The following is a 72,089-nucleotide window of genomic DNA, read 5'->3' on the forward strand; positions in this document are numbered from 1 at the left end:
AAGCTATATTGCACACTTGCTTGGCCGAACTTGCTAATTTCCCAGCATCCAACCATCGCTTTAGTTTCCTATAACTCATTCATAAGGCCATTTATTCTAGTCATTTGCTTCACCAAGCTCTCCATCCATGCGTAATTACTCAATCAAGCTTAAGAAAATTGCCTAGTCCATCTAAGAGAACTTACTCAAATCTGAAAAACATAATTTAGTCACCACCCTAGGCTATACAAAGCTCATATCAGAATAATTTCTTAACTCCACTATTACTAAATTCCATCCAGTTCTAATTCTTATGCTTAGCCAATTTAATACCTTCTTTCATCCTTCACTCATCATCAATTATCTTACCAAGACCCAAATCATATAACTCACTATTTGAGTATAGATATTCTCTCCTTCCACCATTTTCTTATATCAGATTATTAATTCTCACTAGAGGTCATTACTTATTTGACTTCAATTCATCCCATGTACACCCTTACTACCAATACGTAGTCTATATTTCACTACACCCCCTGTTCCTCTATAATTATCATCTCTTCATGCACGATTAGTTCACAACTCAATTCACTGTCAGTTTCTCTCAAAGTTGATTAACCAAATTCCAAAAACATCACTGTTACGCCACTATCGCCTACCGGCATCTCATTAGTCGCCAGGCGGCATATCAGATTATGGGTGAAAACCTAGGCTCCCTAGACCTGCGATCCCCCTTTCCTGGAATTCCTCAAATCCAGCCAATTTCAACACACCAATATCTCAACTCACTTAATTCCCAGTTACACAATCAACCCCAACATCATACCAATTCATCAAAATCATCGAGGATGTTTATTATCAGTAATGAAGCATCCTTCACCCCACTTAGGTGGTTCTCAATCAAAAATAGATATAATTACAATTCTAATCACAACCTCCCAAAAAAACTGCGACAATGCACAACTTAACATTCACATAGATATAACACTCCTAGTAGAACAATCACAACACCATAAAATTCCTAAACACAACAAAACAGACCCAATTCACGTCGTGTCACCTGGCGGGCACACCTCGCCGCCAGGCAGTTCATGATAGAACCAGAACTGGGTTAAACCTAGAAACCTTGAAAAACAACGCAAAAAGAAAGGGTTTTCATGCAGTTGGGTACACACATGGCATAGTACATCATATATGAACAAAAGCACACGAAAATAACTCCCCTTACTTGGATTCCTTGCTAAAACTCGAATTTGGTGTGTGTGCCCTTCAATTCAAAACTCTCCTAGCCTTTGGTCCTTTTCCAACAATGGCTTCTACTGCAATTCTTCTCTGCCACTAGCTCGAATTCCCTAAGAATCTTCTGCCCAGTGGTTCACACGAAAATTTCAGGCCTCACTCTCTCTAATTCCCTTCTCCCTCAAGGTTAATGCTCTCTTAATTACCCTTTAATCCACTAAAACGAAAATTAAATTAGAATTTGGTTTAATGGTTATTCAATAACCATTACAGAATATCTCTCAACACATTAGGCTGCCTCTCTTGGCAACTAGGGTTACTCTGCCTTTTCATCTCCATGCCAAAGGGAATTTTGGCAAAAAGAAAGTTAGATTTATTCCCAACAAGGTTTAAACACATAACCACTCAATCACAAAGTCAATGCACTACCAATTCAACCAATACACGTTTCATGATAATTCTTATAATTTTAGGATTATGTTATCACTAATCACATTAAAACATCTCATTGAAAATAATACACATAATAAAATATCATACAATTGGCATACATAGGACTTGAACCCAAGTCCTCTCACATAATAAAGTACTCTCAACCATTTAAGCTAGTACTTTTCCACTCACTACAATCCGCATTAAATGCCTTAAAGGATTCTACCACCCGCATTTATTAAATAATTATTTAATTAATTATTTAAATTTCTTGGGTCTTACAAATATCATAGGTATTGTTGGGGTTGGTATAATTATATGATGATTGGACTACTTTTACATAGGTTCCCATATTCCATGTATATTCCTTGCTACACTCAATTGATGTAATATTTTCAAATTTGGAATGCATGAATGTTTATGCTTGATTAATACTTAGGAACTGTGACGATGAAATTTGTGGCATGTGAATTGTAATAATACTTAAATGGTATTTTGTATGTTTGATTGCAATGCTTTTTGCGATAATGCAAGGGCATGGGCTTTTTGCGGAAGGTTTTGCATGGGTGGTTGTGATGGTTTGGTCTGGGATATGCTTGATTAAATTACAAGCAGGGAGGTTCGTAATGGAATTGGAAACACGTGGTTAATGTGGGCGAGGAGGTCCTTATTGGTTGTGCTCTTATGTGGGGATACGAGCGGGGAGGTTCATATGTTTCGTGCTCACACTTGATGTTGTTGTGAGCGAGGAGGTTCATACCAGGTGTTCATGCGTGTTGGACTACGAGCGGGGAGATTCGTAGAGTTGGACTACGAGTGACGAGGTTCGTAGAGTTGGACCACAAGTGGGTAAGTTTGTGGAAGCATGATAATCCCTAAGACTATATTTGGGTGTGCATTGCTCTCATATAGGTTATGAGATGAGGGTGACATGGTACAAAGAAATCTATGAATAAGAAAATGGCTAAGTTACTTTGGGATGGGTGTAATTATCATTATTTATGTATGATTGTTTATTTTAGGTCACCCTTTCTGTTAGTGTTTGGCGATGATCATGTGACTTGTCACACGGGAGCAGAGGTGAATCTAGGTGAGGACGTTGATGCATAGCGGCAAAGCTAGCCTAGCTATAGGGATTGCTTTGTGACTTGTTTTCAAAGATTTTGTAGTTTTCTTTTATTTGGCTTTTGAATTATGGATTGTAATAAGGCTTTTGAGGAGTATTTCTATTTCACGTGATGTAAGTTTTAAATTTTTCCCGCGCTTGGGAACCATATGAACTATTGAATTCCATATTTTATATAAAATTTGCTTTATCAAGAAATATCTGCCTAGGGTGTTACACTTCCTTTGTGCTTCGCTAAGTTAAAGTAGTTAATTAGAGTTCTTAATTTGGGATTTCGAGTTTTACTTAATTGTTTTGAGTGCTTCAAGTTTCTATAGTTAATTACAACCATTTCAAATCATTTTTGCATAATCAAATCATTGATTCATCCACTCAATTCTAAATATAAATGTGTCTTACACCTTGCATTCATGAGCACTCATATGCCTTTTTCCATATTTTTATTTTCTAAATAGAATCTCTTATTTTCCTTTCCAGTAGTTTTAATTCAGTTTATATAGTGTATTAGAGTTAGTTTAAGCATATACATTAGGTTCATATAGTTGCATTATGAAAATCCACAGTCTATGCATTTAGAAGCATTGGTTAGTATCATGCCTAGATTCATCTAGTTTGTTTACAATTCTTGCATTCATTTTAGGTTAGTTTTAGTTGCTTTAGTTTGTTTAATTTTGCATAATCAAATTTCCTCCATTTGCATAAAACACACTAAAAAATCATTCAAAATTCACTTTGTCTTCCCTACGATTGATCTTTGGTTTCACACTATGTTGCACTAGTGGGAAATCAATTTTTGTAAACTTGAAGATACTTAGAGTTTATGAAGCAACTAAGAACAATGATGATAAAGCTAGCCCAAGTGGTGTAAACCAAAGGGGTGATGAATGATAGCACAAATGAGTTTGATGCATGGAGATTTGATAAAGATATTGCAAAGTAAATTGATGAAGGCATGATAGATTGAAGAAGACTTTAAGAAATTTTGTGTTGATCAAGCTTGATGTGTGGTTAATCTAGCTATAACATGAAGATCTTAAAGTTTGAACATTGAAGCTTAACATGAAGACTATTTGACACATATTAGGTGTATTATGTTTGGTTGTAGTCTTTTAGTCAGTTAAATGGGCTTTTAACATATTAATTGGTTGGCTACTATGATTTTGTTATTAACATATTCAATCAGCTGAATTAACTTTCAATCAACTGATTTCACTTAAGTCAAGTAAAATCAACAAATTGAATAGATAAATCAACATGTTGAATATGCTAACAGACAGACTATAAAATATGGATTTTCGGAGAGATTAGTAACAATTGTGATTTTGAGCGCAAAATTAGTGTGAATACTTTGGAAAATTCTCTTTCTCTAAGCTATATAGATCTACAGTTGTTCGTGAAGTGTTTTTTACAATCTTGGAGCCTTTTGGTTGGTGTAAGAGACTTGGAGAAAGAGGTTTGGTTGGCTAGGGAGAGTCATCACCAAGGTTGAGTCTTTCTAAAGTTTCTGAGTGTTGTGTGGTGTGATTCCATATCTGCAAATGAGAGTCTTGTTATGCGTTGTTGAGATTCTTGTGGATTCAAGAGTCTTGGTGTAGTTTTTGTGTTTTCAAAAGTGTAATCTTGGTGGCTTTTGTAAAAATTTTGAAAGAGAGCAAAGTTAGGCTAAGGCTACCTTGATAAATTGAATGTAGCTCAAATTTGAGTAAATTAGTATAAAATTTTTTGTGTATTTGTTTGATCTTCTTTTACTTGGTTGTTAATTGTGGAAATCTTTCAAGAAAATTATTTTGAAAAATCTTTTTATAGCATTTTGATGTTTTGATGTAATCTAGAGTTGTAACCATGCCTGTACTATTGATTGGTGTTGATCTTGATTAATTGCGCTGCCAATTTCTGAGTTTATAAACAAATTTTAACTTGACAGATCTCATATATAACATCTAATTAATGTCTCATCTACTAGGTACATAGTATAGTCTAATGATGACTTGATTTAGTCTAACCTTTCTTTATCCAGTCCTTGTGTAAGTTATCTATGTATCTTAGGCTTGGTAGAATAAATTTACTTTAATCATTTTGACTTAATTTTTCATTTCATTATGGATTTTGTTAATATCAAAACTTATTCATTATTATCAATCTCGTCTAGTGGGGTTCTTGAACGTCTAACCCTAACATTATAACCATCAGATGCTACAAAGAGATAAATTGATAAGATGATTTCTAAGTCATGCATCTATAGGGCCTCATTTGACACATTTTTCTTTATTTTCTTAATTGTTTTTATTGCTCTTGTAATTTATGGTTTGCATGGTTTATTTTGTTTAAATGCAATTGATAAACTACAAAGTTAAAAATATTTATAGATAATTATATTTGTCTTTAATGTTTGATCTATTTTCTATTAAGTGGTTCAGTTTATTAAGCGCAAAAGAGTTAAGCTCTATTCAATCTTCCTCTTTCTAGAGAAAATTGCACCAACAACTTATATATGAATGTTCCTCATATATTCACATTTTATCTAACATGTGCTCATAAGTTGATATAACTATGTCAAGTTACATTGATAAATTGATAATGACCAGGCGACACAAGTCAAACACCATCAGATGATGTAAGCTCAAAGTAACATTCATCAAGCGAAACAAAGATAAAGTGACTCATTAGATGGCTCAAGCATGAGTTGCCAAGAAGACTTAAAAAGTAGGTTAAAATACTCTGTTGGTCCTCATTTTTGTACCAAAATCTCAATTTGGTCCTCGTATTTTATTAGTCTCAATTAGGTCCTCATATTTGTAAATTAGTATCAATTAGGTCCTTTCCGTTAGTGTAAAACTAACACTGTTAAGTAGTTGTCACGTGTCACCTCCTCATTTTTTTGAATTTTTTGAATTCTTTTTTTTTGAATTTTTGAATTTTTTTTGAATTCTTTAAACTTTTTTTAAAAAATATTTATGTCGCGTGTCATGTTTATAGTGTGTCACGTGTCAATCTAATATGGTGACACGTGTCAAATTATTGTATGAATCTCAATTTGGTCCTCATATTTGTTAATTTGATTTGATTTGAGTCCCAAATTTTTTTAAAAAATTTCAATTTTAGGCGCTCCAAATTTAGACCAAATTTTAGTTTTATATAATGTTATGATTATTTTTATTAAAATTGATATTTTTATTAAATATTTTAATAATATTAATTGTATAATATTAAAATTTTAAATATATTTATTTTAATTTGTTATAAAATTGTTTTAAAATTTTACATTTAAACTTATAAAATTGTTATTTTTAAGCCAACTCTAAAATATTGTTGATATAGAATGTTACACAAATATTTCGAATACAAGTTTATTAATCTATATATTTATAATTTTAAAATAAAATTTAGATAAAGTTTAATGTAAAATATAAATTGAAATAAATTAAATATTGTTAAAAATATATAATAGAAATATCACTTGTAATAAAAGTATCATCATTATATATATATAAATTAAATTTGGTCTAAATTTGGAGCACATGAAATTAAAAATTTTTTAAAAAAATTTGGGACAGAAATCAAATCAAATTAACAAATATAAAGACCAAATTGAGATTCATATAATAATTTGACAAGTGTCACCATATTAGATTGACACGTGGCACACTACAAACGTACAAACGAGACATGTGGCATAAATATTTTAAAAAAACATTTAAAAATTTAAAAAAAAATAAAAATTTAAAAAAAATTCAAAAATTCAAAAAAATGAGGAGCTGACACGTGGCACCTACTTAACGGTGTTAATTCTACATTAACGAAAATGACCTAATTGATACTAATTTACAAAAATGAGGACCTAATTGAGACTAATAAAAATACAAGGACCAAATTGAAATTTTGGTATAAAAATGAGGAGCAACGAAGTATTTTAACCTAAAAAATAAAAATTGGAAAGATGATATCTTTCTAATGGGAAAACTCATGAGACAAATGTACTAAGTAGACGATTAAAAGTCAAATCGATCAAACGAAGTGAAGCAAGACCTTATCAAAAGAAAATATTACAATCCATAAGACCATTCATAATAAATTGATTATTAGCAGATGATAGATCAGACAACTACATAGATGAATCTAAAGCTTTATGATTTTAACTTCTTTATTACGTATTCTTATATTATTTTTATTATCTTGGTAACAACAATCATATTCTTTCTGAATAATTTCAATAAGAAAAGAAAATATTTAATAAACAAATCATATCTTGAAATTGAAATTATTCTTTATACATGTCAAATGAATAATATTCATAGAAATGTCTTATATACTCAAATATTATGTTCAAATAAAGTATTGCATATTATATTTTATATGTTTCCATTGAAAAAAAAAATGAACATCGGAAAAGAATATCAAATCAATACTTCTTGTACAAAGTAATTTGTAAATTTGAGACAATAATTAAAGGAAAATATATTGATTCAAGATTTGAAAGGATGAAAATCCAAAGAAGATATGAAGATTGTATTCAAGATGGAAGAGAAAATCCAAAAAAAAAAAGAAAAAAAATCAAGAATGAAAGAAACAAAAAGTGTTGGAACATTATATCACAACTTTCCTTAGTAAGAAAAAAAATCAAGAAGATTGTAATGACATGATAATGAAGGATATTTAGAAGAGAAAAATTGAGGAACAAGGTTATGAATAAGATAGATACAAAACAATAAATAAAAAGGTATACACAGAAGATAAGAGAAAAATAGTTCTACATAGAATACATAGGAGAAAGGAATACTCAAAAAGACAAGAGCTTATCATGTCCATTAAAATAGTCTAATCCATCAAAGGTCTATGAGAAAAACCATTGCAATATTCCTCACATTGTGAAATTTACCCTAGTGAACTTTATTTGTACTCACTTGGAAAGGTTGACACTTGTGATACTTGAAGAGGTTGATACTCGTAACTTGAAGAGCTTTGTGTATTCTAATTAAATTAGTATATTTGACTAGTGGAACTTCTCACGCTTGGTGCTTAAGAGACTGATTGTAGCCATTGCACTAAGGGTGAACCAATATAAATTTTGTGTGTTATCTATCCTTTACACTATTATTTTGTGATTCCATATTTGTGCAAAAATGTATAAAGTATCTACAGACTCTATTTAACACCCCCTTCTAAAATCATCTTATTACACTAGCATATTTTCCATCGATTTGGAATATCATAATTAATTACAATGGATCGAAGTACAATGTTTACAAGTCAAAAGATTATTAGATATAGAGAGTCAAGACTCTATTTAACATCCCACTTCTAAAGTCATCTTATTATGCTAACATATTATATATTGATTTGGAATATCACAATTAATTACAATGGATTGAAATACAATGTTTACAAGTTAAAATATTATTAGATATGAAGAGTCGAAAAATATAAAGTTATTAATTTCGAAACCATACGACACCCAAACAAAAGGTTGAATGGAAGCGATGAATAAAGTTTTTATTAACTTAATTACAAGCACTTTTTGTGGCTTATCGAAAAACACAAGTGGAAGCCATGAATAACATGTTACAAGCAAGTCAAGAACTTGATATGAAACCTTGACCTAAGCTTTGGGGCTTATCGAAAAATAACATAAGGACTCAACTAACACCTTTCTATAAAAGTTAGTTTATGGACATGACACAATTCTACCAATCAAGATTAATTTACATTCATAAAGCTAATATTTCTAGAAAAGAAGGATGATAGTTTCTAAGACTATTTACTTCATCATTGGATTTAATTGATGGTTGAATGAAGTTGAGGAGGCGAAATTGGATTCACTTTTGACAATTGTAGGGACAATACTAATAATCTCGACATATGAATCAATTTTAATTAAAATGTTCATAAAAAACATTAAGAAGGAAAACATTAATGAAATTGAATGTAAAGTCTTCAATTTTGGGAAGGAAAAAGAAGTAAAGGAGAGTGTCAAAATAATAGCTCACAAGATAATGAGCTAGGTATTGAAAAAATGATTTACCATAAAAGAGCTTTTTTTTTTCAAGAAAATACTTAATTTCGTTATCCATAAATGTAAATATACATAGCACTAAATGTTACAAATTGTACATGTTATTAAAAAAGATTTTAAAAAAGATTGCAAGTGTGTTAATAACCATACATAGTACAAATTTATAACAAAAATCTTGTAAAAGATAATTACTATTTAAAAACATATAATCTATATATAAGTTTTTGTAGTCACAGATTAGGTGATAAACGACTTATTATATTAAAAGTATTAAATATGTTTTTAGTTCATTTATTTTTAGTAAAAAGTGGAATACATCCCACTTTGAAACTATAGAACAATTTAGTCCATCATCTTTAGAAATGTGTAGATTTAGTTATTTGAACCAAATCTTGGTAAATTTATTTAACGTTTAAAATGCGTTTTGTGAGTTTTACATAAATTGTTTGACACATTTTCGCTTCAATGTTAATTGAAAAATACGTTTGAAATGTCAAATAAACTTATCAAAATTTAGTTAAAATAACTAAATTCACACATTTATAAATATAAAGGACTAGATTGTTCCAAAGTTTTGAAAAGAGACTAATTCAAACTTTCACTAAAATTAAAGGACCAAAAACATATTTAACCCTACTAAAAAATCACTATAATGTCTAAACTCCAAATGACAAATGAAAAACAAAAATAATACCTTAGTTACTAGTCTGTTTCCAATCTTTCCTTTACCTTTAATAATAATTTCTTGTTGTTTATCTTTCTTGCCATTTATATCTTTTGTACATTAATTTCTTAGTCTTTTATTTTATCCTGTTTCTTCAATTCTCTCGTTAGTGTTTGTTTTCTTTTTGCATTTATTTTTGTTTCGTCTATTTACCTCTAACATTTTTCAAAAAATTTATCATTTAATTTTTTTTTTTTTTTACAAATTTTCTTACCTTTGTTTATTGTTGTTTATTTCGTCGTTTTATTCCTTGCAATATCTTATTTGAAATATATTTTGAAAACTTTTATTTAAATCATATATAAATATTAGTAATATGAAATAGAGTTTTATTCAAGACTACGACTACTAAATATTTTAAAATTACTATAAAAGTAATAAATGAAGTCTATATTATTATAATTACAGAAAATCAAATTTGTTGTCTAGTGTGTTGATGCAATATATTTTGTCGGTCTAATTTTAGTCTATGTATAAGAACTTATATATTTAAATTAAAAATAATAAATATGTAAATAAAAAAAATCATAACATTTTTTTTATTTATAAAATTTATATCCGTCAAATTTTCTTCGGAAATAAATGTATCTTGAAATACCAAGAAAAGTTAAGTGGAATCTCTTTGTTAAGTTTCAGATGATATTTATGACCTCATTGTTGAGTTTCAGTTAACACCGAAAGTAGGTTATTATAACTTTTGGTCGTTAATTTAAGTCTTTATTTTCATTTACTGTTTTTATCCAAATTAGTAGGAGTTACTAAGCAGAATAACCAATTTATATTGAATAGGATCCAAAAGTCATAATCAAAGTTATTTTATCACTTGAACTTGAGAATTAGCATCGTACATTGATGTGACCCCAACAAGCCTAGCATTAAGCAAGGTACACTTTCAAGTTCAAGCCCATCAAAAGGCCCAATAACAATGGATATGCTTAAAAAGATCTAAATGAGCTTCATCCAAGATGGTTCAAACCTACATGGGCTTCTCACACTCTTCACATGGGCCAAAGAAGATGTGAAGATTTAAAGAGGTATATCAAAGAACAATAAAATAGCAATAATATTGGCTAATTGTTTAGGCCTTGTTTTTTTAGAATAATAAGTTAAACAACGTGTAGTTGAATTGCTAAAATTGGACTTGACTAAGCCCAATGGGAGATTTGGCCGTGAGCTACCAAAGGTCCAAGGTGGACTAAGTGGAAGTCAACATTCCTTCCTACACTTCATGGATCTAATACATCCAAGGGCTAGGAATGTTTCCTTCTTTTTCAAGGCATCATCCAATGGCCGTGAGCATTGCTCCTTCTCCAAGCTACGGCCAAGATTGAATGCATTTTTCATCCAAGGGCTAAGAATGCTTATGTGTATTTACTTTCATATAAAAGCCTAAATTTTATACTATTGTAATCACTCTTGAACTTTTAAATAATAGATGCATATGAGAAAACTTCACTCCTATTACTTTTTGTGAGTCAATTGAGCTAGAGGATTGAAACATCTCCTCTAGCTACCTTCCTTTATCTTCTCTAAACTCATCCATAGAGTTCTCTTCTTCACCTTCATGCAAGGGACTCCATCACACATTAACCATTTACCCCCCTAATCAAACAAAAGTAGAATTAAATCATGAAAGAAAACAAAAAGAAGAATAAATATAAGTTTTATTTCCTGGGTGTTGTAAATTGCTATTGATTAAAGTAATAAAAATATATTGTTTGGGTAGTATTTTTAAATTAAAATTTCACGTATTTGTGAGATTAAATTTCATTAAAAAAACAAAATTTTGAAATTTTGCTATAGTTCATATTGTTTAAATTTTGTATATGTTCGATGTAGGTTAGAACCATTTCAAGGTAGAATTTTGTCGATTTTGTTGGACTGAAAAATGAATTTTCGAATTTGATATTAACTGAAATACTTTATTCTTACAAAAAAATAAAAATTCATTAAGTTGTATTATCCTGAGTTGTATTATCCACATAGAACATATGAAATTTTAAACAACTTAAAATAAAGACTATTCACATTTAATGTAAATATAAATAGAAATAGAAATAAAATTCCAAGATATATGATTCATAAAAATATAACATGATTTTGTGAAACAAACACTCTAAAATTCACCCTAGCCTTAAGAGAGCTACTTAACCAGCACCAATAGTTGTTGAAATGTTGTAGCATTACAGGCTTGAACCTCCGAATACACCAAGTTGATCTCAGAGGAAACCCTGATAAATCATTCATGATATTCATAACTTCCATTTGAATTTCAATTGCAACTAGCTTAGTCGACCATAACATTATCCCTTGGCAGGCTCCAAGCAAATTAGAACCAACTTATTTTCAGCACATTCTTCCGTTAAAGTTGCTGATAAGTATGCTGATAATGTAGAATCAAAAGTATATGAATGAAAACCTGAACTAAAGCAATGTTCTGAACTATAGATTGCGAAACATAAGTCCACTACTGCAGTTCGGAGCAGATCCTTAATTCAGTCAAAGTCCCATTAAGGATCCACCACAATTATCAATTTTCCATTTTGTGGCTTCCTCAACAAAACCCTTTCACCAACCTCGGTACAAAATCTAAACTTCTCATGTAGTCAACCCTTTCATCAAAACGTAAAAATTAAGACATAGTTGAATGCTCTTACACGAATGTCTGCATTATCTTAATTTAGACAGATCAATTGACCAAACCCCAGGACAATAAGCTAGAATTTGACCAATAAAAATGTCATCACCTAAGCATTTGAGCATTAATCTATTCCATTTCAATCATAATACAACAACATTAAGGTTGACTACAAGCAAACAGAACACTACTCAGAAAACCAGAACTTAATTAAGCCATTTATCATGTTAATTAACAGAAAACAAGAACCAGATATCTAATCACACAAAGAAACATCTGCCAATTGCTAACTTAACCAACCAAAACAATCTTCTAACCAGTGCAAAACTTCTACAAAATCCTGCAACCGCAGAGTCCACTGGAAGCTCAATTCAGTGAAAATAAATTCCATCGGTAAACATGACCACCAAATTTTGCTCTCGAATCTTCTTCCACAAGAGAATCAGACCCCACCAAATACACCATTGACTTAAGAAAATTTCTTGCAACCTTCATCAATTTGAACAAACCCATGATCTAAACCAAACCACACCACGTTAGAATAGATTTCAAACATGTTTTATTCAAAATGCTCCAAACTCAGTTTGAAAAGTAACCTAAGTTTCATAACCTATTTAGCTATTTTCAAAACTACATATACACACACTTATATTTTACATTACACCAAGTTCCCTTTAATGCAAAACCAAGTTCCTACTACATCCTCAGTTTGCAAAATGAAAACAATTCCAAAATTAAGTTTGCCAACTTTATCCCAAACCTATAAAATGCAGCCTAACCAGATCGTACATCATCCAAGTAAACTATAACCCAAACACTTCTCATTTGGGTCCCATTGAAATAAATTCCTCACAACACTAATAATCAAACACAAGGCAGACAAAATAAACTGTCAGTAAATATTTCTTTCTTTCTTTTGTTTTGAAAACATGTAAAGAGAGAAAACACAATAAAATATTTCTCCCCAGTCCCTACTTGCTCACCCCATCACCGATTCAAGCGAACACATTAAAAAGGAACCATTTCATATAAAACACAAATGACAAATTTTTATGGTTTCAGTGAGTGAAGGCATAGATAGCAGTGGAGATATAAAGCACGAGAGCTGAAGAGACCAAGACGACCATGGCGGTGACGGCGTGCACGGCGGCTTTGCTACCGCAGGAGAGCACACCGAGGCGGATCTGGATGACGTTGACCATTGACAACACCAGGAAGAGGCAGCCCATGACGGACCCAATGGCGGAGCCCAGCATGCCCAGCCTCAGGGCCTTCAGGTTGATGTGGGCCCGGAAGGCCTCGTCTGTGTCCTTGCTGTTGAGCAAGTTGAGCGCCAGCTTGAGCCCCTGCGCCACCAGCGAGGACCAAAGGAAGAAGCTAAACGACACCACTTCGAAGACGAGGAGCTTCTTGGCCATGTCGGTGCCGGCGTCGCACGCCGAACGGCTCTCCAGGCTGCGCTGCCCCGGCGTGGTGAGGGAGAGCCCCACAAACACGGCGATCGTGAAGAGGGAGTTCACGTTGACCAAGCCGTCCAAGGCGGTGACATGGACGCTCGTGGTGGAGGAGGAGAAAGAAGAAGACACCCTTCTGGTCATTCCATCATTCGGGTAAAACTCCTTTGGGTACTGCTCTGATCTGCGTTAATCAAATCGAAGGAAAAAAAGAAGAGATTCAAAAAGATCAAATTTTTTGGATTAGAAATTGAAGCGATTAAGAAAATAATTTGGCGGTGAGTAAAATGTGCGTGGAGAGAAAGAAGAGAGAGATACTCGTCCATTGGGAATCAATGCCGGTGGAGAAAGAGGTGGCTTGGGTTTTAGGGTTAACGGAAATTGTTTGCTTAGCGAAGAGGGAGATGCTTTGGTTTTCAGTGCCTGGTTGGATGGATGGCTTCTTAGCTTTGTTTTGCTTTGCTTTTGGGGTGCTTTGAAAAGGAAAGGTATATGCAAGAAATTTGAAAAAGAAATGAGACCGCATTTAAAAGAAACACGTCAAATTAAGGAGTCTTCTTCATTTCTAATCTTTACAAAAAAGTTGCCAAAAAGATATGGGAGGAAGGTATGTATGTGTACCCCAATTTCTATTACTTCAAAATAACGCAGTCTTAAGAATTCATAATTTTATAAAATATAATACTATAAAATTAAAATAATAGAGTTTTAGAATATATATATATATATATATATATAAAATCTTAGGAAAATAACATTAAAGAAATATATATAATTTTTTTAGACTAATAATGAAATAATATATATATATATAAATTATTTTTAAGGCAAAAATTATATAGTTGTTTTATAACAGAGAGAATTTATTTTATTTATTAAAATATAAATTTTTCTAGTTAAGAATATAACACAAAATAGTTGTCAACCATATACCCTTTTATACAATAAGATAGATTTATAACCATTAATAATATATGCTTCTTACATTTTTTTTAAGAAAATTTACTCATAAATTATTATTTTTACAATTTTACTTTTAAAAGTATTCTTTTTAGAACTTTATCCTTGAAATTGTATTTTGAATTCTTAAAATAAAAGATAAATAAAAGTTTATTATTTTCACAAGTAACTGTAGAAATTAAACCTGTATTTCATCTAGAATTATGTATGTATATTTGTATTAAGAAATTAAAAAACAAAATATTTTCCAGTAGTTTAATAAATAATTTTGTTAGACAAATAAGAAAATTATAAATAACTTTTTTATATATTTTATTTTTATTTTACTTTATATGTTTTTAAAAAATTGTATTGCAATAATAGTTAAATATTCTTTAATTATATTAAGATTAAAATACTCCATTTTACTAAAATCTCAATTTGGTCTTCATACTTTTATTAGTCTCAAGTAGGTTCACATTTTTGTAAATGAGTAACAATTAGGTCATTTTCGTTAGTATGGAACTAATACAGCGAAGTAGATGTCACGTGTAAGCTTCTCGTTTTTTATTTTTTAATTTTTTTAAATTTTTTTAAAAAAATATTGATGCCACATGTCATGTCTATAGTGTGTCACGTGTCAATCTAATATAGTGACACATGTATTGTATGAATCTCAATTTGGTCCTCATATTTGTTAATTTGATTTGATTTTTCTCCCAATTTTTTTTTTAATTTTCAATTTCATGTGCTTGATCAAATTTAATTTTTATATAGATGTTATGATGATACTTTTATTAAAATTGATATTTCTATTATATATTTTTAACAATATTAAGTTTATTTAAATTTATATTTTACATTAAACTTTATTTAAATTTTCTTTTAAAATTATAAATATATAGATTAATAAATTTATATTCAAAATATTTGTATAATATTATATATCAACAACTTCTATACAAATCTTAGAGTTGGCTTAAAAATAACAATTTTATAAATTCAAATGTGAAATTTTAAAATAATTTTATAACAAATAAAAATAATAACATTATATAAAAGTTAAATTTGGTCTAAATTTGGAGCGCATTAAATTGAATCAAGGATGTCAATATGTTTTAATCATTGTCGCATTTAATCACTGTCGCATTTAATTGAATTTGTTGATTGGCATTGTGAATCTGTCACCCCCCATGTGTTATAATGTTGTGTTTGTTTGGAAATTGAAGCTTTGAACAAGGACATTGGTGTTTTCGTGACTGTTTAATCGAAATTGCAATTACGTTTTGTTGTTGTGTTGAAATTTTGAATTTGTCTGCCAACCCCCTCCCCCCTCCCCCCCCTTGTGTTATTGTGTTGTATTTGAATCTGGAAATTGAAGCTTTAAACGAGAACATTGGTTGTTGGGAGACAACAAGGTTCACTTTCATATACTGCATTTTATCCGTTTTAATTTGGTGGGATACGACCTCTATCACAGGTAGTAGGAGTCTTATAACATTTAAGGTTGACTTTTATAATGTGGAAAAATACTAGCTCAAGTGGTTGAAAGTACTTAGGTATGTTGGGAGGACTTGGGTTCAAGTCATGTGTAGGTTAATTGTGTGTTATTTTATTGTTTATTATTTTTAATAAAAATATGCTTGATCATGATGAGTGATAATATAATCCTAGATTTATAGGAATTATCACGAGATATGAATTGGTTGAATTGGTGTGCACTTGTCTTGGTGTGTTCAAATCTTGCTAAACAAGAATTAAGTTTTCTTTTTGCCAAAATTCTTTTTGGCATGAATGTGAAAGGCCAGAAATCCTAGCTAGCAGAGGGACAGCTAAGAGGACTGGAATTATTGATCAAGAAGAAGTTTTGGAATTCTCAAGTTTAAGCAAGAAAACTAGGTAAGGGGAGCTTCTCTTTTATGTATTATTCGTGCGTGAATTAATGTGCCTTGCCATGAACTTACATGAAATTCCACCTATTTACGCTGTTTTTCGTAAGTTTCTGGGTTTTTGCCCAGAAATCGCTTAGCAGTAATTAGGGATGTCAACAGGGCGGGTAGGGTACAAGTAGTAGCTCCCCCGTACCCTACCCGCTGGATAAATATCTGCCTCGTACTCGTACCCATATCCGTCGAGTATTCGTTATGCGAGTACCTATCTATTTTATTCATATCCGCGTGTATCCACGGGTACCCGCAGGTATTTGCAAAATTATTTAAAAAATAAATATTTAATCATAAATTTAAATAAATTAAAATAAAATACATTACTGTCATAAATTTTAAATAAAGTTCAAATAAACTCAAGTTGATACAAGTCCAAATAATTGTAAAAGTAAATATAAAATGACGTTGAACACGATGAAAATTCTTTAATCAGTATTTTGATTAACAAACTCACTCTCTCTCGAATTGATTTCTGAAAAATAAACAAATAATAAACCTCAATTGTCACGTGCCAAGTATTCTTATTTTAATTCTATCATTTGACAACAAGCATACCATAAACGTCATTGTCTATATAAGGTTTGATGTATATGGCCAATTTCAAATAAAGGAAAGAGAAGAATGTCAAGGGGTGTAAGTTTAGCGGGTACGGGTATCCACGGGTACGAATACTATGATACTCGTACTCGCTCTGTTAACATGCGGGTATCAAAAATACCCGTACCCGTGGGTAGCGAGTATCCATTTTTAATATCCATTTTCTACCCATTATGGGTTTTATCTACGGATACCCGCGAGTACAGATTATTTTGACATCCCTAGCAGTAATGAATGAGCCGCTAGGCGATGCATCCTTTTGACCCACTTTTTTGGGTTTTGCTCTGAATCGCCTGATGGTGAGATAAATCCGCCAGGTGACGCATGGTGGTTGCTTCTGTTTTGACGGTGTTTTGTGGATGTTATGCGATTGTGACCATTTTGTCAGGTTTCTGTGTCGTGTGCACGTGTAAGACTATGCTAGTGTTCTTATTATGATGCTTGGGGATCAAATTTGGAAATGCAAGCATGAAGATTTTCTATAAGACGCGAGAAATTTAAATAATTAAATAAATAATTATTTAATAAATGCAGATAGTGGGAACCTTTATGGCATTTAATGCTGGGGTTTATGATGCGTAATAGTACTAGATCAAGTGGTTGAGAATACTTAGTTATGTAAGAGGATTTAGGTTCGAGTTTTGTGTATGTTATTTGTATGTTATTTTAATAATTTATTATTTTTAATAATATGCTTGATCATGATGAGTGCTTATAAATTCCTAGATGTATATGAATTATCATGAAACATAAATTGGTTGAATGGTTGTGCATTGACTTGATAATGGGGTGGTTGTGTGTTCGAACCTTAACTTTAGTGAAATAAGGTTCGTTTTTCCTAAAATTATTTTTGGCATGGATGGGAAGGGTCAGAAACCCTAGCCATCTTGAGGAGCGGATGGAAGGGTTAGGAAACTACCTGTTAATGGCCTTTGAATGTTCATCAATTAAAATTCTATTAATTTTCGTTTTCCCATCATCACTCCTAATTATAGGGTTGTTTTTGCAAGGGGAGGGAAGGAATATGAGTTTGATCAATTGTGGTGCAATAGGACTCTAACATTTTTCATTTGAGCAAGGAGAATCAGGTTAGGGGAGTTGCACTAATTGTTTTAAATTTATTATAATGTTTCTATATGGCTTGATGTATGTGGGGTGCCTTTTTCATTCATTTTCGTGCAGTGTTTTCAAGTTTATGGAAATTTTCCAAAAACCGCCTGACAAGGTGAGTTTTTGAGACTGTAAACTTGTGGGAACTGGAGGAGAGTATTCTTCACACAAAGAGGCTGAACCAAGGACACATGGGGTCATTTCTGCAAGGGGAGGGAAGAAATATAAGTTTGATCAATTGTGGTGCAAGAGGACTCTAGCAGTTTTCATTTGAGCAAGGAGAACTAGGATAGGAGAGTTGTGTTGAATGTTTTAAAATTATTCTATTGTTTCTATATGGCTTGATGTATGCGGGGTGCCTTTTTCATTCATTTTCGTGCAGTGTTTTCAAGTTTATGGAAATTTTTCAAAAACCGCATGGCGAATTTGAATACCTGCCAGGCGATGCATGAGAGCTAGACCCATTTATGGGTTTTTTGTGATGAACCGCTTGACAGTAAGGGTAACTCTGCCAAGCGACACGAACATTGTGCAATTACGCTATTTTTCGTATTTTTCATGCAGCAGGGACCGCAGAGCGGTGGTTTCCTACCACCAAGCGCTAGGTCTCTGGTCTTATTTCGTTGGGCAGTAGGATCTTGTTGTTGGGCGACTACATTTTTCTAGTCTGCGCAGTTTTCGTAAAATTGCGTTTCCTGATTTGTTAACCGCCTAATTTAGGTGAAATTTTGACAGATGATTCATAACATGTTGTTATTCACTTTGAATGGTGGAGAATTAAATTAGAGATCTGCAACTGGAGATATACGTCACTCATGATTGATTGTTTGAATTCCCTAAGAGTATGATTATTAATGGATGATTAAGTGTGCTTAAGTGCTGGTATGGCCTTGATTGGTGAATGTATATATATAAATATATAGATGTGTGATTGATGAGTATGTTTTAGGTAGTGCTTGCTGAGCCATGTTGAATATATAAATCTATACATGTTAACCCGAATGTATGATGTTGTAAGTGTGTGAAAAAGGCCATTATTGATGATATCACTACGACTGAGTGTTGCATGATCATGACAAGTTTTAGGCAAGTATGGGAACATGATAATATACTTTAAATGTAATGGAATTGGAGGGGCATGCGATAGGAGTACTAAGGAAGTCCCTGGAGCGTGTGGCACTTGGCGATGAGGAGTGAACCGCTATGCGATAACCATTAAGATAGTGGCTCTATTTGTGTCTGACGCTTGACGGCGAAAGGGCTCCACCAAGCGGTGTGCGCTAGAATGTCGTTTGGCAGTGCTTAGGTAGCGCCAAGCGATAGCGTAGAGAGTAGTGTGTTCTATTGGATTGTGTTTTGGGTGTTTGTGATGTTGGGCTTGGACCAGGACATGATTAACTATGTCATGAGCGGGTAGGTTCATGGTTGGTGGTGAACATGTGATAATATGAGCGGGGAGGTTCATATTATGATGCTCTCGTGTGATCATACGAGCGGGGAGGTTAGTATGTTCCATGCTCACACTTGAGGGTTGTTACGAGTGAGGAGGTTCGTAGTTGTTGGATTACGTGTCTTAGACTATGGGCAGGGAGGTCCGTAGAGTTGGACTACAAGCGGAGAGGTTCGTAAAGGCAGGACCACGAGCGGACAGGTTCGTGGAAGCATATATATCTTGGGTCCATGGTCAAGTACTCTTGTCGAGTTTTGTTGAGTAGGTAAGGGTTGTTACTTGTATTTCTTAGAGAAAGCAACGCTCTTACCTGGTTTTGATGAACAAGTAAGGGTTATGCTCTTACCGGGTTTTGGTGAACAGACAAGGGTTGTTGCTTGTGGGTCTTAGAGAAAGCAGCGCTCTTACCGGGTTTTGGTGAGCAGGTAAGGGTTGTGCTCTTGCTGGATTTTGGTGACCAAGCAAGGGTGGTTGCTTATAAGTCCTAAGGAAAGTAATGCTCTTACCGAGTTTTGGTGAACAGGTAAGGGTTGTGGCTTGTTCTCCACACGAGGTGTTGATGCACAAGGGGAGAAATTCTTTCCAAGAAGCGTTGGTACGCAGGAAAGGAAATTGGTTGGTTATGAGAGTATGATATACATGTGTGTGCATATATTTGAATTGTATATAATTTGATATTGTTAGCTCACCCTATCTGCTTGTGTTTCGCGATGATTGTGTAACACGTTACACGGAAGTAGATGATGTTGCGGGTGGTGTTGGTGAGGCATAGAGCTGGAGCGGGAACGCTTGGAGATTTGATTTTATTGTTTTCTTGATTTACTTTTTAACTCAGATTTTAATTTCCCGCATTTTGGGAAAGACATTTAAATAAATGTGACTTTATGATTTCTTTTATTTTATATTAGTTAAAATTAGTAATATCCGACCGGGATGTTACATTTTCTATTAGGGTTGGAGAAATAATCTAAAAATTTGGGAATAGGGTTAATAACGAGATAATTGTAATGGTATAATAGTATGGATTTTTTTCTTATAGGTGGGATTGGAAATTTGTGTAATTCTGGATTTTTGGAACCACTGGATTGAGTTTAGGGGAAAATTGGTATTCTCGCAAGTGTTGAAAAACCTGGGTTTACCCAGGTGCGGATGCACCGCCTAGCGGCACCATGTTGGCCGCTAGGCGACAATAGTGAATAGTTGTTGTAACATGAATTTAATTTAGGTGGCTAACAGTGAGGTTTTGGGAGTGGAATTGGAATGGAATTATGAATGTTATAATGAGATAGAAGCTGAAATAGGGTAAATTATGAACAAGTCAATGGATGGAATAGAATGATGTGCTTATATTAAATGGATATAGTGATAAGCCTGAGCATTCTTTGATGATCTAATAATCTAGAGATAGGGAGGTAAAGTAGCAAAATTGAATTGGAAAGGTTGAGAATTTTGGGTCCTTTGTGCGTGGAATTTTATGGTTTTGGTTATATAGAGTAAAGGTTTGAGAATAGGCTAATAGTGGTAAAATAAGATATTGAAACTTACTGGATTATTTAATATAGTTGCAAATAAGAGTTGTCTAAGTTATAAGTGGCATATGGCCTATGTGTGCATTGATTTTAATTCCAACTTTGGGTTTGAGTTAGATGAATGGAATTATGTGTGTGAATATAACTAACTGAATCAACTGTACTTGGCAGTGCACCTGGAGTCAAGCACTGATATATAGGTATAAGTTAGTGTTTTTGAATGAAATTGGAATAAATTATAACATGTTATAGAATGCTAAACCAATAGTTGGCACACTACTGATATAATGCTTGGCGTAGGCGAAGTCGTCAGGCGAAAGGGGTACCAAGAGCATCCCTAGGTCGTGTGGCGCCTGACGGTGAGTGGCAAACTGCTAGGCGATAGAGGGTAAAACAGTGGGGATGTTTTGGGCTTGGCGCCTGGTGGTGGAAAATTTTCACCAAGCAGTCTGCACAGGAGTATCGCCTAGCAACACTTAGGCAACACCAGGCGATAGTGCTAAGCCAATGACTTTTTCTTGCTTGCATTTATTATGATGTGATTTGAGATGTAAGACCCGGGAAAATTAAATAAATTAATAAGTATTTATTTAATAAATGCGACAGCGGGAATCCCTAAGTTATTTAATGTGGAGAGAGAAGACAAGGAACAACGGTAGCTTAAGTGGTAGAGCATGTTGATGGTGTGGGGAGGACCTGGGTTTGAGTCTTGTGAATGCCATTTTGTGGATTATTTTTATTATTTAATTATTTTGCATACAAACATGGTTGTGGGATAAGAGGTTATAAGGCATGGTGTGCATGAAATTTCAAGAAACATGAATTGGCTTGATGGTGGTGCATTGACTTGACGTTGACATAGTTGTGGGTTTGAACCTTGGTAGATATGGATTAAGTTTTCTTTTTGCTAAAATTATTTTTGGCATGAATGAGAGGATCAGAAAACCCTAGCCATCTTGAGGAGCATATGGAAGAACTAGAAAACCATCTCATAATGGTTGTTGGGGAAATTAAGAGGGATAAAGTGTGTTTTGGAGGATGCTTTTGGTGAGTATTGAGAGGAGAATAATTGTAGAGCAACAATTGTGTTTAGCGAGTGAGAGGGAGAGCTGAATTGAGGAAGAGCAAAGGAAGCCATTGGTGATCAAGGAAGAAACTCTAAAATCATCAAGTTTGAGCAAGGAGTACCAGGTTAGGAGAGCTGTCATTTCCTGTTTTAATGATATTATATGCAATTGTGTTATATATTGATGGATGAAAGCTTTCTCTTGAATCAAATTCTTGTATCGTTTAACTTCTTGATGTTTGTCGTATGTGGTTTTAGATAGAGTATGTGTGTGTTTGTGGTTTCCGTTGTATTGAGTTCTCTTTGTGACCCAATCATTGCTATGATTATCATGATTCTTCTTTTTTGCTTGACGAGATGTTTAAAGTTTTTCTTCTAAATACAACACACTTAATATTATTCTTATTATTAATTTTATTTTATTTTACCATTATTATTACTATTACTATCCTTATTATTATTTTATTATTAATATTATTAATATTATTTATATTATTTTACTATTATTATTATAATTACTATCATTTTTATTTTTTTAATTTTAATTTTTATTATTCTTATTTTGATTATTATTATTTTGACTATTATTATTAATTTCATTTTATTTTATTTTATAACTATATTTATTAGTATTATTATTTTATTTTATTTTACTATTATTTTATTATATTATTTTTATTTTTATTATTTTGTTTTATTGATTATTTTATTATTATTAATATTATTGTTTTATTATTACTTCAATTTATTTTATTAATATTTTTATTTTCACTATTATTTTTATTTTTAAAATTGCTTTTTATTATTATTATTATTATTATAATTATTAATTACATTATTATTATTATAATTATTATTTTTTATTATTATTATTTGTATTACTATTTTTATTTTTTATTTTTATTATTACTATTATTCTCATTTTATTTTATTTTATAATCATCTTTATTATTATTATTATTATTATTTTAATTATTTTATTTTACGATTATTTTACTATTATTGTTATTATTATCATTGTTTTATTTTATTGATGATTTTATTATCATTATTATTGTTTAATTTTATTATTATTATTATTTTATTTTATTAATATTACTATTTTATTATTATTGTTTCATTTCATTTTATTATTATTTTCATTATTATTATTTTTATTTTTAAAATTTTGTTTTATTACTATTATAATAATAATAATAATTATTATTATTATTATTATTTTTATTATTATTATGTTATTATTTTATTATTATTATTATTATTATTTTCATTTTATTTTATTTTATTTTATAATTATTTTTATCTTTATTATTATTATTATTATTATTATTATTTTATTTTACTATTATTTTACTATTATTTTTATTATTATTATTGTTTTATTTTATTTATGATTTTATTATCATTATAATTTATTACTACTGTTTTATTTTATTTTTACTATTTTATCTTATTAGTATTATTGTTTTACTATTATTGTTTCATTTTATTTCATTATTATTTTCATTATTATTTTTTTATTTGTATTGTTTCCTTTTATTGTTATTATTATTATTATTATCATTATTGTTATTGTTGTTGGTTTTTTATTATTATCATTATTATTGTTTTATTGTCCGTGCGATATTTTGGGACAATGGTTATGTATTCTTTCTGCTTTTGTATATTGTTTGGTTGTTCAGGATTGTGTTGGACTATGATCCAGTCATGTGATTATGACTGGATAAGCATATTTCATGTTATGGATTGTATATATAGTGCTTGGGGTTCTTTGGAACTTGCTTCAAAGTGCCAAAAACCAGTAGCAATGACGCTACTGGTGTGGCACCTAGCGGCTTGGGATGTGCTGCCTAGCGGCTTGGGGTGTGTTGCCAGATGATAAGGGAAAACCAGAGAAGCTTGGAACACATGACGCTTGGCAGAAAATGTGATCCCGCAAGGCGGAAAAGATTTGGTAGAGGCTATGGAAAGCGTATAGCGCCTAGTGGCGTGAGGTGTCTGCTAGGCGGTCTGGATCCAAGTTCCGCCTAGCGATGCAAGAGGTGCGCCATGCGATTTTGGGTGCAAAGTTGGATCGCGAGGAGGATTTTTGCACTACTTTGGATAGAGGTCATGAGGCGATGCTTTGCTGGGGGCCCAGTTATGAGTGGCACTTGTATTGGGATAACATGTGGCCACTATAGGTTGTAGCCTGGTGGTTTTGGAAGTCCAGTGGAGTGTGCGAGATCGTGGCTCGTATGGCGAGGTTCTAGAAGATTGCCTTCTTCAATGTAACTAATTGAGTTTGGTAGTCTGGGGACAACTACGAACTGCGGTTCATTTTGGGGTACTCCACTTGGTGTCGCGGATTGTGGTCGTGGCAATTTATTCCCGCGCGTGGACTATTAGGTGGTGGCCTGTAGTCAGAGGGCCGAGTTGACACTCGTGCAATAAAGATCGATCAGTGTACTCATCAAAGGGTGTAGAATCAAGATGCGTCCACCATAAGGTTTGGGAGTTGAGGATTGAGGATTGGGGTGCTAAATTACTTATGTTGTATTTATATTTCTTGTATTTGAGCTCACCCTATTTATGTGTTTGGCGGTGATCATGTAACTTGTTACATGGGAGCAATGTGGATGCAGGTGAGCACGTGGATGCTTAGATTCGGAGTGGGGCCAGCTGTGGGAGTTTTTACTAGTTTTCTTCATGAACTATTTTGTAATGAATATTATGAACAATTAATCTTTGTAGTAATTAAATGTCGTATGGATTTTATAATTGGCGAGTTGAAATAAAGTTTTAAATTTTCCTGTGTTTGGGAAAAAGGAATTATCATAAATGCGAGTTTATACTTATGTCCCTATTTTAATTATTTAAATTAGTAATATCCGGCTGGGATGTTACATGAGACTTGGACCATGAGATGCTAATTGTGTCATTAGCGGGTAGGTTCAAGGTTGTTGGTGAACACGTGATATTATAAGCGGGAAGGTTAATATTATGATGCTCTTGTGTGGGGATACGAGAGAGGAGGTTCGTATGTTCCATGCTCACACTTGAGAGCTGCTACGAGTGGGGAGGTTCGTAGCTGTTGGGTCACGTCTGTTGGACTATGGGCGGGGAGGTCTGTAGAGTTGCATTACGAGCGGGGAGGTTCATAGAGGCAGGACCACGAGCGGGCAGGTTCGTGGAAGCATCTTATATCCTGGGTCCATGATCAATTATTTGTGTGACTTGCAGGTTGGAAAATCTTGGGGTATTAAGGTTCTTGGACAAGAGTTAATTAGACTAAAGTAGTTTGGGTCATTATTCATTTTATCAAATTATATGTTATTTGTTTATCAAATTATATGTTATTTGTTTATCAAATTATATGTTATTTGTTTATGATCGTGTGAATTGTCACACGGGAGCAAATGATATTCTAGGTAAGGCTGGTGATTCATAGGGACAAAGAGAGGGCTAGTAGGGGATCCAAATACTCCACAACAAAATGGGGGTTGCAAAATGAAAGAACTGTCATATATTGAAGTTGGTCCGAGTTGCATTGATTAAAGCTCACATGCTAGCAATATATTGGGGAAAATCTCTCGCATATACAATATACTTTATGAACCTAACACTGACTACGTCTCTTGATTATAAAGCACCTCTTCAATCACTTAAAAATGCAGTAGCAAGTCCAAAATTTGTTGATTAATATAAACACTTTTGTTGTAAGTTGTCTCTTAAAGACGGAAAGTGTTTGTTCCTTGACTATGTTGATTACCAAAATGGAAATTAGTGCTACAATCCACACACAAAGCAAATATTTACTATTATAATGTAGTTTTTTTTTAGATCTATCTATATTTTATCCTTAAGTTTTAAATTAAGGGAGAATTATGATGAAATTCAAACTTTTGTTCCAAAAAAAAGTCTATAATGAGTTCAAATTGGAAAAAGGAAATAAAAAAGTTATACGAGGAGATGACAACAATGTAATGATAAAAACCACATAATGAGAATGAATTTGAGCATATGAAGATCAAAGGTTTGTCCACTAATGCTATTAAATGAATTTTAAGATATATAAAAGCTACTCTTGGAAATGGAGTTCAGTTTAAGAAGAACTCCAACTACGAGACATAATAGGAAGACACTCTTGATGATAGAAGATCAAAGTATGTATATTGTACTATACCTAGGCGGACCAAGGCAAGTATACGACTAAGGTCGCCTAAGCATAGTCCTGGTAATAAAATCAACAAGTTGATAACCAATCAAGCATAACATAATGGCAAAGGACGGTACATAATGAGTCAATGACCTCGAGCTTAGAACGACACACACAAGGCCCCTAGTGCCAGCAAACATTAACACAGGGCTTGGGCCAAGCCCAGACCCATCTAGAATCCAAAGTATTGGCCCAACCCATAAAGGTGGCAGCCATAATTAATGACTCTATAAATACACATGGACTCCAGCAATTAAGAGGTACATTCTCATTAATTTCCTAATTTGAGATTTGACTTTGAGAAGAATTTTTTGCTGACTTGATCGTCGAAGCCCTCTCCGCAAGTAACCCCCTTAGGGTCCAAACCGTATACACTAACAGATGACGTGTAGAAGTCAAGAAGGAGCCAGCTTGAGAGGTCAAGGATTGAGGTAAGGCATTATTTGTGTCCCCTAATATCTCCCATTTGTTCTCCACAGGAACAATTGGCGCCTATCGTGGGACACGAAGCGATACCTTACCAAGCAATCTGAACACTATCGAGGATGGTCTCCACCCACAATAGAGCTGGAATAGTGAAGCACCCTAAAGCAGGCCCTTCTATGCATGCAAACATCACCCCAGACTTGGTCTTCATCCTTAAAGGCCAAACCAAGATGCAACAAGAGCTTGCCGACCTGAAAAAGCGCAGTGCTGATGAGATGGAAGCGCTTAGGCAGGAGAACTCCAAGCTGAGGAGGAGATTGAGGCTGACCCTACCTAGAAAGGAAAAGGCAAGGAACCGTCAGAAGCCCCCAGGTCCTATGCCTACCAACTTAACGAGGAGGAAAGGGAATATAACCCCACCTTGCATACTTTCACCACCACTCAACAAACACCTATCATCTCTACTCACCACACAAACATCCATCATCCAACTACCATCCCCAGACACCCCACAACAACTAACCTTGCTGCCACCTTTCCCACCACCCATATCACTCCTCGTCACTTCACCACTACTTTTCCTACCATCATTTGTCATACCACACCACCACACCCGTTACCACCACAACCACCTAAACATCGCCATCCCTTCATTGGCATCATCACCAACACACCTATCCCCACCCAATGGGAACTGTAACATCCCTACCGGATATTACGGGTGTAAATAATAAAATAAAGGCTTAAATATACATTCGGTCCCTATTTTTGTTGATTTTATTTAATTTGGTTCCTATTTTCGTTTTATGTTCAATTAGGTCCTCATTTTCGTCAAATTGTGGTCAATTTTGTACTTTTCACTAACGATGTTTAAATAGTTAACGTTTTTTAACAATGCATGCCACGTGTCAACTCCTGGTTTTTTTGATTTTTTTTAATTTTTTTAATTTTTTTAATTTTTTAAAAATTTTTAATTTCAAAAGAAGTGTCCACGTGTCAAGTCACAATTGTGCCACGTGTCAATACTAGTGCCACATGTCAATACTACGTGTCAGTTTGTAGTTGTATTATTTATTTTTGTTTAATTTAGTCTCGATATTTGTTATTTTTGTTCAATTTAGTCTCTATATTCGTTATTTTTGTTTAATTTAGTCCCAAATTTTGTTAAAATAAAATCATTTAATTTTTAAAATTGACATTATTATTAGTTATTTTTTAAATTTAATTATAATTTATAATATTTAATTATTAATTGAATATAATTCTTAGATTCAATTGTTAAATAGAATATAATTATTTAAATATTATTAAAATATAATTATTAAAATTTTAAAAATATATATTAACATTTGTAAAATTCACATTTAAATTTAAAATATTTAATATTTTTATCGCATTTTAGATATTAAAATCTAAAATATTTTATATATAAATGTTAATTTTACAAATATTAGTTAATTTTTCTAAAATATTTTGAATATTTAAAATATTTTTATATATCAATTTTAAAAATATTTTAGAATATAAATATTAGAAAAAAAAGTAATAATTATATTCTTATAATATTTTAAATAATTATATTCTATTTAGTAATTAAATATAAGAATTTATTCAATTTATAATTAAATTTAATAATTTATAATTGAATTTAAAAAATAATAAATTCAAAGGTCAATTTTAGAAAAGATATTAATATAATTTGTATAAAAGATATTAAATTTAGTATCAATCTGAAAGGGACAAAATTGATTTATTTGAACAAAAATTGGGAATAAATTGAACAAAAATAACGAATATAGGTACTAAATTGAACAAAAAAAATAATACTATCACAAACTGACACGTGGCACTAGCATTGACACGCGACACAACTATGACTTGACACGTGGACCATTTTTTTGAAATTAAAAAAATTTAAAATTTTTTTAAAAAAATTAAAAAAAATATAAAAAAACAGGAGCTGACACGTGGCATGTACTGTTCAAAAACGTTAAATATTTAAACACCGTTAGTGAAAATGACCAAATTGACTATAATTTGACGAAAATGAGGACCTAATTGAACATAAAACGAAAATAGGGACCAAATTAAATAAAAAAAATAGGGACCAAATGTATATTTAAGCCTAAAATAAAATCAGAACATAAAATCTCATTAATTATAAATCCATTTCCCAAAAACGCAGGAAATTTCAAACTTTATTCGATCATAAAATAACTGAGTCCAAACTTACAAAGCTTAAATACAATATCCAAATTTAATAATGTAAATTATTACTACTGTTCCAAAACATAATCAAAACTCTGATTAAAAATCTGAATCCCAGTCTAGCTCTGCTCCGGCTCTAAGCCTCACCAGATCCACCTGCAACATCATCTGCTCCCGTGTACCGCGTACATGATCATCGCCAACCACAAGCAGATAAGGTGAGCTAACAAAATAAATAAATAAATAAATAAATAAATATATATATATATATATATATATATATATATATATATATATATATATATATATATATATATATATATATGGCACAATTATATATATATATCACACAATCACACCAAAGGAATTCGTTCCTTTGATTCCATACCACATGGCCATAACCATGTTAATCATGTTCTACGTCTTCTAGTGAGTACCTCAAGATGCCTTGTTGCCATACCTATCGGCCATAACCGATAAAGCACGTGTGGGAAACCATGCTACGGATCACACACCGTAACGCCAGGTGGAGTTTCCAAATACAGACATAGTTCGTAACGTCCCAAGACTACCAAACTCGTCAGCTAATTACTGAGGAGGGCAATCTATCTGGACCCATCCGTACTGGCCACAACCAACACATTCACATCGACAACATTCGCCAACCCGAGCTCAACTCAAGGGTTTCTAGTGTTCATCCGCCATCCCGAGCTCAACTCGAGGGATGCCATTCTGAGCCACACTCAAGAAATGCCACGTGCTTACCCCTATCCCGAGCTCAACTCAAGGGATACGTTCCGAGCCACAACTCACAGAACACCAGCAAGCCGACCTTTAAGGTATCGTAGAAGCCTTGTAGATCACACGCACAAAAACAAGCGACCACAATTGCTTTGCGGTATTGCCTGGCGCAGCCCTCTAAGCGCCAGGCGCATCAGGCTTCCAGGCCATTTGGCGGGGGACACGTACCGCCAGGCGCCACACGCCTGAAAAACCCTTTGCCTCTACACTATCGCCTAGCGAAATGTCCCTCTTCGCCAGGTGCCTCGCGACATACAAACCCCTTGAGGATTGGCTATCACTTGGCGGGTTGGATCCCGCCGCCAGGCGCCATACCAGTACAAAAACTTATACTGATTTTGCTGCACTCCATTCCACGGCTAACTTTCAATCACGTAATTACACTCTTCCAAAGTATCAATTCTTAGGGGTTATCTTATTACTAATATTCTTGCACCCATATTAGTCCTCAAATCATACTACACTAGGGAGTGAATTTAGTTAAGATTAATTTAACTCACCAATAATTCCTCTCATACAACACACACCACTTAAAATTAATACATTCCAATCCCTAGCAGTATTTCTAGATAATTTCTCACATGACACCACCACAGTCTTGTACCCCTGCATTGGTATTTAACATGCCATCTATTCTTCTATGCACACGTCGATCACTTTGCTTTAAGCCAACTTTCCAACTCGTTTAGTACACCTAGAATAACATATGCCAACTAATTTTTTATTATTTTATAACTCAGCCATCTTACTATTTACATGCAGATTTTCCAATCCTTTCTTTAGTTCTAATCTTATGTCCTTACTCACATTTCCTCTCTAACCCTCCAACTATGCCAATTCGATCGCTTTTCACTAATTTCTCGATACCACCTCATGCTAACAGTTACCCCAACATCCAACCCAAACCCAACACACCCAAAATTCCAAAACGCTCCTGGTACCACGCTGTCGCTTGGCGGTATGCTATAACCCGCTAGGCAGTATATCAGTCTTGGGAAAAATCCTAGGTTCTGTTGCACCTGTTAACAATTTCCTTCCCTCCATTTTTGTATTTATATGTCCAATCTCCTTTATTTTACTCGCAACACAATCACAGTGGTACAACAATCAATCCTAACTATATCCAACAAAGATTCCAATCCAAATTCACAATAATTGCACCCCAATCATGAAAATCCCCAATCTGTTAACCCTAATAATCATATCTAACTAATTCAGTTAATTCTCTCGCGTTGTAATGTAGTTTCAAAATTTCTTATCTCCCTATTACCAATTCATGGTTTGGACACCTTTTCCTTCGATCAAAACAACTCAGAACCCAGAAAACATAAGAATAAAGCCAACAGGGCTCGTGTCGCCTGGCGGTTTAGTCACCACCACCAGGCCCTTCATTAGGAAACCCAGAATTGGGTTGAACAACAAGCGTTGCTTGGCGGACCGTCTCGTGCCGCCAGGCAGTTCTATCTCTAGAACCCAAAGTCAGCATACAGACGTGAGTCACCTGGCGGAAATTGATTGCCTGCTAGGCGGTTTCTGGAAAATTTCTAGAAACATGAATTTGCACAGTTTTATCCCGATACATGCATCCAATTATTCAATTAATCATGCAATATTAACAACCCAAGTAAAAAGAACGAAGTCTAGCTCCCCTAACCTAGAATTTCTTTGCTTAGAGTTTGAACTACAAGTATTCCCTTGAGCACCACTTGTCCTCTTTTCGATTCCTTTCCCAATCAGCTCCTAAGCGTCACTCAAACTTACGTTTCCCTCTGAATTTTCTCTTCCTATTGTAGTACAAGGATAAACCAAGCAAACCCTCTTTCTCACCTCCAATTTGCCTTTTAATTAGGTTTGAGGATTAATTATCCAAAAATGAAAAAATAAGTTTAATGGTGACATTAATTGCTATTCAAGGTCACTTATGGACTGCTTTCCAGCCACCTCTTGGTTGTTCCTTGGCAAACTAGGGTTTCTATGCCCTTTCACCTTCATGCCAAACGCAAATTGGCAAAAAGGAAGTTTAATTTAGGTTCACCAAGGTTTGGACCCCTAACCAAGCCAATGTCAACTCAATGCACAACCACTCAACCAATTCATGTTTTGTGATGATTAATATAATTTTATGATTACATTGTCACTCAACATGATTAAGTATATTTTTAAAATAAAAATAAAAATAAATTATATACACACAATAGGCATACATAGGACTTGAACCTAAGTCCTCTTAACATAACCAAGTACTCTCAACCACTTGAGCTAATACTTTTCCACATCACATCAATCAATATTTAATGCCATAAAGGCTCCCACTACCCGCATTTATTAATTAATTAATTATTTAATTAATTAAATTTCATGAGTCTTACAGGAACCCTTCACACTGGACCGTTACACGGGAGAAACCGACCCCGACCAACATCTCAAAATATACATCACCCATGTGGCCCTATATACATCCGACGATGCCATTTTCTGTAAAGCTTTCCCCACCACCCTCAAAGGCCCAACCCTCAAATGGTTCACCACCCTTCCCCCATACTCCATCGACTGTTTGACACACTCTCCCACCTGTTTACCATACATTTTACCAGAAGTCGCCCATATCAGGCCACACCCTTATCTCTCCTCAACGTCAAACAAGAACGAGACGAGACGCTGCGCGCCTTCATCGATCATTTCAGCAAAGCCGCCCTATGAACACCCAACTTCACTCAAGAATACCCTCAAACCGGGTCTGTTCGCTAATAACGCATACCTCCACCCCTGACCTCCACGAACTTAAGCCGCGCAACACATACTATATCCGCATGAAAGAGATGCAGAACCTCCACACCAAGTTTTGCACTGACTACACCCCTTCAACCACTGCCCCAGACAAACCACTTCCACGACCTAACACTAGGCCCAGAGAGCCAAGACAACCACGATTCACCAGATATGCTCCGCTAAGCGTCCCTAGGTCGCGCCTTCTCGACGAAGCGCTCCATGCCGACCTCATCCCACCACCACGCAAAACCTCCAACCCCCCAATGCTGACATGACCAAGTACTGCCGCTACCACAGAAATAATGGCCACACCACCGACGAATGCAAAGCGCTCCAAGATAAAATCGAAGAATTGGTTCGCGCCATTCATTTCCGCTGCTTTGTCCGTAGAGAAGAACTTCCCCATACACGACAGTTCGATAACCGTCACCCCCCTCGCAGTACCTGTCACGATAATCGGCCAAATCCACCCAACCGCTCAGATCCACAACCTACCCGCACTAACGTCAACCCAGTTAATCCCCCCTACGCGACACTATCAACACCATCTCAGGGGGCTTCGCCAGTGACGGCTCCACCTCATCAGCTAGGAAAAAACACCTTCGTCACATCCAATCCATCAACTATATAACCCATTGTCACCACAAACGCCGAATGTCCCCCATCACCTTCACCGACGATGATTTCCATAGCGTCGATCACCAACAAGATGACCCCATGGTCGTCACCATTGAACTTGAGAACTACGCGGTTAAAAAGGTACTTATCGACCAAGGTAGTTCCGTCGAAATCCTTTACTAGACCACTTACCAAAAACTCCAACTTCCACCCACTACCATGGTTCCCTATGACGAACCTATCTATGGGTTCTTCGGAGAAAAGGTCTCAACTTGTGGATACATCGATCTTCACACTATTTTCTGAGAAGGATCTCAAACCAAAACCATCCCCATCCGCTTCCTTGTCGTAGACGCACCCACATCATATATCGTCCTCCTCAGCCGCCCATCCCTCAACAGTCTAGGAGTTGTCGTCTCCACACCACACCTCGCCATGAAATTCCCCTCCCCATCCGGTGACATCATTACCATCCTTGGCAACCAACGACTCGCACGAGAATGCTATATGGCAAGCCTACGCCCTCAACTACCAATTCTACAAACCAACAACATTGAACGACCACCCGGCTTAAGTATAGCTCTATCCGGCAAAGACCTGGATCCTAGAGTAGGACGCGACGCATGAATCAAACCAGTTGAATAAACTGTAAGTCTAGATCTCTCCAATGGCCGCACACTCAAATTAGGTACCGACCTCCAACAAGAACATCGTGATATCCTGGCACCCACTCTTATCACCAACGCCGACCTCTTATCGTGATAACGCTGTCGTTGACGCGTTCAAATTAATACTACTTATCTATAACAACTTCAGTATTGTTAAGAAAGTAGTCAACAAAATAGTAAGGGTAAAGTAACCCAAAGTCGTCTCCCAACGAACACAGAATTGATTTTTAACAAATTAGTTCTTATAAAACTATACAAAGCGGTTAGTCAAACAAAATAAAAAATATAGGGGATTCAGATAAACAAAGATAGAAATAAAATTTAAAAGATAAAAAGAAATAAAAACAATAGAAAAGAAAATAGATTGATTCCATTGCTTTTTCAAAATAGATTCATCATCGGTTATCTAAAGATTATTGCTCAATTAATTATTGTTGTAGATTTGCAAATTAATCAATGTAAAGTCTCAATTAATTTGTTGGCGTTCTCACTTTTAACCAAAGTACAGTTTCAATTAAAAGTGAGAACTTTTAGATTATCCATAGTAAATTCAATCAAAGTACAGTCTCAATCAAATTTTACTATGCCTAATCATGTCTATTCTTTTATCTCCTCACCAAATAAAAAGCTTAATTAATCAAAGTAAAGTCTCGATTAATTTTCATTAGAGTAAATACCTTTAACCAAAGTAAAGTCTCAATTATTGGTAAAAACTCATTTAATCACATGAAAGTTTCTAAATAAAATCAAAGTAAAGTCTCAATTAAATTTAAAAACCCTTGAACTCATATGATCAACATGCATATAGATTTAAAATCATTACTTTTTACGAGATTCAAAGATAAAAGACATAGATGAATTAAAACCTCAACAATAATAAAAAGAACAAAGAAATTAATTCATTCTAACCTCAAAATCCATAATGAAATTACAATGGAATCAACCCAAGAAGTTTAGCAATCCATGGAATACAAAATAAAAAGAAGAATAGAGAGAAGAAAAGAGAGAGAAAGGAAACGAAATTAGGCACCCCTAAGGGTTCCAAAACTCCGAAGTCCCGAGCTTGTTTTCTGCTTCTCCCTTGGTCTCTTTATATAGGAATTGGACTGGGCTTTTCTGTTGCTAAAATCTCTTAAATATCTTTTAAAATAAAGATAAATATAAATATTTAAAAATACTTGGAGAGATATAGACTATTTGACAAATATAATTGGTTGATAATATCAATATCTAATATAATTAAATTAATTAATTACTTAAAGATATATGATAACTTATCACCAATTAATATTTGTATTAATTTTCCAAATCAACCCTTTGCAATCTCCTTAAATTATCTTCTAAATAATCCAATATCTTCAAGATATATTTGTTTGTTGTGGAACTAAAAAGATTCAAGAAGATCTTGTCATATTTAAAAAGATTTGGTAGTTATTATCTTTTAATATTTTATGATATAATTAAATAAGATAATTATTTAAAAATATCAAATAAAATATCTAAAGATATATTTTCCCAAATTATCTTCTATCATAAAGATAAAGAAAACCGCAAGGTCCAATTTTTCTTTCCTCTCTTCTTGGTTTAGCCAAACTTCTTCACTTTTTCAAGTTTTTCTTGCCGTCTTCAAGCAATGCTTGGCTTGAATTTTTGTGCTTTTGATAATTTTTTATTCTTGGATTTATCTTTAAGGTGTCATGAAGATTTAATCAATATATTTCCACACCTCCATGAGCTCAACTTAGCTGCAGCTGCACTAACACACCTCAAAATATCCAACGAACATTTATGCAACTAAAAAGCTATTTTTAACATGTTTTTGTATCTCTAGCTCAATAAACCCAATTATAGGAAATCCCAATTAAATCAATCTTTAAACACACAAATTCAATTAAATACCCATAATTAAACATTAAATGAGGGCAAAAATACGCACTCATCATACCCACACACTTATCCTTTTGCACTCCTGGGCAAAATCAAACAATTTCAAAACTTAATCTGAGGTATTTTATTTCACATCAACATTGGATCAAAGGAATGAACATCACTGGAGACAAATCAATACTCTAGAGATCAAATTATCATGTATATACAAACAGAAATGTTCTATTTTTCACACATAAGTTAATCTTTTGAATTCACAAGACAATCAATTATGAAAGAAAGCACTCAAGTTAAATGTGTATTTTCTCACCAAAATTCTCTCAAGTGTTTTGGCTTGTGTTTTCACTCAAAATACTCATGTAAGTAAACTCTCATAATACTTAACAAGACTCTAATATTCACAAACTTTCAGAAAATATGCATTCAAAGATCATGAGGACTTTTCACAGGTTATAATGGGGCTAAGGCAAAGGTAGGAAAAATTTTAAGATTTTTGGGTTTTTGAAATTAAAATATAGAAAGAATAATGGAGCATAATTTCAAAAACAACTCTTTTTCGTTTATTGCTTTGTTGCTCTCTCTTTTTTTTAGAAAGCAATTATTTCAACACTTTTTCATCAACAATTTTTCCTTTTGCCATTTTTATTAATTTGTGGGTGAGGTACTCACCCACACACTTTATTCCTCAACCATTCCTGAACATAATCCATTAGCTCCTTCTTTCTTCCTAAGGTAGAATATGGTCTTTTTCTTTTCAAGGTTATGCAATAGGCTTAAAACAAGAAAAAGAGGTTTAAAGCTCAAAGGGGCTACCAATGGATTAATATCAAGGTGGGCTTATTTGGCCAAGTAGCTAAAAACAAGAAATGCCTCTGTCATATCAAATCATGCATATTCACCTAAGATGCAAAACAAAAGACTCAAGCTAAACATTTGAGTATAAACAAACATGAGCAAGTCACTCAAGAAAAAAATAGGAATGACATATGGCAGTTCATCCTTTACATTAAGGCTCAAGACTCACAAGGTCAAATTCTTTCACAAAAGATTTAATCAAGAAATTCTTAAATCAACTTAATTAGCAAATCATAGAAACAGTCCACTCATACCAACATGACTTTTATTTTTCTAGAATTATGATCATCCCAATTATTGAATCAAATCCCAAAATCCAATGTCAATATGTTTTATTGAAAGTAGGGAAATATTTTTGGTGGATTTCTTATGAGACATATTGTTTAAAAGTTTCACTTAGTAAAAAGTTAATACTTTCACAATTTTCTCAAAAAGAAATCACAATTTTTTTTTCTTTTTAAATGAAAACAAAAACAAAACAAAAAAAAAATCCTACCTACAGTTTGTCTCCCCCACACTTATTTCAAAAAAATGTCCTTGATGGACTTATTTTGGGGAGGAAACGAAAAAATTTGTGACTATTGGCTCAATCTGGCCATATGTCAAAATTTATTTTCTTTAATTTTATAAAGTACAAGTCAGCTTGTACAATTTTATTAAAGAAAACAAAAACACATATTTTTGAAAATTTTTTAATATTTTTAAAATTAAAAACAGAAACAAAAAACAAACATGCATGCAAATTAACTTTTCTATCAACAATGATTTCAAAAGAATTTGAATCTAAGCTTTTTACCTGTTGTAGCAACCTTTCTTCTTTTTCTGCAGCCATGTCAACAAAGATAACCACTGAAAACTTATTTGCATCATTCACATCAACAAACTTGATGTGTGGAGTGTGTGGCTTCAACTCAACTTGAGCATCATCAGGTGAATTCAGATGGTTAAGCGGATCATCAGTAATCCTCATAATCTCATCTTCTGAGCAAAAATTTTCACCTGGTGTTGTTGACTCTGCTGCTTCATCATTAACCAAGTCAGTTGCAATAGTAGATGCTTCAGCTGCATCTTCGAATAGTGTAGGCTCTTCAACTACACTTGGTTCCTCCATTGTATTGTTCTCACAACTTTGCTCTTGAAAATAATCATTTGTACTCATATCCTCATCAATGGGTACAACTTTATATTCACATTAAGCATCATCAACATATCCATCAGTAGATATGTTTGTGTGAGAATCTTCAATTACTTCATCAGCAACATCTTTAGCAAAATTGATATGTCCATCAGTAGACATATTACTATGAAAATGATTATATCCATCAGTAGATATATCAATGTGATGTGATTCCGCTATTGGTTTTTCAGACTGATTTTGTAAGCTTTGTGTCGCAGCATTCATCATCTCTTTCTGATCTGTCTGATCCATCTTCATCATTTCAGTCATCATTTTCATCATATCTTCCAAAGTGACCTTTCTCACTGCATCATTCATTAGCTGACTCAAATCTTCAGACATTTGTTCAGCTCTGATGGCCAACTTCAGAAGCACATCTTTGATTTTATGACGAAGTTTGTTAAAATCTGGATTTTCAGGAAATCTTGGATGGGGTTGAGGGGTAGTATTAACAGTTACAAGTAATTCTATGAAGTTGTTCTTACTTGCATCCCTCAACATATCAGACAATATTTGCTTATTTTCGTACCACTCTTGCTCAATATTTCTACATCGTTGATCAACTCGCAACCTTTCATCCATGGACTCTAATTTCTCTATAACTTCACCCATTAATATCATAACTTCCCTGTAGGATGGTCCATTGATTGCTTCAACTTGCTGTGGTGGTACATATTGTTGCTGAACACTATTTGGAACATATGGTTGCTGAGGTGGACACTCAGAATATGGTTGTTGCTCATATCCCAAAAAAGATGATCTAGGATATAGATCATTAAATTTACGTAAAGTTAACCCACTTATATCAGGTGCAGAAGTAGGTGTGACAATTTGTTGCTGAAAATCACGTGGTTGCTGTGGATAGTAATCATAATTCACTTGAAAATCACACAGTTGATTATTTTCATATGAAAAATTATTTTGCATTTTTGAAAGAGGTTTTCTGAAAAGAGATAAGTTGAAAGCTTGTTGAGTAGACTTCTAGGAAAGAGAGGTGTGTCTCAATGGACAACTTAAGTACCTTATCTTTCCTTAGCCAAAGTTTTTCCCAACTAGTTTCACAAATTTCCCAACAAAATTCCTCAAACAAAAATTACGCTTAAAAAAATAACTAAATAAAATAAAATAAAATAACTAAAGAAAAAAAAATGTTAGAACAAAAATTGAGAAAAGAAAATGTTAGTGATAAACAAAAAAATAAAAAAATAAAAAAATAAAAAATAAAAAATAAAATCAAAAGAATAAAAATAGAAATAAGAACTAAAATGATAAAAATTCTAACCGTGTTCCCCGGCAACGGCGCCAAATTTGATAACGCTGTCGTTGACGCGTTCAAATTAATACTACTTATCTATAACAACTTCAGTATTGTTAAGAAAGTAGTCAACAAAATAGTAAGGGTAAAGTAACCCAAAGTCGTCTCCCAACGAACACAGAATTGATTTTTAACAAATTAGTTCTTATAAAACTATACAAAGCGGTTAGTCAAACAAAATAAAAAATATAGGGGATTCAGATAAACAAAGATAGAAATAAAATTTAAAAGATAAAAAGAAATAAAAACAATAGAAAAGAAAATAGATTGATTCCATTGCTTTTTCAAAATAGATTCATCATCGGTTATCTAAAGATTATTGCTCAATTAATTATTGTTGTAGATTTGCAAATTAATCAATGTAAAGTCTCAATTAATTTGTTGGCGTTCTCACTTTTAACCAAAGTACAGTCTCAATTAAAAGTGAGAACTTTTAGATTATCCATAGTAAATTCAATCAAAGTACAGTCTCAATCAAATTTTACTATGCCTAATCATGTCTATTCTTTTATCTCCTCACCAAATAAAAAGCTTAATTAATCAAAGTAAAGTCTCGATTAATTTTCATTAGAGTAAATACCTTTAACCAAAGTAAAGTCTCAATTATTGGTAAAAACTCATTTAATCACATGAAAGTTTCTAAATAAAATCAAAGTAAAGTCTCAATTAAATTTAAAAACCCTTGAACTCATATGATCAACATGCATATAGATTTAAAATCATTACTTTTTACGAGATTCAAAGATAAAAGACATAGATGAATTAAAACCTCAACAATAATAAAAAGAACAAAGAAATTAATTCATTCTAACCTCAAAATCCATAATGAAATTACAATGGAATCAACCCAAGAAGTTTAGCAATCCATGGAATACAAAATAAAAAGAAGAATAGAGAGAAGAAAAGAGAGAGAAAGGAAACGAAATTAGGCACCCCTAAGGGTTCCAAAACTCTGAAGTCCCGAGCTTGTTTTCTGCTTCTCCCTTGGTCTCTTTATATAGGAATTGGACTGGGCTTTTCTGTTGCTAAAATCTCTTAAATATCTTTTAAAATAAAGATAAATATAAATATTTAAAAATACTTGGAGAGATATAGACTATTTGACAAATATAATTGGTTGATAATATCAATATCTAATATAATTAAATTAATTAATTACTTAAAGATATATGATAACTTATCACCAATTAATATTTGTATTAATTTTCCAAATCAACCCTTTGCAATCTCCTTAAATTATCTTCTAAATAATCCAATATCTTCAAGATATATTTGTTTGTTGTGGAACTAAAAAGATTCAAGAAGATCTTGTCATATTTAAAAAGATTTGGTAGTTATTATCTTTTAATATTTTATGATATAATTAAATAAGATAATTATTTAAAAATATCAAATAAAATATCTAAAGATATATTTTCCCAAATTATCTTCTATCCTAAAGATAAAGAAAACCGCAAGGTCCAATTTTTCTTTCCTCTCTTCTTGGTTTAGCCAAACTTCTTCACTTTTTCAAGTTTTTCTTGCCGTCTTCAAGCAATGCTTGGCTTGAATTTTTGTGCTTTTGATAATTTTTTTATTCTTGGATTTATCTTTAAGGTGTCATGAAGATTTAATCAATATATTTCCACACCTCCATGAGCTCAACTTAGCTGCAGCTGCACTAACACACCTCAAAATATCCAACGAACATTTATGCAACTAAAAAGCTATTTTTAACATGTTTTTGTATCTCAAGCTCAATAAACCCAATTATAGGAAATCCCAATTAAATCAATCTTTAAACACACAAATTCAATTAAATACCCATAATTAAACATTAAATGAGGGCAAAAATACGCACTCATCACCACTCTTATCGCCAACGCCGACCTCTTCGCCTGGTCAGCTACAGACTTACCCGGTGTCGACCCACAAGTAGCAGTTCATCCGGATACAACCAGATACCGATGGCTGCAACCGATATGAACAAAACCGCATTCATCAGTGACGACGCCAACTACTTCTACAAGGTTATGCCTTTTGGCCTCAAGAACGCGGGCGCTACCTACCAAAGACTAATGGACAAGGTCTTCAACCACTTGATGGGCAAGTGTGTCGAAGTATACGTTGATGACATGGTCATCAAATCCCCCAACCACATACAACATGCACAAGACCTAACCACAGTATTTTCCGCACTACGACAATACAACCTCAGACTTAACCCTGAAAAGTGCGTATTTGGCGTCGACCGTGGCAAGTTCATAGGCTTCATGCTCACACAACGGGCATTGAAGCAAATATTAAAAAATGCAACACCATCATCGCAATGCGCAACCCCAACAATGTCAAAGAAGTCCAGCACTTGAAAGGCCGCCTAACCGCCATATCTAGATTCCTCCCAAAACTAGTCGAACAAACCCAACCTATTATCCACCTACTCCAAAAATCCGTGAAGTTCTCTTGGAACGATGACTGCGAAAAAGTTTTCCAAAATCTTAAAACCATCCTCACATCCATACCCATCCTCCACAAACCGGATATACATCAACCACTCCTGGTATACATCACCGCAACGGACTACACAATCAGTGTTGTAACATCCTAGCCGGAAATTACTTATAAAATAAATAAAAAATAAAATTTAACCAAAAAACCTCATTTATTAGGAATAAATTTCCAAACGCGGGAAGAAATTTAAACTTAATGTCCAACGCGCCAAAATAATTAATCATAAAGCGCGGCAAAACCAAAATGTAATATAGGTGTCTATAAAAGTTATTACATTAAATCCATAAAATGACAAAAAAAAAATCAATAAAACTCCCAAAGGGGTCCCCTTTCCGTCTCTGTCTCAGTCTGTCCACTTGCATCAACATCTGCTCCTATGTAACAAGTTACATGATCATCGCCACACACACACAGATAGAGTGAGCTCATTTTAAAATACCAAACTAACAACAATAAACAATTAAATACAACATTTAAGCATTTTAAACCCGGGTTAGTATACTTCTCTTTTTATCTCTGACTTCTCCATTTCCACCACTTGTATTAGAAATCTATCCTTTCTATACCCTTTAAGAGAGATCAATGATCGATCTTTGCTGCACGAGTGTCTACTCACCCCTCCTACTACAGGCCACCACCTGATAGTCCACACGTGGGAATAACTTTGCCACAACATCTCACCGTGACACCAAGTGGAGTTTCCCAAAACAAACATAAGTCTATAGTTGTTCCTAGACTACCAAATCTCTATCAGAATCCTCTAAAGAGGGCAATCATCCGAAACCTCGCCGTACGAGCCACAACCTGCACACTCCACTGGACTTCCTAAACCACCAAGCTACAACCTAGGGTGGTCACATGTTACCCTAATACAAGATGCACTTGTAACTGGGCCCCTAGCCAAAGCATCACATCATGATCATACCTTAAAGCGGTATAGAAAACTTTCCTCGCGCACCATCACTGGAGCAAAACCACCTGGCGCGCATCTCACGCCGCTAGGCGGAATTTAGCTCCAAACCGCCTGGTGGGCATCTCACATCGCCAAGCACTAGCACAGTACCACACTGTTTCGTCGCCGCCTGGCACTTCCAACTCGCGCCGCTAGGCGCCCATCGCCTTCCAGGCCTCTTGCTTCTTGGTTTCGCTTGGCGGAACCCACCCTACCACCAGGCGCCCTGCGCGCACAGTCACCACTGTCACTGTTTGAGACTCTACCGCCTGGTGGCTCGCCCCGCGCCGCCAGGCGCTATACCAGTAGCGCAATGCTACTGGTTTTTGGCATTTTTCCTCAAGTCTTAAGAGACCCCAAACATACCATGCATCATTCTTATACCAATCATAGTATTTATAGACATAATACTATAATCAAACACAACATATACCAATAACTCATGCCCAATTCACATATACACAATTAAATCATACCAATTCGATTATCATCTTGCACATTTACTCTTCATCAATTTCTACTATAAACCTGCCACATACACTCAAGGTACTTCAAGTATTATGATCTTATAGTCTAAAAATCCTATAAATCATGTCACCTCAGTTTGGCCATTATTGCTAAAAAAAATCCATTCAATCATACTCCAGGCACAACCACACTACCAAGTATTCGCAGTTTCACAATTTCAAACTCACTTTTCCTTAATAATATAATTTTGTACTACTCAATCACCATATTATACATGAGTATTTCACAATCATATAACCCAACCATACATATCTCATTATTACATTTTTCTCATAACTAAGGTTCATATCAGCATGCAAATTATTTTCTTACATATATATCTTGATTATACCTTCTCATTCATTTTCATATTGTATCCGACACGCACACCACCACTCACCATACATACAATATTCACACTCTAGCTGGACTGGGCCGTTGCCTAGCAACAACTATTGGCCGCCTGGCGGCCCACAAACTTCTGGATTCAATCCAGATTCTTCCTGCAACGATGCAAGCCCTAACTTCCCCAATTACCACTCTTCTACACGTTTTGATATATTACCATTAGCAAGCAAATTGTTCAATTCAATATTAACATCATTTCATTCTTGATATTCCATAGAGTACCAATCAACCCATATGTTACATATTATCTCATCTCTTATACCAGCGTAACCTCTCATACCCAATCAAACAAGGATTCATACAATTTTCGCAACTACTCAATACAAACAATAATTCATCAAGCCAATGACTCACACACAATAGAATTTCAATCCTAGCATCATCACACCACAAAAACATTAACCAACAGAGAAAACTGGGCAACCTAGTTCGTGCCGCCTGGCGGGTCTCCTTCGGCCGCCTAGTGATTCATAAAGAAACCCAGAAACTGGGTGCATAACGCATGTGCCGCCTGGCGGCAGTTCATGCGCCGCCAGGTGGTTTGTGGAAAAATCCAAAAAACGTGAATGGAACAAGAATTTATAGGCTTTTCATCTCAAGCATAACCCAGAACACATCATTATATGACAGCAAAAATTAAAACACGTAATAAGAACTCCCCTAACCTGGTTCCCTCGCTTAGACTTGAAAATTGAGGCTTTTCCTTGGATCCCCGATGAACTCCCCTTGACTTTCCTCCAAACCAGTACCCTTGTTCCTCTTCAAAACTCACGTTTCTCCTCTATCAACACCCTCCTCACTATCCTCAAACTATCAGACTCAAGGATGCTCTCTTTCTCCCTCCATTCTTCCCTTTAATGATACTTTAATGGTGATTAATAAAAAAATGAAAATAACCTTAAGCTTAGTTTTAATTGTCATTCAATTTGCTATTCTATTTGATTTTCCAGCACCTTTGGCTGCTCCTCTAGCTAGGGTTTCTATTGCCCCTTCACATTCTTACCAAAACTAGAATTGATAAAAAGAAAGTTTATTATCCTGTCTAAGCCAAGGTTTGAACCCATCACCATACAATTGCAATTCAAGTTCACAACCATTTCAACTAAGTCATCTTTCATGATAAAATTCATACCTCAAAGGTTATATCCTACTTATCACGCTCCAATCACCTTACCAGAAAAAATAATAAAGTTAAATAACACAAATGGCATACACAGGACTTGTACCCAAGTCCTCTCATACAATCAAAGTACTCTTAACCACTTGAGCTAGTACTTTTCCACGTCATAAAGGTTAACATTTAATGTCATAGAGGCTTCTCCTACCTGCATTTATTAAATAATTATTTATTTAATTATTTAAATTTAGTGGGTCTTACAAGTGTCGCCCTCGTCCAAGAACTTGCTAGCATCCAACACCCAGTGTACTTCGTCAGTAGAACTCTACAGGATATAGAGACCAAATACCAGATGGTGGAAAAATTGGCACTCTCCCTGGTGCATGCAGTGAGACGACTACGCCTTTACTTCCAAAATCGCAACATCATTGTTAAAACCGACTACCCCATCCAAAAAATCCTCCAAAAGCTTAATCTTGTCGGACGGATGTCATCTTGGGCCGTGGAGCTCTCTGAGTTCAACATTCGTTATGAACTACACGGCCCCATCAAAGCCCAATGCCTACTTGAACCTACAACACACTCCCGAGGAGGACCAATGGACGCTATATGTTGACGGTTCCTCTAATCCAAAGGGCGCAAGCGTTGGCATTGTCCTAGAAGGCCCCAACCAGATCCTCATTGAAAAATCACTCCACTTCGCCTTCAAAACCTCTAACAATCAAGCCAACTACGAAGCCATCCTCACAGGTCTATCCCTGGCACGCGAAATCGGCTTAAAAACACTCATATGCAAGTCAGATTCCAAGTTCACTATAGGCCACCTTAACGACGAATTACAAATAAAAGATGCCACTCTTCTACAATATTACCACCTAGTCTGCAACGTCATACAATCTAGCTTTGACCGAGTATGTATCCAGCACATCCCAAGAAATGAAAATGATCGAGCAGATGTTCTATCAAAACTAGCAAGCACTAAGCTCAAAAGCAGGCATAAGTCTATACTACAACAAATGCTATCTACACCATCCATAACAAACATCTGCCTCAACCTAGGCCACACCAATAATTGGACAACCCCATACATCTAATACCTCTAAACCGGCAACCCCCACCCAATACAGACAAAGGATGGCTGGCCAAAGTCGCACGGTATACGATGATAGGTGACGAACTATACAAGTGAGGGTATAACCATCCATTGCTCAAATGTGTTACAAAGGAACAAGCCTAATACGTACTTAAGGAAATACACAAAGGAATATGCGGTTACCACTCAGGCGCACACACCATGACCACCACAATACTCTAAGCCAGCTACTTCTGGCCAACCATGGAGGCGGATTGCTAGACTTTGTCAAGAAATGCATACCATGTCATAAACATGGTAATCTCATCCATCAGAAATAGGAACAACTGCATTCCATACTCTCCTCATGGCCATTTGCGAAATAGGGAAATGGACATCCTCGGACCTTTCACCCCGGGAAAGGTGTAAGACTCGTGAAATTTAATTAATTAAATAAATAATTAATTAATAAATGCGGGTAGGAGAATTAATTATGACATTAATTATGAGTGGAATGACGTGGAAAAGTATTAGCTCAAATGGTTGAGAGTACTTTGGTTGTGTGAAAGGACTTGGGTTCGAGTCTTATGTATGCCCTTTTGTGTTATTATTCGTTGTTATTTTTAAAATGTGATAATCATGTTGTGAAATAGTATGACAATTGAATTATGATTGTTAGCATGAAATCTGAATTGGTTAAGTGGTTGGATATTGATTTGGGGAATTGCATGGTTGTGGGTTCAAGTCTTGGTGAACTTAAATTGAACACTTTTTAGTCATTTTTTGTTTTTGGCATGAAGATGAAGGGTTAACGTAAACCCTAAACCCTACAGAAAGAGAGGCTGAAAACGGATCATAAAGGGGTCCATGAATGGCAATTAAAATCCCAATTAAGTTTAAATTCGTTTTGTATTATTATCTAGTTTTTTAGGACACCTTTAAAAGGCCAAAGTGAGGTAGAGGGAAGGGTTTTGGCAAGCTGAAAAATACACCAGAGAGAGAGAGCACGAAAATCTGAAATTCTGTGAGTTGGAGTGAGACTTGAGGGGCTGAATAGAGAGGAACCAAGAAGGGTTGGTGATCAAAGGAGAATTTCTCAAATTATCAAGGTTAAAAGCTAAGGATCTAGGTTAGGGGAGCTTCTTACATTAATTTGATGTTGTGGTTTGAAATGAATGATTATTATACGTAAATTGGGTATGGTTGTTTCTTGCTCTGTGTTTCTGTTGAGATTCTGGAAATTTTCCAAAAACCGCCTGGCGGGCTATGCATAGCCGCCAGGCGGCTCATTCGTTTTATGTGTGTTTTCTGTGCTGCTGGATGCAGCACTTGGCGGTGAGGCCCTGTACCGCCAGGCGACTCAAAGCCTGTATAAGTTCTAGGTTATTTCTGGATGAGGAGCCTAGCGGTATTCGTGAATCCACCAGGCAGCACGAATCAGTGATATGATTTTCATGGTTTTGTACGTTCTGGCATGTTTTTGATCGGGGGAAAATCATGGGATAGCTCTTAAATGATAATTTGACGTAGTAATTCATTGAAATTAGTATAATTACGAGAGGAAACGAATGGAACAGTGTAAACTATATGTTAGGGTTAACAGGTTGGGAAATATTGAAAGAGATGGATGATATGTGAGGAATTAGACTGTGATCTCACCTGAAAATAATTAGAGTTAATCAAAGTACTATTGGTACTAGGCCCGGGTTGAAATAAAGGAACATCATACTAAAACACCTGTGAAAAATGGAAGAGTGCGGGAATAGGATTGTTGGGCAACAAAACTGGATAAAGGTTCCAGAACTGGTGTGCCGCCTGCCGGCCTATCGAAGCGCTGCCAAGCGAGGGCGTGAGAGCAGAAACCAAATTGAGAAGTTTGGGGATGTTGGGTTCGACCTGTATCTTGTGGTAACCATGAAGGGAGATAACATTGAACAAAAAGTAAAAATATCAATTTTGGTAATGACTTGGGAGTTGATGAGTAAGTAGAACGGGGAGAGAATGAGAATAAATATGTGACGAGAAATATGTGATCTTAAATTGGTTGAGTTGATATACTTGACATAGGTTAGTACAAGTTTTACCAATCCTAGCTAACTGAATCGTGGACTGATTTAGCGAGAGTAGCAAGCTAAGTATAAGAAACCCATAGACTAACAGATTACGGTGTATGATATAGTAGTGGTATAGCAAAGATGGACTTAATGGATTACTACCCATCGATAGAGGTGTTAGACGAACTTTAAGGGGTGCAGAAATTATATGTGAGTAGTGTATGGAGAGTTTGGGGAAACCAGCCGTGCCTATGATGAAGTGGAGAAGTCACATGAGAGTGGAACCAGGTAATATTACCCTGGATAATAAGGGAACCTGATTAGTTAGTGAAGAGAGTGTGCAAATATGTGGATTTATAAAACGGATCAGTGCAGGAAGATCAACACAACTCGTAATACTGGTATGGCGCCTGACGGGGACATTGGAACCATCGGGCGATAGCGAGGGAAAAGTGGTGTTCTAGCGTGGTAGCGCCTGGCGGAGGGGGAGGTTCCGCCAGGCGATAGCGACACGAATAGTGGCTCCTGGAGCAGCGTCCGCCTGGCGGTGTGGACTGTCCCGTTAAGCAGTAGTTACAGATTTTGTGAGTCTTGAGGCGCTTGGCGCCTGGCGGTACGTGTCCCCCGCCAGGCGGTTTGGAAGATGTGGCGCCTAGCGGTACGTGTCCCCCGCCAGGCGGTTTGAAAGATGTGGCGCCTAGCGGTACGTATCCCCCGCTAGGCGATTTGGCTGCTATAAGTCCTAGTTAGTGGACTTTGTAGGGTGTTCTATAAGGCTTTTGGTGGTGCTTCAAAGGTAAGATTGCTGGGTTCCTTGAGTTGAGCTCAGAACGTATCCCTTGAGTTGAGCTCGGGATAAGGGTTAAGCACGTACATTCCTCGAGTTGAGCTCGGAATGACATCCCTCGAGTTGAGCTCGGGATGGCGAATGAACACGAGGAACCCTTGAGTTGAGCTTGGGTTGGCGAGTGTTGCCGGTGTGAGTGTGCTGGTTGTGGCCAGTACGGATGGGTCCAGTTAGATTGCCCTCCTTAGTTGTTGACTGACGAGTTTGGTAGTCTTGGGACATTACGGACTATGTTCGTAATTGGGAACTCCACATGACGTTGCGGTGTGTGATCCGTGGCATTGGTTCCCGCACGTGCTCTATTGGTTGTGGCCGATAGGTTTGGCAGCAAATTACCTTGGAGTAATCACTAGAAGAGATAGAACCCGAATGGTCTGGTTGTGGCCAGACGCTAGAGAATTGATTAAGAGATAGTATTTTGATACTTGTGGAGCTTATATCTGTTTAATTGGTTATGTGATATTTTGTTATGATGTATGTTATTTTCATAAGCTCACCCTATCTGCTTGTGTTTGGCGATGATCGTGTACGTGGTACACGTGAGCAGAGGATGTTGATGCAGGTGGAGCCGGTGATGCTTAGTCACGAGTGGGGGTTCTACTGAGGGAACTTCTTATATTTACTTTAATTGCTTTTGGAAACTGTTGTAAACCCTGATGGGTGAAACTATAACATTGTTATTTTGGTTTATAGAGTGGATGTTTATAAACTTTATCCGATCATTTAATAAATTTTAAATTTCCCGCATTTTTGGGAAATGAGGTTATTCATAAATGCGATGACTTTATATATTTAATTGTTTTATTTATTTAAACCAGTAATATCCTTGACGGGATGTTATAAAAGGGACAAGTGAAATTCCTCATTGTGGGCATCGACTACTTTACGAAGTGGATAGAGGCTAAGCCATTGGCCACAATCACAACCGAACAGGTCCATACCAGATACGTGACGACGCAGGAGGAGGCGCTTATAGGCTTGAGCAACTCAGGAGAAGAGATATCGAACACATGGAATGCATCTCATCTTAAGTTCCCCATCACTTACCACAAGTAAGCGGCCTGGGTCAAACACTATTTATCTGATTTAATTTCTTAAGTTCCCCACCACTTACCACAAGTAAGCGGCCTGGGTCAAACATTGTTTATCTGGTTTAATTTCTTAAGTTCCCCACCACTTACCACAAGTACGCGGCCTGGGTTGAACATTGTTTATCTTGTTTAATTTCTTAAGTTCCCCATCATTTACCACAAGTAAGCGGCCTGGGTCGAACATTGTTTATCTATTTTAATTTCTTAAGTTCCTCACCACTTACCACAAGTAAGCGGGTTGGGTCGAACACTATTTATCTGATTTGATTTCTTAAGTTCCCTACTACTTGTCACAAGTAGGCGGTCTGGGTCGAACACTATTCATCTCTTTAATATATTAAGTTCCCCTATTACAACGTTCGCGCAAAAACACTCAAATTAATTCCCACAAACTCCAATACTACTTATCGAATTTAACGATCTATAAAGCAAATACCGCATACATTATATCAGATTCACACCAACATCATACAATAAACATGCTCCTATAGCACATGCTATCAGTATCAAGCAACAACAAATATGCCCAGAATATTCATCATATTAACAAAAAAGTAAATAGTGTAAGATTATTACAAACTTAGGATTAATATCGAATTGAAAGCATAAAACAAAAATCCTAAGTTGCTCCTTGATCAACATCCTCCACGGCCACGACATCATCAGGATTTGCATCTAGCTCCTCCGCCATCTTCCCAGCTTCCTCCTCAGGGCTAGATTCTGCCTCGCTCACAAGCTGACCATCAATAATATCTTTGTTGACATCAAATCTAACGTCAGAAGCATCAACATCTTTGTGAAAGAAGGTCGCTTGTCGTAAGCCCTTTTAGAAATCATTGATGTGTTCTTGAATAATGCAACCCTTGAGGTCTTCCAACTCCGTCTCGAGATCGTCATGTTTTTCCTTCAACTCGTCATAATCGGCCTCGAGGTCCATAATCCTTCCCTTCAAATTTTTCTCAGACTCCAAACACAACACCTTCCAAGTCCCCAACCTTTTCTTCTCCTCTAGCCACTATTCCCTCTCCTTCTCCCAAGCCGCTTTCTCTTCGGCATGTTTGTCGACTTGGCCCTGTAGCTCCTCTACCTTAGACCGGTTACCCTCCTTCAACTCTCGCTGATACAAAGAACCCACTTTGCGTCCCAAGATCAACGCTTTGCTGTTAAATTCCAACATAGCCTTAACCATGGCATTAGGCTCCATGTTGTCAATATAATTGACCAGAGATTCTGACAAGTTAATATCAATATCATGACGGACAATCGTCTTTGGTAACTCAATAAGCTCGACCTCGGGTTTCTTCGCACCAACAGAGGATCCCGACCCCAACAAAGCGGCCTTTACCCTTTTGACATCCTTACCCCGCCCTGCTTAGCGGGCACCTTCGCTTTCCTCTTGGACCCCTTGTGCACATGAACTTCCACAAGAGGATCTTGTAGATTGGGTACTTCAGTGCTCCAAAAGCTCTGGCCTTCGTCGCCTTCTCTTTGCGAAGAGCTTGAAAGAGATTCAAGTTTTTCTTCCCAATCTATGCCATATGACCTACAACAATAACAACAATGCCGATTAGTTAACTCAAACACACCCTACCATCTAAAATACAAAAAGATACCTTCTATATCAACAATTGGATGTATCAAATTATAATCCCTAACTAAACCCTTAGTGGGCATCTTATCAGTAAACTTCATTAGGGTATCCACCACCTCCCTATCTACCATTGACAACTCCTCCCTCTTCATATCCTTATCCTGCCAGGGGTTGTCGGTTCAACTAAAGGGGAATTTAGTGTTCCCACTGTCAGTATAGAAATATGAACGACCAGGCTCCTTGCACCACCTTGAAGAAACCATATTTGAAATGCTTAAACGACTGGGTAAATGCATCCAGCCTACTTATCCCTGGCTGACTTATTAACGACAACCATGTTGTTAGACTCCTGGGACGAGTATCATAGAAGTATAGAAATGACTGTAGATATAGAGACTGGCACAACACCCAGAAAGATTGAAGATAGGCCTAGTTGTTCGAATGCAGTTGGGTAGGAGCAACATTCAGTAAACGCAGCACCCCATAATGAAGTCATCAAACGGTAACCTAACGTACAACTGTGAAAAGTGGCACATATACATATAGAAAAAACCCTCTACAACACCCTCTTGGCCGTGGCAAACGTAGTCGACAACGCTTACCCTCTCCAAAGCCACTATATCTCGGCTTACATTCCTCTCCAGGATAGGTATACAATTGAGCCACGACTTCAGCAGACGAGACCATCTGAACAAGGAATGTTGGGTCTGCACATCTTCAGCCACCCATTCATATCCGGCCTTTGTCGGCCAATTACTTTCCGCCAACTCCTCTGGTGGGTCCTCCCCTAATTTAGCAACTGTCTCCATTGGAATCCTCCCCACACCGACTGTTCGACCACCACTCCCATTATTTGACCGACTACTCCCATCTCCCCCAGAACGCTCACTCCCACTACCCGAACTAGATAACGACACACTATCACTAGCACTAGACATACCTTTTTTGATAGTAAGACAACGACAGAAACAAAGAACTTATCGGACAATCTCACACACACAAATAACCTCTCTCAAATTTCTTGTAAATGAACCAAGGTAAACAAATTTCCATCAACAATTTTATTTATAGCCAACATTTGAACCACTACAACTTTTCTCGCCAAAAGCAACAATCACATGAAGCGTCACAACGAAGCGAAACGTCACAGCGAACGCGAAACGTCACAACACTTAAAATGGCGGCGCAAATCCCCTTGACTAGACTTTTGACATCTGACATTCCCTCATCTCCCGTCGCTTATTATGCCTTAGTCTTAACATTGTTCATAACACTTTAAGACTGGGGGACTACCATACCATACCCCAACAAGAGGTAATTTTTCTTGCAAACTGCACGAACCAGAAGCCCCATCATCACGACAATCTGCATTACTTTAATTCAACATAACAAGACGAATACCGCAATCTGTTGCACCTATAAGCCTTTGACGCCACATCTGTTCCGACAAAGGACTAGGGGACTAGTGTATTATACCTAGGTGGACCAAGGCAAGTATACGGCCAAGGCCGCCTAAGCATAGTCCTGGTAATAAAATCAGCAAGTTGATAAATAGTCAAGCATAACATAACAACAAAAGGCGGTACATAATGAGTCAATGACCTCGAGCTTATAACGACACACACAAGCCCCTAGTGCCAGCAAACATTAACACAGGGCTTGGGCCAAGCCCAGGCCCATCTAGAATCCAAAGTATTGGCCAGCCCATAAAGGTGGCAACCACAATTAATGACTCTATAAATACACGTGGACCTCATCAATTAAGAGGTACACTCTCATTAATTCCCTAATATGAGATTTGACTTTGAGAAGACTTTTTTGTTGACTTCATTGTCGGAGTCCTCTCCGCAAGTAACCCCCTAAGGGTCCAAACCGTATATGCTAACATATGGCGTGTAAAAGTCAAGAAGGAACCGGCTCGAGAGGTCAAGGATTGAGGTAAGACATTATTTGTGTCCCCTAATATCTCTTGTTTGTTCTCCGCAGGAACATATACCTTACATTTGTAAGAGGTATCCTTGTCACATGGAGAAACAAGAAGCAAAACAAGTTTTAGCCAAATTCTATGTATAAGCTAAGCATTTGTAAGAAAATTCTTGTATTATATGGAGATTTGTGATTCAGACTACTTCAAGAATTAGGCCATGCATATATACATATTATACTCAATTCAATTGTATCGTGATAATAAAGCTATGCACGACAATGCTTGCAACCTTGTCCTGAAGCATGTGGATAATTTTTTCATAAAGAAAAAACTTGATAAAAATATTTAGAAATTGATAAATATTCAACCTGAAAATTGGACTATAAATATTCTTACTATGACAAGCTAGATTTGCAGGAGATTATTAAATAAGTTAGAAATATATAAAATCTATTTACCAACTTGAGCGAGTATTGAAATGAAAAAAATTAATTAAATAAATTATAAATTTATATAACGGCATAAAATTTTGTATATTAATTTTTTAATTTAATTCTGAATTGTAGGAATAAAATACTCATATATTATATAAGAAAAATATATAAATAAAAATTATAAAATGAATTTTATTTTCCCATTGAAGTCTAAATTACACCAAATTTAAAATATTAAATTTAAACTAATTTTCAAAATTAAAAAAAAAATCAACTTTATTAATTTTCAATACGTTTAAATAAAAATAATTTTATTTATTTTTATTAAAATTTAAGTGTGAAATCCAACGTTGGGTGGAAACGGTGGTGCAAAACTCAGAGTGGACCAGCTATAATAACCCCGCATGACGAGGGTTACTCGAGAAAACAGTAAAAGAGAGTACACAAAGCCTCTTTTCATTCTTCCACCTTACACATACAATACAACACACAAGATCCTTCCTATTACTCCGATTTCTTCAATTTCTTACTTAACTGCATACAGTCGACAAAACGTGACACGGTGAAAAGATCTTAGTTTTGCACCCTCGTCTGTTTCACAGTAAGTTACGCCATGCTTGCTTTTTTGTTTTGTTTTCTTCCCAGAAAAGTTTTTCTCGTTGGAGAACGCAAACAAGTACTTGTTTAGATCTTTTAGATGCACCTTCTACACTTTGGCAACTACCGTCTCTCTGTGGGGAAACCTTTATGTATATATTTATATTGTTGTGTGTGTGTGAGAGAAAGTGAGGTAGAGTTTATAAGTTTTCTTGGTCAAAGTGATTTTTCTCACGGTCCCTTGAGATGTTAGAATTGGGTTAAAGAGCATGAGATTGTGGTAGTCTTCTAATAGAAACAGAGTGTGGCTGTATCTTGGAAGATTGTTGGGTGTAGCGGGATTTAGATGTTAAAGTCCATTCTTGAACAAAATGACTACGGAGTTTGTGGATTTGGTAATTGGTGGTAATACAAGTCTAGAATAGTTTAGTTTTTAGCAGAGCTAAACCAAGCGTTTTAATGGTTAAGCTGGGCTTGGTTATTGTATGAAGTTGATGTTTAGGGTTTTGGTAATTTCCTTTTCTGGAGGAATTTCGCAATTTGTTTGTGTGGTTCCTAGATTTACAAGCTTAATTTTTATTCTTTCATTTAATATATCATAAAATCCATGCATTGGCAGTTTATGTAAATCTTTTAGTTGCTTGTATGTTCCATGGCCTTTTTGTCATCCCCAAAAGCAAATGGAGCGATGCATGGACTGGGATAAGAGTTATGATTGGATAAATTATGATGATACAATAGTTTTAGCCATTTAATCTTGCTGCGGCACAAGTGTTATCTAGTGTTCGTTTGGTTGTACTTATTTTATAGAAATAAATCAATTTTTTTCTCTCTTCCATCTTCTTGAGAGTTTTCCAAAAACTAAAGTGTTTTTTTTTTTTTCTCAAAAATAATCCCAATACTCATACTCTAGACAAATTATGTATGAAATTGACTCAATTTCCTTAAAATTTAATTCATTTTACTGTTCTTCACTTTCTCCCTTCCCTTTCTCATTTGCCTTGGTCGTTCAAAGAAACTGTCACTCTGGTTCAGCCTAAAGTAGTTTTCTCAAAAGCCTGGAGATAATTCAGTTTTATCTTTTCGTAACCTAAATAAATATGAAATATGTGCATGCTGAGGTTTATTCTCCTTTGTTTTTTTTCGCTGAATTTGTTGGACACACTTTTGTTGGGATTGATAATGCATCTGCTAACTCATAACCACTGAATATTATATCTTTTGTACCATGAATATTTGAAATTGCTTATCTTAATGATACAATGGGCAGACTTTTATGGATTTTGTGGTGGTGGATTTGGACAAGGCAAATGAAGCTGAGCGTAGCTGTCTAGAAGAGAGTACAAGTATATTTGAAGGAGTTGAAATCCAAGAGCCTTATGTGGGCATGGAATTTGATTCTGAAGTAGCTGCTAGAAAATTTTATGTTGATTATGCCAGACGGGTAGGATTTGTTGTACGCATAATGCAAAGGCGACGTTCTGGAATTGATGGGAGGACTCTTGCTCGTCGACTTGGATGTAACAAACAAGGATTCTCACCAAATACCAAGGGAGCACTGGGACCAGAGAAAAAGCCAAGACCTAGTGCCCGTGAAGGTTGCAAGGCAACTATCTTGGTAAAGTTAGAAAAATCTGGAAAATGGGTTGTCACCAGATTTATAAAGGATCACAACCATCCTCTAATTGCTACAGCTAATGGATTTGGCACAGTGGTGAGCTTTCTGCTTGTTTAAATTATTCTGTATTATTCATTGTGCATTTGGTAACAACTTATTTCATACAATTTCAAGTGATAATCTTTTTTTTTTTTAGTTTACTTTTTGGGGTATGGTCTGTGAATTGTGCATGTAAGACCTATAGTAACTACTGATAACATTAATTGCGTAATAGTCATTTCAATATATTTTGTTTACATCTGTCATAATCTGAGACATCGGTGTTCACTAGTTTGTAAGACTATGTTTATTTGGATTTTTGCATAAATGGAGTCACAACAAGTGTTTTTGCAGAATTGCTAAATTCTATAAATGAGACGAAAAATAATGACATTTATCAGGAGTACTTTTCCTGGTGCCTTTTGTTTGTAACTACCACTGATTTTGTATTGTGTAGGTGGGGAATATTTATGAAATTTTATTAATCGTCAGATTTAGGGAATATCATGTGTGAAGAAGACTTGCAGAAACACTGATAAGGAGAGTAGAGCAGATGCTAGATAGAGAGGGTAGTCTTATCACTAGAGGTAAAGGGAGACTGTCAAAAACTATAGGCGAAACAGAAAGGATATAGGGGGTACTGATTTGTCTACAAACATGATTTAGTGGAGCATTATGCATTATGTGATGTGATAATCATATGGCTGAGCCCACCTAAGGGAAAAAAGGCTTATTGGTTGTAATCAGTTGTAATCAAATATGGACAATTGAGTCATGACTGTATCCTTTCTTCCAAAATCTAATATAGTTTATGTACTTGAAAATGAGATTATGTTTCCATAACAATTGTTGTCTGATACCAAGATTTTTAATTAATTATTTAAGATGTCATGTTCAGTTCCTAAGCTTTCTATTGAATTCAAGCTTGAGATGACATGACAGTGGAAGAATTAGAGATTAAATCAAGCGGGAATTTCTGATTTCAAAGGGATAGAAATTTATAAGCAAAGGGAAATGACCTAATTGAAGCCCTGTGATGTGTGACCGAGGACAACTTTTCACGAAGATCAATAATGGAAATATTGCCAATGATGTGCTGCTACCCAACAATTTAAGCTTTAAAGTTGGATTGGGTCTTGATATGGTCAGAGACTCCTTGACTAAGTTATTGGACGTTTAATTAATGTTGTATTGGTTCTCGATTGTTACCAATTGATTCCTTGGAAATCTTCACGAGCAAAGAGGTTGTTGTTCTTGATCTACAGTGCTATCTTACATTCCCACTCTTCTATAGTATTTTTCTTTTTTCCTTCTCTAGATCATACTTTTGAGTATTGTTTCCTCTCCTCTGTAAATATTCAGTTTGCTGAGCGTAACTTCATTCACCATGAAGTTTTACTGGAATTAGTATTCCATTACTTGGTGATGATGGGTAAATTATGATCTTGCGTGGCTTAAATTGTCTGGATTTAACACTAATACTACCTACCTATGCTATATATAAAACACGATAACTTGTAAGAGTGGTCTGTTATGTATCGTGTTTATTGGATTTTTCTGGTAGTTATCTTGGAGGACAGATGATAGGTTTGACATTGTTTATAGTAGAAGAAAGAAACAAGGCAGTTAGGACAGTAATGTTTTATAACTGTAACAGACATTATAAATAGTCTGTTTTAGGTGTGTGGAGGGGTTAGGTAGTGGTTATATCTTAGTTTTTGGTGGGAAAAGGTTGTAGAGAGTGAAGCCTCTCAAAATACCTCAGCTGTAATTGTTGTTCTTGTCTATTTCTCTACTACATTGGTAAGGAATAAACCTTCTTGGAATAAACCTAATAGAATAAGTAGCATGAATATGAGGAGGGAGTTGGGATTTATTGGACATGTACTCCGAATATACCTCCAAAGTGTAATGTTTTCATCCCATTGGCTACTGTTTAGCTATAAAAAGTTTGTTTTCAATCCTTTCTTGAGTTCTTACCCAAATCTGAGTTGGGTCTAACCAATTACTAGGGACAACTAGCGGTTCTCAGTTGAAGCTAGGCTGCCAGTACCATGTGAACTAAAAGATAATTTAGAAAGGCCTGTTCCTGTTGTTTTATTGTGTTGAAAGATCGTGGTTTTTGTATGTGTAGTGAGTGTTCATGTTTATTGTTGGAGTTACATGTGCAAGGAGGAAGACATTGCTCATTTATCTAGTGAACACGATAATAATGGAAGGTAAATTGTCAAATAAGAAAGTTCACAAAGCTAAACTGTAGCTCTCTCCAAATTTCATTATTTAAAATGCCGAGGATTGAATAATTCTCTTGCAAAGTAATGGATGTAGTTATGGAATTATAGGTGACATTTGGTGCTTTATTGCAATGCATTACATGCTAAGTACATATAATTGTAAAAAGTCTCCTGTATTTTGGTGAAAACATATGAACACAACATTTTGTTTCTTTCCTAGTTTTGTTTTGTTGGGTTTGTTTTTTATTTTATCTTCATTGTCCTATTCCAAAGGTACTTTGATGTTTGAATCAACACCATTTCAAAAAATATATATTTTTCCTCTTCTTGTAGGGTGATAAAGATAAGAAAATTTCAGAACTTACAATGGAGTTGGAACGCCAAGATCAACTTTGTGCTTCATACCGAGAAAAACTGCTCAGCTTCATAAACAATGTTGAGGAGGAGACACATGAACTGTCCACAAAAGTTCAACTCGTTGTCGAAAATGTAAGGAGAGCTGAATCAGAATTGAAAAAATGTTCACTGAACATAAAGCCTTGGTGCTTAACCTGATTGTATAAATGAGAACGAGTATAGTAAATAATTTTACTACGTATAGGTCTCCTTTGTTTATACATCGAAATCTGTTCTTTGCCTTCTCAAGAGGACAGGGAAAGATTATTGAGGGAATGAAACCGTAAGGCTCCACAGTCACCAAACTTTTGCAGAAGAAATGGAGTACACTATCTATTACTGCATCCTTTGAAAAGGTTCAAAATTTTCCACTTTAGTGTAATGACTGTACATTCTATTAGTTAATATCTTTCCTGTTAGGCGTCTTACAAATCAAGATTTTCAGTTCAACCCAAATTAAAGTAAAACTTCTCTAGCTTTACGGAATAAAGTTATGAATATCTTCTCAATCTTTTTATGTTTAGCATTTTATTTGAATATTTTAATGTGACTGAGATTTTGCTAACGCCGCAAGTGATTAATTAAGAAATGTTAGGCTATTATTCTAAATTGTAGGGTCTAAACGTATAATTGGCTTTAAGTGGATGGAAAACAACACTAAGATATAGTCCCACTTTCTTCACCATTACTCCTGAAAAACAGCATTCGACCTTTAAAATATACTAATTAGCGAATTTGCGTTAGCTCGTGTTGTAAGAGTAAGAGTTTGCTGATAACTGAATAATTAGCTGGAAGTTAAAAAAAATTAGCTTATAACTAAAGATCATTAATATGGTATGTTTGGTTATAAATGTTTGTCAATTTTTTTTATGAACAATGATATTTTGACTTTCATGATTTGATTTCTATCTTGTACTTCATGACGTGGCTTTATATTAGATAATAATTTTTTTTTTAAAAAAATAATGATACATTAATCAATATTTCACAATTGAAATATGATTTTTCATTATTTATTGAAGTAATATAAATATCGAATGACAAAATTATTCATATCATGTTTTTTTAAATTTCTTCCTTGGATAAATCTATTTTGGATTTTAAATACTATTATAATTATAAATAAAAGATGAACGATAAAAATAATAAATGAATAAGTTCTATTTAATTCATTTTTTTTCAAAAAAAAAAGTTAAATAATTTAATACTTTAAAAAATGTGTAGCACACTTTAAAAATACTACCAAACCCTACGGACAAAATTATTTAAATTTGAACAATATAAACAATTTAAACGATTGAATAACTATATGACAAAGATTTTTGCTATATAATTATTTAATTAGCAGAAAATTTTTGAATAGGAGAGAAAAAATAAAGTTAACAAATCGAATTAGAAAAAAAAAAGTCAAATCAGAGTTTTAGATTTTTGAAAAAAAGAGTTAAGATTGACCAAATGAGTAAAATTTAAAATATGAATAAAGATAACCAAGTATGAATGATAAAATATTATTGGAGATTAATTTCGCTTGCCTTCCAAATGTAAATTTCTTTTATCAAGGTAAACAAGTTCAATCAAATTCAATTATCCAATTAGTTCAATGATTTATGAAATTGATTTTAACTCGATTTCTCGATGATAAAGTACTTTTGTTACCGAAGATCGATTTGATTCTTTTAGTAAGGTTTGTTAAGCATCCAACATTAAAGTTAAAGACTTACAACTACCCATTCTCAATTGTTGGTTATAGCATAATTTTTACCTATATTTCTAATTAATGAAAGGGTTTTTCAACTACAAATAAAATCGTGATTTCGTTGATGAGGCCAAACAAGCAATAAGAAAAAAGTAAACATAATTCATCAAATAACCAAGTAAAGTTGAAAATGAAATTACATGAGTTAGGTAATTAAATCAATCTCTAACAAAAACAAATTTTAGCCGCTCACTACTTCACATTGACACAGACTATTAGAAAGATTAAAAAGTTAAAAGCTCAAAATACACAAATATTTTTTATGTGTATATCTCATTGACCTTGGATTATCACGGGTGCTACCCCTATAATGTCAAGTTGCATGTTTAACCTTGAATTTATGGCTTTTGCAATTGAGTTTCTTTTTTTTACCCACTCTTAAAGGCTCTCCTTGGTAAGGCAATGGCAACATTGACAATTACTAAGTCTTCATGGATCACTAAACGAGTATTTGGAAAATAACCACTCCTAGGTAAGAGTTTCGTGAAGAAAGGGAGTGATATAAAAAAATCATAAAATTTTACTTCCTAATTGGAAAAAAACACATCTTTCAATGAATATGAAGTTTGAGCACTTTGTTATTTTGCTACATGAATACAAACAATGTTCTTGTGAAGTTTGGGACATTGAAAGCTTTAGGCATCAAATTTACCAACGTTTTTGACAACTTTGTTGATCACTTCATTCTCATTCTTCAACTTTGAAGATATCTTCGTATATGGAGCTAAGAAAAAGAGTCATTACAAATGCTTTGTTGCCCGTTGATAAATTTTACTTCAAAACTTCTGTCTTCAAGCTTTTGTTTGTTCATGCATGAACATATATATACAATAACTATATTCCGTGTAACATTAAATGTCCTCCATGCAACATTAAATGTTTAGCTCTTCTTTAAGCAACATCCTCACAGTTGGCATGACTTATCAGAGAGTTTTCAACAAATCTAGAGTAACATATGACTATACAAGGCAATAATTTTTCTAAGGTTTATAAGAGGTGCATTATAATGTGCATTAGCGTGAAACAACTTTAGCATATACTTCAAAAGATCTTCTTAATAGACGTAAAGATGAAAACATTCTCTGGACACAAAATGAACTCATCCAGAATTTTTTTAGGTACAACATTAAATTAAAGCTTGTGAGCATTATTGGTGTAAAGTGAGCCTAGAAGAGGGTGGGAGGGTGATGAATAGAGCTATATACATTTTAAATTTGTTTTGTGTAGACATGATATAACAAATAAAATGGAGATTAAGGCGGAGAAGAATGCATACAAGAATTTATATTGGTTTACCTCCACCCGAGGCTATGTCCAAGCTCTTAAGCAACCTGCTTAAAAAGTTCATTAATGAAATCCCTTGACTAGCATGATTATCAACTTCTCCAAGTTACAACAAGTATCTTTTAGGAATCATGAGTATAAACCTCTCTAGGTTACAATGAGTTTAATCTCTCCAGGTATCCCTCTCAATCTTCCCATAAGATAGAACTCAAAATTACAATGAACAAAATATTCTCTCACACAAGAGAGTACATCACGCTCAATAGGTAGACTTCATTATGTGAAGGATATTACAATGGTTTTCACACAACCCAATATCACTCTATACAAAGATGAATTTTGTAAGATCCGGGAAAATTAAATAGTTATTTAATTAATTATTTAATTAGAACGGATAGTGAGAATATTTAAAGCAATAAATGCGGGGAGCTATGACATGGAAAGGTACTAGCTCAAGTGGTTGAGAGTACTTTATTGTGTGTGAGGACTTGGGTTCGAGTCCTATGTGTGCCACTTGGATGTTATTTAAATTATGTGTTTTTGTGTGTTTTTATATTGGATGAGTGTTGTCATGATAAATTCTTAAAATTGTAGGATTTATCATGAAATCTAGATTGGTTGAATGGTTTGGCTTTGGTTTGGTATGTGCATGAGTGTGGGTTCAAACCTTGTTAAGAACTAACTTACTTTTCTTTTTGCTAAATTTCATTAACATGTGGAAAAAGGGGTAATTAGAGAGGTAGTTAGTAAAGGAAAGGAAGAGAAGTAGCAAGAGGAGGAGTATTGAGACAGGAGCGTGGGCGTTGGGTGGAGAACATCTGGTCTGGACGCATTACAGAGAGGAATTGAGAGGAAGAACGGTGTAAAGGGTACAAATCAAGAGAGGAGAAGGTTTTTACTTCAAAGCACACTCACCAATTCGTGTTTGGAGCAAGGAATCCAGGTTAGGGGAGTTGCTTGCTTGTCTTGTGTGCTTGTAATCGAATTATTGCATTATGCTTTGTATTATAACACGATCGCTTACTGATTTCACGCACTGGTGCATTGGAGTTTCTGGATTTTTCCAGAAACCGCCTGGCGGTTCATCCCCTACCGCCAGGCGACACATCAGTTCTTTTGTGCTGTTCTTGTTTTGGTATGAACCGCTTGGCGGCGATGAGTTTCTGCCAGGCGGTGCGACACTGTCGCGTTTGATTTAATGGTTTCGCTGCTGTTTTATATGGATGTGATGAGTCGTCGAGTCTGTTTGAGTTTATATAATTATGTGGTGGGAATTACGGTCTTGAATTGGTTGAGGAGTGCGGGAAATCATATCAAAATTTTCATATATGAGAAGGTTGGGTTGAAACCAATGGAATTTGTGAACCTTGGACTGTTAGGGTTAATTAAGAGACGAATTGAAGTGTGATATGTGTATGGTGAATTGGTTACAAGGATGTGTATTGAAAAATGTCGAAATTGGTGAGGTAACACTTATTGGAAAAGAGGAGAAGAGAATTGGAACTGTGGATGATGCTGAAAAACGGGTAAAGGGGGCCTGCGTCTGGTATGCCGCCTGGCGAACCTTACGCAGACCGCCAGGCGATGTTGTGTGGCAACCCAGGTGGCTGTGGCGTTGTAGTAAGGCGAGAGAAGGGTAGGAGGTGGAACACACTAGTATGCGAAATACGAATAGAAGGGCGGAGTGAGATTGAAATTGTTGATGTTCGATAAGAGATGAAATTGTTGATGAAGATATGGAACTTAATATGAATAAATAGTGTGGGAGGGGTAAACATACTTTGTTAATGAAAATAAGACTCGCGTTCTGGTATGCTAGTTAAGAATAAGGGAAGGAATTGAGCATGTACTAAGAGGGCTTATGCATTGGTTAGTTAGTATGGTGGAAGCAATGATATGAAGTAAGGGATTAGATTTATAGTTAATTTCGTGGAATGTATGGAGAGTCACTGTTAGGACGATGTTCTTATTACTTGGAAGAGTTGGACAGATGGAATTGTCAGAGTAGTGTATAAACACTGGATTAACCACGATAGGGGTTGACTAATCATAGGGAGGAGTCCTTATTAGTCCATAAGAGTGAATATGTAACCAATAGACTAGTTGAGGTACATGTACTTGTTTACATATGAGATTTGTAGGCTCGCCTAGGCGAGGGTTGAGATTGGGGTTCGTATGCGATCTATGGAAGGGATTTAAATGGTAAACTGGATTAACTGGAGTGTCATAAACCAGAAAAGGGATGTTCTGGTATGGCGCCTGGCGGTCTACTGATAGCCGCCAGGCGATAGCCTTAGCGTGAGAGGGTCTGCACTGAGAGGCGCCTGGCGGCACGGTATGCTCCGCCAGGCGATGACGAGAAAACAGTGGGGTCTGGGAGCACGCTGGCGCCTGGCGGGAGGTGAATACCGTCAGGCGGTCTGGAGCAATTTCGCATGGCGGCGTGTGGGCTGGGCCAGGCGGAAACGCTGTTGTTCTGTGTATTGTGGTGTGCTGTCTTTAACTGAAACTGATGCTTTGCTTGGATCGGGAGATGCTGTGCCATGAGCGGGTAGGTTCATGGATGGTGTGACATGTGATGATATGAGCGGGGAGGTTCATATCAAGTTACTCTCACGTGGGGATACGAGCGGGGAGGTTCGTATGTTCCGTGCTCACGTTGAGAGATGCCACGTGCGGGGAGGTACGGGGGCTGGTGGATCACATGTGTTGGACTACGGGCGGGTAGGTCCGTAGAGCAGGACTACGAGCGGGGAGGTTCGTAGAGGCAGGACCACGAGCGGGCAGGTTCGTGTGAGCATCAGATTCCCGAGTCCAAGGCTAACCAATTGTATGACTTGAAGACTGTTAAGTCTTGGGGTTAAGGTCTTGGCCAAGATTTATAGATAATGATTAAGATGGGTAAATGAACTATCTTGTGGTTATATTCTTGTTATTTTATTTTTCTCAACTCACCCTTTCTGTTTGTGTGTGGCGATGATCGTGTAATTCGTTACACGGGAGCAGATGTTGATGCAGGTGGTGCTGAGGATGTTCAAATTGCGGAGTGAGGGGCTAGCATGGGAGTAGCGCTAGGGTTTTGATGAATTGTAATTTATGCTTAAATGCAAATTTTGGGAACTTGTAATGAATTATGAACCAGTTATGAGTTTTGGCGCGAAAACTTAATGAAATAAATTTTTCCCGCGTTGGGAATTTTATCGAGATGATTATTTAATGTAAATATTTATTTTAATATTTATTTTTTAAGTAATATTCCCTAGGGATGTTACAAATTTTACTCTAATGCTCATAGATTATTCTATCTTTTCTTTCTCTTGATAGGACAATGTTTCAAAACTTCAATATTTTCTCTCGTATTCTTCTTCTTGTCATCATCACCTAGCTCTTGGTACTTATAGTTGTGTTGTGCCATTTCACCATTGATGCATATTCAATTGAGAATATCTTTAATATCTTTTTCTTTGTTCTTTTAGAAGTTCTTGATATTTCATTCACAATATATTGCTTCTTGTGAATTATCACTTCTTTCCTTTTCAACCATTCAACAATTTTAATTTCAAATATAATGCGTAGTGGCTTCAATCCTCTGGAGATTCCCTTGTAGTCTTTGATTTACAAAGTCTTTCTTTTTCTCGTGATTGATTGATAAATATTTGACAATATTAGCAATCTTCAATTAGAGAATATTCCCTTTAATACCAGTTCAATCAAATATTCAATAAGCATTTATAGTTTCTTCAATTAGAATATCTTTTAATAATGTTGAGCCTTGTTGCGTAATCTTCATAGTTTGACAATATGATAATCTCTTAATTAATATCAACGTTCATATTTATTTGATCAAAGTAAACTTGATCTTTACATCACCTTGTGATTTGATACTTCTCTTTAAGGCTTATTTGACACTGACTTGTCTAAGGCATGTCTTTGCTTTACACATGTAGTCATTCTTCCATTGTAGTCATCTAATGGAAGTACTCGTCTAATATGGATATTCAACATTCAACTTCATGAGTTGACTTTGACTCATCTAGCTTTGATACTTGTCTATTGCCTTTGTGTACTTGCTTTGACTTGTCTAACACTTTTACTTAACTCGTCTACTCTTATGGGACTCTAATGCTTTGCCTCATTATATTAATATTCCTGGTTAGCGATCTTGTCAATTGAGTTGACCGAGTCTGCATTGTTGGAGTTGTTTAGTGACTTTAGTCATCTAACACCTTAGTACTCTAATGCCTTGAGTCGTTTAATCTAGCGTTTGACCCATCTATTCAACACTTTGATTGAGCTCGTCTATGCTTCACTATATTTCATGTTTGTTTCAAACTTTAAGCTTCATACTTCTTTGTGCTACTTGTGCCTTTGCTATCCATGACAAATTGAAGTCTGAAGCAAACACAAATGAAAGATGAAGGTTAAAGTCTAAAGAAAACACAAATGAAAGTGAAACCTAGACAAGCTCGATCAAACGTGCAAGTTAGAAGAGTCACAAGCTATTAGACGATAAAGGTCATTAGACGCATTCCACTGTGCAGACTATGTTGAACTTAGTTGACAAGATAATTGACCAAACGAGTCAATGTGATAAAATAAGGAATTAGACTCCTACAAGTAGTAGAAAATTCAAAGAAAAGCGTTAGGCGAGTTAACATAAGCACACAAAGACACTAAATGAGTATCAATGCTAGACAAGTCAAAGTCAACTCACTAAGTTGAATATTGTATATCCCTATTAGAAGAGTATTTCCTTTAGAAGACTCCAATGGAAGAATGACTAGATGAGTTAAATGATGACAAGCATTATATGAGTTAAGTTTATATGGCACGAAAGAGAAATATCGAATCACAAGGTGATATGATGATCAAGCCTGAATTGATCAAAGAAATTTGAACGTTGAAATTAACGATCAAATCAATCAAGAGATTATTATATTAGCAAGCTATGAAAATTGCGTAGCAAGACTTAACATTATTAAAATATATTCTAATTGAAGATTTGATGGAAGATTTGATCTGAAGAAATATCAAAGATGATTGATCATATAAAAGGAAACATTCTCTGATTGAATATTTGTAAATGTTGTCATATATTTACCAACCAATCACAAGAAAAAGAAAGACTCTATAGATCAAAGACTGCAAAAGAATCTCCAGAAGATTGAAGCCACAACATATTATATTTGAAATTCAAATTGTTGAATGGCTAAAAAAAGAAAGAAGTGATAGCTCACAAGAAGCAATATACTCTGAATGTAATATCAAGAACTTCCAAATGAAGAAAAAAAATAAGATATTGAAGATATGCTCAATTAAATATGCATCAACAGTCAAGTGCCATAATGCGACTATATGTACTAAGACTTAGATGAAGAAGAGAGGAAGGATAACAAGAGAGAAAATACATAACTACTGAAATAATGTCAAATCAATTCTTCAAGAGAAAAGAAAAGAGAGATACTATATGAGCATTAGAGTCATATTCAATTTTGTATAAAGTCATATTAGGTTGGTGATACACATTGTAATATCCTTCACCAAGTGAAGTTATACCATGTGAACATGATTGTACTCCACTGTGTGAGAGATTATTTTGATCATTGTAATAGAGAGTTATATATCTTAGGAGGAAATTGAGAATGATGTCTAAAGAGGTTTATACTTGTATTTCCTTAAAATGGTTAAACTTTTGATACCTATAGAGCTTAATACTCGTTGTAACCTAGAAAGGTTGATAATCGTGCTAGTCAAGGGTTTTCATTAGTGAACTTCTTTAGCATGTTACTTAAGAGACTAGACGTAGCGTCAATGGAGGTGAACCATTATAAATATTTGTGAGCATTCTTCTCTACCTTACTTCTTATTTTTATTTTATCTAGAATAGTATGTTAGCACAAAATAATTTTAAAATGTCTACTAGCTTTATTCATTCCCTATTCTAGAGCCACCTTGCACCAATAAATGTAACCTAGAGGGGTTTGTGTACTTGTGTAACTTGGAGAGTCTGGTGTGCTTGTTATAATCATTTCTTTGATTAGTGGAACCTCTTGTGTTTAAAGGAGAATTGGACGTAACCTAAGGTTTGGGGTGAATCAATATAAAATTTGTTGTGTGTTTGATCTATTTTGATACAAGACGTTGTAGTTTTAAGTTGTGCAAGAAATTATTTAAGGCTTTATTCAACACTCCTTCTAGGGCATGTTATTCTTTCAGAAATACCTAACTTTCTATTTTCTAAAAGTTAGCATATGAGGCATGTATCCAGTCCTTGTATCATAATTTGCATGGAATAAAAGTTTGACCAAGAGAGCTCTAACCCATTTTGAGTGCTCTAACCAACTGAGCTACAACCCCATTTTGTTTATTTTATCAATTGTTATAATTATCTAGGATCTTCCATAACAAAGGAGGTGGATGAACTTTCTGAAGGACTATGACTTTGAGTTATCCTACCACCCTGGAAAAACAAAATGTTGTAGACGTGTTAAGTAAAAAATCATTACACATATAGCCATAATGGTGAAAGAATGATAATTGGTGTTAGAGTTCAAAAAATAAAATTTAGCAATGGATGTACATCTTAAAAGCTTAGTTTTAAATGCTTTGAAGATTGGTAAGAAATTTTCAATCAGAAGTGCTAAATAAATGAGTGATAAGTTGGACCAGAGGACTCAAGGTGTTAGATGACCTAAGAGTACTAAGCTGTTAGACGACTAAGGTCACCATATGCTTCCAACAGTGTAGACTCATTGAACTCAGATGAAAAGATCATTGAATAGATGAGTAAACGTAATGAGGCAAAGCATTAAACTCCTACAAGCAATAGACAAGTCAAAGCAAAGCGTTCGACGAGCCAATATATTCACTAAAGGAGTATTAATGCTAGACAAGTCAAAGTCAACTCATGAAGCTAAATGTTGAATATCTATATTAAACTTGTACTTCCATTATACGACTCCACTCTAATGGAAGAATGACTAAGTTAAATGAAGACATGCATTAGACGAGTCAATTTCAGATAGCACAAAAAGAGAAATATCAAATCACAAGGTGATATGAAGATCAAGTCTCTGAATTGATCAAAGAAATTTGAATGTTGAAATAAATGATCAAATCAATTAAGAGAATTGCTATGAAATAATCAAAATTATTTGAAGATATTTTGATTCAAGAATTGATTGAAGTTATAATCTAAAGAATATGACAGATGATTGGATATCTATAAAAGGAAATTATCTCTGATTGAAGATCCCTAATGCTATCATATCTTTACAAATCAATCACGAGAAAGGGAAAGACTATACATATCAAAGATTGTAAGAGAATCTCCAAAAGATTCACTAACACAAAAAAGACTTATAACTTCTGTCCAGAAAAAGTCCCACGTTAAAAATGACCGGTGACATTTTTGTAAATTATTTGACTTTTTTAACGTCTACCCATTCCCACACAGACGTAATTTAACGTCTGACCCACAGTACCCCGACGTTATGTAAAAATTAACGTTTGAGCTCTCTGCCACCGACTTAATTTAACGTCTGACTCACTCTGCCCCGACTTAATTTAACGTCTGACCCCCTCTGCACCGATGTTAAGTAACGTCTGACCACGCAGCCCCGACGTCAATTTTTGGGTTTTCTCTGCGTGAAATGCAGAAACCCTAACTATTTCATCGTGCCACCAATTTTTCGTGAAGCTTCTCTGTCAGCGACCACCATTCCGAGCTCCTTCAGGTAATTTTTGAACGTTTTTCACCAGCAAACTTGTTGGGATTTGATTATGGATTGATTTTAGGTGTTTTGAACCAAATATTTGTTGTTATTTGTAAAATTAGACTAATTGTATTTGATTTTTTAATATTATTGTTGCATTAATTTTTATTTTATGTATGTATATTTATTATGGATTCATTGTGGACCAAGGTTGATCTTCCATCTATGGATTCATTGAACCTCAAACCATTCAACCTTCGGGAAACTCACATGACCCACATCAAACTTTATTTGCAAACATGGATGGTTGAGTCAAATAGAGAGATCTACTTTGCGCCATACATTGATGCGTATGTGTTTTTTCTAGTAATATTTTATGAAGTATTATTAATTATTTCTGCTAAGTACTTGTGATTGATGGTAGGTATCATTGGCAACTATGTGTCATCATTCCAAGACAATTCACGGTTGTATGGTTTTATTTATGCCATAGGAAGATTTGACCTGCTTTGAAAAACATGTTACAAGAGTAAGTATGATTTTTTTTTTCAATCCTAACCTATGTATCTACTTAGTTATAAAAAGTAACATATGTTTTATGTTTCCAAAATTTCATTAGAATTGTGAGTAAGCCTAGAGGCCAACTTAAAGTATTATATCCAAAGGTTAGAACTCATTTATTTTAAAGTTATTAATTTATGTATGTCAACTTACTGTATGTCAACTTATGACTTTGGTATGTGTTTATTTTATTTGTAATTTTTCGTGTAACAAGCAAAAAGATTCATGGGAATTGTGTATATTAGTTTAGAATATATGTTAAAACTTAAGTGTTATTAGATATAATTGTAACTTCAGAATTGTGCTGAAATTATTATGAAACTGTTCTGGGAATTTGCTGATTTTTAGGTGTGGGAATGTTGTAAAAACAATCAAATTTAAAAAAAAACAGAGCAGTTTGACGTCTGGTGGTGCTCTGACAGACGTTATTTAACGTCTGAGATTACTATGGCCGATGTTATTTAACATCTGTCAGAGCCCAACAGAAGTCAAATTGCTTTGTTTTTTGGCTCCATTTAGCGCGAAAATTGACGTCTGCTGCTTTTGGCCCTGACGTTGGATAACATCGGACCCCTATTGCCCCGACGTTAAGTGACGTCTGTTTTGTTTTTTGACGTTATTTTGACGTCACCTAGTACGACGTCAATGTTTGGGTAGACATCAAAGGTCGAAAATATCGGACGTTAAAAGACTTTTTTGTGTTAGTGATTGAAGCTACAATTTGAAATTCAAATTGTTGAATGACTAAAAAGAAAAGAAGTGATAATCCACAGGAAGTAATACACTCCAAATGCAATATCAAGAACTTCTAAATAAAGAAAGAAGAAAATATTAAAGATAATCCTCAATTGAATATACATCAATGGTCAAATGGAATAATGCAACCAAGATCTAGATGATAAGAAAAGAAGAATGCAAGAGAAAAGTTAGAAGTGTTGATACATTGTCATATATATTTTTGAAGAGGAAAGAAAGAGAGAATACTCTGTGAGCGTTAGAGTCAAATTCATTTTTGAATAGAGTGATATTCTAGTGAGTGATACACATTGTAATATCTTTCATAAAGTGAAGTATAACTTGTGAGTATGATTGTACTCTCTTGCATGAAAGATTATTTTGATCATTATAATTGTGAGTTCTTTATCTTAGGGGAAGATTGAGGAGGATACCTTGAGAGGTTAAACTCATTATAAACTGGAGAGGTTTATATTGGTAATTTCTAGGGCGGGTTGAACTCATAATACCTTGAGAGGTTAATACTCGTTGTACCTTTGAGAGGTTAATACTCGTGCTAGTCAATAGATTTATAGTGAACTTCTTAAGCAGGTTGCTTAAGAGACTAAACATATATAGTCTGAGATGAAGGTGTAGTATAAATCCTTGTATGTATTGTACAATATTTATTCAACCCCCTTCTAAAGCCACCTTTTGCGAGGCGTCAAGTAACAAAATGAAAAAGGTGGGAATTAGGAATTTTATCGAGACACTAATGGACTTATCAAGTTCAAAAATAAAATGTTCATTCCTCAATAGAGGAGTTAAGGAAAATGATATTGGAATTCTAATACCATCAAGCTCCAACCTAAAATGGTCACATGTTTAACCCTCATTACAAGCTACAACTCGTAAAGGGCCCTCAACAAGTCATCTCCTCAAGGCCTTCTTCCAAAGTTGTGTAGAATCACTCATCACAACCCAAACTCTGCACGCATCACCACTTGGCGCATCTCCAGTGTAGCTAGGCGAGACTTGGTTCTGGACCGCCGGGCGGGTACCACACGTCGCTAGGCGCCACACACTTCTAGAACTCTGTTTGACAGTGGTCGCTTAGTGGAACCATCCTCACCATTGGGTACCGTGCGATTTTTAGTGGTCTCCGTTTGGCCACTATCACCTAGCCGCCAGGTGCCATACAAGTAGCGTTAGTACTACTGGTTTTTGGCACTTTGGACAGGTCCCCAATGGACCCAATCAATACCAATGCAATCCAAAACATTAACCACACTTATGCAGTCATATTAGCATGACTGAATCACAATTCAACACACTCATACATCTAATGAATTCACGATTTGAGATCATTCCATTACTTAAATGTTAATAGAATTCACTACACACATATTCCTTTACCAAGTAAAACATGTCCTATTGATTTCCAACCAACAGAACAATTTGCATATACATAAAATGCTCCAAAAAAATACTATTACAACACCACTGTCCAAATAAAACATCCCT

General features: G+C 34.9%; 2 protein-coding genes across 2 annotated transcripts; one reads left to right on the forward strand and one right to left on the reverse strand.

Moving 5' to 3' along the window:
• Positions 1–13,026: 13,026 nt before the first annotated feature.
• Positions 13,027–14,160, reverse strand: LOC114183230 (maternal effect embryo arrest protein). The gene is made up of 2 exons (XM_028070164.2): positions 13,921–14,160; positions 13,027–13,786 (listed from the first exon to the last, which is right to left on the reverse strand). The coding sequence occupies exons 1-2, from the start codon at positions 13,926–13,928 to the stop codon at positions 13,207–13,209; spliced, it is 588 nt and encodes a 195-aa protein (XP_027925965.2). The 5' UTR covers positions 13,929–14,160; the 3' UTR covers positions 13,027–13,206.
• A 40,176-nt stretch (positions 14,161–54,336) lies between these two features.
• On the forward strand, positions 54,337–59,044 carry LOC114183030 (protein FAR1-RELATED SEQUENCE 2-like). The gene is made up of 3 exons (XM_028069861.2): positions 54,337–54,757; positions 55,519–55,962; positions 58,473–59,044. Exons 1-3 carry the CDS (start codon positions 54,734–54,736, stop codon positions 58,692–58,694), a joined length of 690 nt encoding a protein of 229 aa, XP_027925662.1. The 5' UTR covers positions 54,337–54,733; the 3' UTR covers positions 58,695–59,044.
• The last annotated feature ends 13,045 nt before the right edge of the window (positions 59,045–72,089 follow it).

Source organism: Vigna unguiculata, chromosome 5, assembly GCF_037176805.1.
Source record: "Vigna unguiculata cultivar grain cowpea cultivar isolate G323 ecotype 2 chromosome 5, ASM3717680v1, whole genome shotgun sequence".
NCBI lineage: Eukaryota > Viridiplantae > Streptophyta > Magnoliopsida > Fabales > Fabaceae > Vigna > Vigna unguiculata.

What these genes read in the sequence shown, in the direction of transcription:
- LOC114183030 (XM_028069861.2), top strand. Translation starts at nt 54,734, where the DNA reads ATGAAGTTGATGTTTAGGGTTTTG. An exon ending in AGTTGATGTTTAGGGTTTTG is followed by an intron (nt 54,758 to 55,518) that starts GTAATTTCCTTT and finishes TACAATGGGCAG; the next exon opens with ACTTTTATGGATTTTGTGGT. An exon ending in CTAATGGATTTGGCACAGTG is followed by an intron (nt 55,963 to 58,472) that starts GTGAGCTTTCTG and finishes CTCTTCTTGTAG; the next exon opens with GGTGATAAAGATAAGAAAAT.